Genomic DNA, 72,089 nt, shown 5'->3' on the forward strand with positions numbered 1-72,089 from the left:
TTCTTCAATGGGTTAAGCATCTCTGTTGATGCAGTCCACCATGTCCAAAAGTCGTTAGGACTCTGAGGGAGAAGACAGTCACGAAGATAACTTTGAGACCATACATCTTTAATTCTAGAGCAATCGATCAAACAATGAGTGATTATTTTTGTTGCTTCATGACAGCAGGGGCATATTGGTGATATAGATGGGATGCGGTGATGAATCTGAACAAGCACCGGAAGCCGGCCATGGAGAGCTTTCCAGATAAATAGCTTAATTTTGTGAGGCAAGTTCAACTTCCATAGATCAATCCACGGCTTTTTCTGCTGCATATAATTAGGGCAAAGCTCCAGAGGCGGATGGTAAAATAAATAGCCAATTCTATAACCTGAAATTGTATCATATTGCTTGGATTTGTTCAAATTCCATTGCAATTTGTCCCTACTCTACTAAATTTTAACTGACAAAATCATGTTTGCAACGTCTTAGGGAAATAATTCTTGAATGAGATTTTGATTCCAATTTCTATCTTCAGTAATTAGATCTTTAACTTTTGGAACCAACTCAAAAATAGCCTGTCTATTTGGCATGTTAGAAATCATTAAAGGATACGGAGGAGGTAGCCAAGGATCATCAAAGGTTCGGATATTCTCTCCAATACCCACAACCCAATTAAGACATTTTTCAACAATCTTTCGACCTTCCAGTATGTTCCTCCATCCCCAAGAAGGTAAGACTCCAATTTCTGCCATTATAACATTACCATTACTAAAGTATTTACCTCTTAGGATTTTGGATAATAGGGAAGTAGGCTGTGTTACGAGTTGCCAAAAATGTTTGCCTAAAAGCGCCAAATTTTGGATTCTGAGATCTTTAAATCCAATGCCTCCTTCTCTTCGTGGGCGAGTCATAGTGTCCCAACTAATGCAAGTCATCCGCCTTTCAGAACCTTTTTGTCCCCACCAAAATTGAGAAAATAAAGAGTGAATTTCCGAAATTAAACCATCAGGCAACTTGAAACAAGACAATGTATAGATAGGAATAGCTTCTCCCACTGCCTTAAGCAATACGTGTCTACCACCTGACGATAGAAGATTGCGCTTCCATCCTTGGATTCTTTTCCGAACCTTCTCTTTAATCATACTAAAAGAAGCATTTTTCGATTTAGAGACTGTAGAAGGCAAACCAAGGTATTTATCCTGAGTCCCAATATGATTAATATTCATAAAGTTAGCCAGTAGTGTACGAGTAGTGGAGGGAGTGTTGTGGCTAAACAATACAGTAGATTCATTAAGATTTACCCTCTGGTCACTGATATTTCCATAAGAATTCAATAAATACAGGATGCTTGAACATGCTTTAGGATTAAACTTACAGAATAAGATGGAATCATCAGCAACGAGAAGGTGGCCTGGTTGACCTTGGGACATCGCCTATATATCTGAAGACCATGAATTAGTCTGTTTTGTTCTGCCTTGTGTAGCAAGAAGAAGAGACCTTCTGCACAGAAAAGAAAAAGATAGAGAGATAGAGGATCTCCTTGTCGAACACCTCTATTTGGTTTGAAGAAACTATAGGGTTTTCCTTCCACAATAACAGAATAAGAAACAGTTGTCACTAATTCTCGAATCCACATTATCTACCGGGAGTCAAAACTAAACTTCTCCAATATAAACTAAAGAAAGTGCCATTCCACCCTATCATATGCCTTACTCATATCTAATTTTAGTGCCATTTTAATTTCGAGTCCCTTTTTTCTGTTCTTCAAGTAATGTATACACTCGTAAACAATTAGGATATTATCAGAGATTAATCTGCCTTTAATAAAAGCACTCTACGTAAGATTAATTAGTCTATTCATCATACCTTAAAATCTATGTACAAATACTTTAATTAATTTATTCATCATACTCTAAATTTTCCTTCTGTTAACCAACAGATGTTAATAAATATTTCATTTTAAACACAACAACAAACTAAATAAGAGACATGTTTTTCACAAGCTAATTGTTGTCTTTTATAAATAACTTCCATAAACCTTTTTCTTAAAAAAAGAGATAATTAATTATTCCATTTTGTGTGCCATGTTAATTGCTCTAGTTGCAATGCCAATCAAGGAAGGGTGCTATCTTATATTCATGGAATGTTTCTTAATTAAAACAAATTATGATCTTTGCATGTTAGCTTCGTCAACATCTGATAGATGCATATCTTATTTAGGGTTTTCTTTGAGAGAGTGATATAAATTAGCACAATTGGTCAAAGCTAATGCCTAATAATTGTTAAACATTATTAATAATTAAAATCCCCTGTTTTGTATATATCCCTTTTTTTGTTTTGTTTATAATGCTCCAATTCATTGCATGGTACTATATCTACATCGAATCAAATTCACAATAGGTTGATCTGTCACGTCTTAAAATTAAACTAACTAATTGGACATGATTAGATTCAAACCATGCTAATTTGATATGAAATCACTATATATATAAACCTAGCATTGTGTTATATTTTATATATTAGACACTTTATCAAGTAGTATCATTATTATTTCAATTTCAATATATCCTTTTATATATTAATTTCCAATAAGGCTGCAAGTTGTATGAAAAGGCTGTGAGAATTTGTACAAAGCCATGCTACCTAAAGGAAAATAATGTACCTTTGCACCTTTCTCTATAGTTCATTTTTTAAATGTGATTTTATTGGATTATTGCATCAAACCTTATGATTAGCACTAACAAGTGGTGGGTATCTGATTTTCTAGGAGGGGCTCTAACACATTATTATTTTTTAGTTAATTTATATATTAGATATAGTTGTGTTAAAAGTTGAAAAAAAAAAAGAAAAAAAAGAAGATATGGTTTGACTGATCTGTTTGAGAATATCTACTCTTTCTTAGTGTCAACTAAGTAAAAAATGAATAATAACAAAAAATGTGTTTTGTACATTAGTGGTTTTTTTAGCGACACTTTATTTTGTCTTTAACGATAATAAAAATAGTCGTTAATAAATAATCATTTTATACTTTGTTTCTAAAAAATTTTAGTGACACTTATAACAATCACCAAAAAATACTTTTTTAATGGTTATACAAATTTTATAATTTATTATTATAACATATATTAATAATAACAAAAATACATAATTGTCACAAAATATAAATTAAGTAAAAGAAAAAATAACTACAATCTATCACTAAAAATTTATTACTAAAGTTAATTAGTTTTTCTTGTAATGTACTGAAATATAAATCAATAAATTACCAAAATTACTCATTATTAACTTGTATCCGGTCATTAATAATTTCAACAAAATATCTTATACTTTCAAAAATATTGTTCAAATGAACCTGCCCATCTTTCTTTGCTATACCTAGCTACCTAAAGCTTAATTATCAGTGTTCCTCATCATTGATTAATATACTAGAGAGATTTCATATTATTATATTGCAAGAATTAAAACCTCAAAATTGGGTCAATCTCCGATCCCTCTCATTAGTTACTAGCTAGTTAGAACTTTCTTGTGGGGTTCAATTCCATTAATTAATTCCAATTCTTAATTAAAATATATCAAGGTTAAGTTGTACATCTTCTTCCATGTAACAAACAATAACTTATTACATAGAAACTAGAATCCTCTAGGGTTTTCAACCAAGGAAGGCAAGAGGAAAGAACAAAGAAGAAGAGTACAAAGAAAGTGCACGTGGATCTTAGGTTATGAAGGAAGGGCATTGCACGTGTGTGTTAGTATGATATCATCATGAACACTCTTGTTATAGAGTTAAGAGCTGTACCAGTACCACTACTTCAGTACTCACACTCCCATTGGGACTTGTGATTTGCACAAATCTCCAAAGCAAGAGTCAACACTCAAATACTTACAGAAAAATTTGAAATGTAAATCGGTATTTCAGTTATTTTAACCTTTAATCTAAATTATAAAAAATATATATAAATAATTAAAATATCGATATTTTTTATATACTTAAAATTTTTTCAATATTTATATCATGCATTGTGTAATTCTATTATATTACCAAAGCTGATCTTATTAAATGGTTAATTTACAAATTTTTTTTATTTTATTAATATGTTGATAAATGTATCTTTTCTTTTGTTTTCAAATTATTAAGTATTGGTGATGCTACGTAACTAAATTATTTTTATAATTAAATTTAATTAAAAATTAGTCTAATAATTTATTAACATAATAAAGATTATTTAAAGAAAACGGAGGAAATACATAAAAAAAGAAAAAAAATTAATTAAATTTGATAACAAAAATAATATGTTCACCTAATATTTTTCGTCTACTAATAAATATATTTTTCAGTATTAATATTAAGTCAATTCTGTAACAAATGCACGCATGTTATGCACATGTAACATGTCACAAAATAGACATATCATATAAAAATATAGTAATTGCTATGATACCTAAAAAATTATACCTAATTTATTAAAAAAAATAAAAAATGAACATTTCAAATTTTCTATAAAAAAATTAAACAAAAATTAAACACTAAATAATAAACACCATAGAATTTATCTAAAAATATATGTGCAAAGTTATCATAAAATTGATAGAAGATCACAAGAAGACCAAATATGTCTAATATTAGTAGTTATTAAAATATCTATTTAATAGTTAATTTTTTTTAGGAAAACCTATAAGATTTCGTAATGAAAATCTTCAAGAGTTTATCGGCATATATATTCTTCAAATTGCCAATGAACCGTATCACAACAGGCAAACACAGGTAATTTTATTTGAGTCGAGAACAGATGTATTATAGTTATCTTAGCAATTTTTTTTTCATCCATAAGAAACAAAATTAAATATGAGATCTTATTTAATAAAATTCATGATTAAATAATTTGTTTTGTTTTTATAAAATACATATTTATTTATTTTTTAGTTTTTTAGCTAGAGACATTATTGAAGCTTTAATATTTTTTTTAGTAAATACATATTTTTATTTTGTTATAAATCATCAATTTTCAATGTCTAATAAATTTCAATTAATTTGACTTGAATAAAGTGAGTCTGTTTAATAGTTATGTAAAATCTCCGAAGTAGCTTTAGGTCATTTGTTGAGATATTTATGCAATAATTTGCAAAAGAAAATTAAATATTGTGATACGATTTGAAAGTTCTTTAATTTTGTAGGCCCAAACACCCACCCAATAACCTACCAACTATGTATGTGCATTTATCTCTAATCTCTTCTATTTCCCACTTTTCCATTAATACCCTTCACCATACTGTCGGCGGGGAAAGCAATTTCATCGAAACACAGAAAGATTGCCACATTGCTAAATTTATATGAAAATAAAAAATAAAAAATAAAATAAAATAAAAAACAAAATGCCTCATTATTATTTTATGCATTTTTTAGAGAAAGCTTAGCTGGAGATGTTTGTACTTTGCCATCACAAACTGGAGGCACTCATATCTTATTATAAAGTTTTCATCTCTCATTCTTTATATATATTTTTTTTTTTTTTTTACTTATCAAGCTTCCACCCACCATCCAAAAAATTCCAAAAGTCACATAAACCAAATTGCTATTAATTTTTAATTTTTTCCATTTCTTTATTCACTCTCTCCAAATCCCAATCCCCAAAGTTCTTTCTTCATCACTCTCTTTAGTATATAAAACCCCAATTCTTAAACCTTCTCATTCACATTATTACTTATTATTAGTCCTTATTTCTTAACAACACAAACAACAAACACCACTTCAAGCTTTACACCAATCCCTTTCAAATTCTTCTTCTTCTTCTACAAGAAAGAAAAAAAAGGAACATCTCTTTTATTTAATTTCTTCCTTCTTTCTCTCAATGGCTTATTCTTCTTCTTCTTCTTTGATAATTTCACCAAGGAAATTGCGCTATGACTTGTACTCTTATTCATACCAAGAAGATTCCAACACCCCATTAGTGATCAATGTTCTTGCTTCACTCATTGAGAGAAGCATGGCAAGGACACAAAGAATTGTGAAGAACTATAGCAGTTCTTCTTCTTCTTATGCGTCTCCTCCTTCTGCTTCGACTTTTATTTTGTCGTCGAAATCGAAGAACACAAATATATTTGATTGCAGAGAGATCCCTGACATGACAATCCAATCCTATTTGGAGAGGATCTTTAGGTACACAAGGGCAGGACCCTCTGTTTATGTTGTTGCATATGTTTACATTGATAGATTTTGTCAGAACAACCCTAGCTTTAGGATCAATGCAAGGAATGTTCATAGGCTCCTCATAACAACTATCATGATGGCTTCCAAGTATGTGGAGGACATGTAAGTACTTTCATCTCCTTCTTCCAAAGAAAAATTTTCGAATATACTTGGAACATCAGTGTTTCGATGATTTTAATGATTGATTTTAATTAATATATATTATATATATTTTTTATAACTAAAATCAATGATTAAAATTATTGAAATACCAATATTTTAGATACATTTAAAAGTTTTATTATGTTTTATTTATCTATATAATTTTTAAAAATATTAATAATATTGTATTGATTTAAAGTATATTTATTAATTTTTTTTAATTCGGTGAAATTTAATCCAATTCTTTTCTATTCAGAGTAGAAAAAAGTCGAATTAAATTTCAGGCAATACGAGAATTTTTTGCTGAAAAGTAGTGTTGGATGATGTTTTTTAAATTTAATTTTTTTATTAATGATAATAATTAATTATTTGGTAAAGGATTTGTTGATTTGAGACAAGAAGTTTGTTTTATTTCCAGTCTCAATCATTGACAATACTTGTTTAACTACTAAGGAAATGGACAGTTTAATTAGGTGGCCAAGTTTTTTTGGGGAATGTTGTTGTTAATGAATATGATGTATGACAAATACATAATGTGTAAAATTTTTCCTTTTCCTGCTTCCCAATCAGTATGATTATTATTATTAATTAATTAATTAATTAATTAATTAACTAAATTTATTGTTGATTTTGAACAGGAACTATAGGAATTCATATTTCGCAAGAGTGGGTGGATTGACAACAAATGAATTGAATAAATTGGAGGTAGAGTTCTTGTTCTTGATGGGGTTCAAATTGCATGTGAATGTGAGTGTGTTTGAGAGCTATTGTTGCCATTTAGAGAGAGAAGTTAGCATTGGAGGAGGGTACCACATCGAAAGAACACTAAGATGTGCTGAACAAATCAAAGCAAGTCAGCATACAGATGATGAAAGGGGCTACACTCAAATTGCACGTGTTATGTTGTAGAAATTAATTAAATATGGTTTATTTTGTTATTTTTAGTTAGGGAAGGGGAGGAGGGGGATTAATGATATTTTTGTTAAGGTTTCTTTTTCACCTTCAAATAAAGAAAAGGTGGTTAATGTGTACAGAGAGAGAGAGAGATTATGAGTGTAAATCTATAATGTTTGTTAGGGGGATTGAGATTTAAGGGCAATAGATGATAGGTGCGGCAAGTGAGAGTGATGTATAAATTTGTGTTGTTTCATCACAAGGAAACAATGGATTTTTAATTCCATGGAAAAACTTTGTGATTTTTTAATAATCTATTTTGTTTTGATTGAAATACTATGGAATTTAAATTTTATTAATAAAATTTAATTTATTTAATTTAGCCTAATTTAAAATTTCATAAATATGTTAGTATATTTTCTTCCCATAGGGAATGAATATTCCAACCCATATTGCAAAAATTGTTTCACTAATCAGTATCCCCTGTTTCTAAATATCTTCCAGAGAGACTCTTAGAATAGTGAGTGATCAAGGAAACTTTTTCATAGCTTAAAATTTTGGGCAACATGCTTTGATGTTTTTCCAATCACAGTAGTACCTAGTAACTAGTAATCATATTTGGAGAAAATTGATTCAGAAATGAAGGCATTATAGTGTAATCTAACAAATTCAACTTCCTTAAACTTTAAGCAAAACAACTCAGTTGTAATATAACCAACTTTAATGAGTTGAGTGCTTATTTTACTTATTTGTTGAAATAAATATCAGAGAATTTAATTTTTATTTTTTATATATAATAATTTATTGATTAATGATAAATATTTTTTTTAAAAATTTAATCTACAATAAATTAATCTTTAATTTATGAAATTGAAAAATATTGTGAAAAAAAAAAACCACTTAAGTTATAGTGCGTTTTATGGCCCTTAGAGCACTTTATCAACACAATGGATTCCTTAGATGGCGCAATAATAAGTGGGTAATTAACACTGTTATCATGAGATTATTGGTCTACATAAATTGCGTTTGTTTCAGAGAATAGATAAAACAAGACATTAAAAATAGGATAGGATAAGATACACATAGATAAAGATATAAAATTTTGTGTTCTTGTATTTTATTTAGTGATAAATTAAAATAAATTATAAAAATTTAATTTATTCTTATTTTTTTATTCAAAAAAATTGAGATAAAAATATAATAATAAAAAATGTAATTATAAAAAATTAACAAAAATAATGAAAAAAAAAAGAAAAATAAGTTTTGTCCCTTATTAATGTCTTCATGTCCTTCCTATCAGGATGGACATAAACTATACTAATTCAATATCTCTGAACACAATATCTCTATCCATATTTTCTCTGTCAAACACGATTTTGCATCCCTGTTCCAGTCTCCTATCTCTATAAACAAACGCAGCCGATAATACAGGGACGGATTTATGTAGCAGCTTGTGGGGGCAAGTGCCTCTACTAGCATTTTAAAAAAATGTAAACATATATATATATATGTCTTTATTAAAAATTATATTTATTTTCATGTTAAAAAATATTTATTAAATTTTGTGTTAAAATATTTATTTTATATTTTTTTAATTTTTAAAATTAAATTTTGATATAATATTAATATAAAGTAGTTTTATATGTATATTTAATTACGTAACACCATATTATAAAAAATAAATATTTTTTATATTAATTGCTTTCTATAAATAAATAATCATCTAAAAGAATAAACATAATTAGACAATTATATAAAATATTTTATACTGTCAGTACATTAAAATTAAATTCTAGTTTATAGCTAAAAGTCTAATAAAAAATAAAATATGATTGTAGAATTATCTAATTAATGAATTTATTTAGCTAAAATTTATATCCTTTAATTTTTTCTACTCAACTTTAATATTTATTAATAAATTTAAAAATTTCGTATTCAACATGTATTTTGATAATTAATTCTCAAATATAAATTAAATTAAAAAATTATTTGAAAATTAATTAAAATAATAACATATTTTATACTTTTATCCATCTAGTTAATAAAATTTATTATTATTATTTAAATTAATTTTTAATTTTTTATTAAATGATTGAATAATTATTAAATAATTTATAAAATATATAACGAGAATATGAGAGATTTAGTACATAATTTTTTTCTTAAAATATCATTTATCATCATCCATAATTCATAAAAAATATATTTCACTTTTATTATTAATTAAAAAATAATCTATTTAACATCTTAATTAATTTTATTTATTATTATTATATATTTAAATTTATAAAAAGGTGAATTAATAATCACTATTATTTATCAGTATATCAATATTTATAATGAATAAATAAGACATGATTTAATATTTAATATTTTTATGTTATTTATTCTTATATGCTTTAATAATATATTTATAAAATTTTTTGTTATTTTTATATTCTACATACATATTTATTCTCACTGCTTAAAATTTTTGGATTCCTCACTTATATAATCACATGACCTAAATCAAGCATAGAGGGTGTCAACCTGTTGTCAAAATTAGATTATAAAGATGTAAAATAATTAATTTTTTATTAAACTAATTAATTATGTCATTATGTTGTATGATGGGAAATGTTAGAGAATCATTAGCATCAATTAGGATCAATTAGTATCGTCTATATTTATGTAGTATATCTGTATATTAATTATAGGATTCTATGCCTTTATTACTCTGATTCATTTAGCAGCTATAAATACCTCTTGTATATTGTACTTTCGATAACAACTCAATAATACACCTTTCAGATTACTCTCTCAGTCTCTTGTTTCTAACATGGTATCAAGAGCTTAGGTCTTTTTTTTTCCGATGAATATTAGTTCATAGCCCCTTTGTTTTTCCTTGTCGGCAGTGTTCTTTGGCCTCCTTTTTTGTTCTCTTTTTGACGCTTTGGTTCGTCACCCCCATAACCATCTTGTTCGTCTTGTCGCCGTGATTCCAACGCAACCAGAACCGTCGCTATCCACCTCCGGACGCGCCTCTACGCGCCACCGAAAGTCGCTGCCACGACCAGTTTGATCTTCCCTCCCGCTGCCACTCGTGCCTCTTTGATCGCAATTTTCGAGCTGTTTCCGACGCTTTGGTTTGTCACCTCCAGCATCATCGTGTTCTTCTCTCCGTCAGCTTTCCAACGCCACCGAGATTGCCGCCAAAGAGCACCGCACGCGCCCCCACGCGCCGTCAGAACATCGCTGTCCACCACCATTTTTTCTCATCCAGAAGCTTCAGCAGCCGTTGGATCTTCGTTCAGATCGGACGTCCCTGGAGCGTCCACGTGTCACCCGGTAAGCTGGTTGGCAACCCTGACCCGCGACGACCCGACCCGACCCTCCCTTGACCCGCGTGCCACCTGTGCGCCAGCGTGCCCCCCTTCCGCCTATCCGGTGCTGCCACGTGTCGTCGCTCGCTGACGTGGCGCTGACGCATCGCTGACGTGGCGCTGACACATCGCTGATGTGGCGTTGACGTGGCAGACAAGTGGGACCCTCCCTAAGGTTTTTTGGTGAGCTCTTTCCGATTTTGCCATCCGTTTCCTCATTTTCTGCTCCGAAATTGTAGTTTTTCTCTCCTCTCCTTGTTCTCTATGACTACTTTTATGGAAAAATCAGATGTTTTTGCTACCACAGACAGAAAGGGGGCCTTCTGTCGCAACTGTAACCGTTTCGGGCACCCGTTCTCTAGCTGTCCCTCTGTTGAATGTCGCACATGCCACCAGAAAGGGCATATTAGCTACCATTGTTCACAGTTGTTCTGCCGTTATTGCAAGCTCTCGGGACATTTGCTTACTACCTGTCCTACTCGTCCACCACGTCCTGCGCCTGCTTCTGCTGTTGCTGCTACTACTGAACCTACCACTGTCTCTCTATCTGATATTGCATCTCTTCTACAGCGTCTTCTCTCTGTTTCTGGTAATACCCCTGCTGCTTTATCGAGCCCTCCAGGTACTTCTAAATGGTACTTTGACTCGGGTTGCTTTAATCACATGTCTCCGTTGCGTAATATTTTCTTGTCCATGTCTGCAACTACACATGGACCTTCTGTCAATACTGCAAATGGCTCCCTCTTGCATGCAACACACAAGGGTTCTATATCTCAGTCATCTCTTAATCTTCCTGATACTTACTACATTCCCAAATTAAACTTCAATCTTATTTCTGTTGGTCAACTTGTTGATCTGGGTTTTGACGTCACCTTTTCTGTTTCTGGTTGTCGTGTACAGGATCCTCGGACGGGACAGATCATCGGGACTGGACGTAAGGTCGGAAGGTTGTTTGAACTCGAAAGTCTTCATATTCCTCCTGTACCAAATCTCTGTGCTGCTTCTTCTCCCTCTACCCTTCACTTATGGCATCAACGTCTTGCCCACACCTCCTTAGGAAAACTGCGTCCTCTTGTATCTCAGGGTGTTTTAGGTCAGGTTCCGAATGAATCTTTTGACTGCATTTCTTGCCAAACTGCCAAACAACCTGCTTTATCTTTTCACAATAATTCATCTCTTGCTTGCTCTCCTTTTGATCTCATTCACTCTGATGTTTGGGCCCCGCTCCCACTGTCTCTATGGGCGGAGCTCGATACTTTGTTATTTTCATTGATGATTATTCCCGTTTTACTTGGGTTTATTTGATGACTAATCGCCATGAGTTACCTCAGATCTATATCAACTTTGCTACTATGATTAAAACTCAGTTTTCCAAGGCCATTAGGGTTTTCCGACGTGATAATGCTATGGAATACCGTGATTCCAAACTCTTAGCCTTTCTTGCAGAACAGGGTACTCTGTCTGAATTTTCTTGTCCTGGTACGTCTCAACAAAATGGTAGAGCTGAACGCAAACACCGTCACATTCTTGACTCCGTCCGTGCAATGCTCCTTTCCTCTTCGTGTCCTGAGCGTACTTGGGGTGAAGCTGTTCTTACTGCTGTTCATGTTATCAATAGACTCCCTTCTTCTGTTCTTGGTAATGTTACTCCCTTTGAGCGTCTTTTTCATACCCCCAGATTACAGTTCTCTTCGAGTTTTCGGTTGTGTATGTTTTGTTCTTCTTCAGCCTCATGAACATAGTAAACTTGAACCTCGGGCTCGTATGTGTTGTTTTCTTGGTTATGGCACTGAACACAAGGGTTATCGTTGTTGGGATCCTCTTTCTAAACGTATTCGTATATCTCGTCATGTTGTCTTTTGGGAGCACCACATGTTTTCTCGGTTCTCATCCTTTGAGTCGATTCCTACTACTCAGTCACCTTTGTTTACTAACCCCAATGTTGATCTTTTTCCTAGTGATGATTCTACAGGTTCTATCTCGAGTGACCCTCCACAGCCTCCTGTTCCTCCGCCTTCTCCATCTCCCGATGATTCCAGACTGGACGATGATCCTGCTCCTACCGTCATGCCTCCTCCTCCCGCTCGTTCTTCTAGAGTAAGGAATCCACCTCCTTATCTTCTTGATTACCATTGCTTTTCTACTATTCTTCATCAACATGAACCTAAGACATTCAGAGAAGCCTCCTCAAACCCAAATTGGCAACAAGCAATGCAAGAAGAATTACAGGCACTTAAAAAAGCACACACTTGGGATTTGGTTGATCCTCCTTCTGATCAGGAAGTTGTGGGCAGTAGATGGGTATACAAGATCAAGACTCGCTCTGATGGCTCTATTGACCGTTATAAGGCCCGCTTGGTTGCTCAAGGTTGTACGCAAGAGTATGGTATTGATTATGAAGAGACTTTTGCCCCTGTCGCTCGCCTTACGTCTGTTCGAGCTCTTCTTGCCATTGCCGCGGTTAAAATATGGTCTCTCAGTCAGATGGATGTGAAGAATGCATTTCTTAATGGGGATTTGAAAAAGACAGTCTATATGAAACCACCTCCGGGATATCCTTGTCCTTCTGATAAGGTTTGTCTCCTTCGCAAGGCACTTTATGGACTTAAGCAAGCTCCTCGTGAATGGTTTGACAAGTTCAGCACTACCATATGCAGTCTTGGTTTTACTTCTAGCCCTCATGAGAATGCGCTCTTCATTCGTAAAAGCGAACGTGGAGTTGTTCTTCTACTTTTGTATGTTGATGACATGATAATCACTGGGGATGATGTTGATGGTATCTCTGCTCTCAAGGCCTCACTTCACCGTACCTTTGAGATGAAAGATCTTGGTTCTCTCAGGTATTTTCTTGGTCTTGAGGTCATCTCCACCGATGATGGCATCTATCTCTCTCAGGCTAAGTATGCTTCAGATCTTCTTGCTCGCGCTGGGATTACAGATAGTCGCACTGAGTCTACTCCTCTTGAGCCTAATGTTCGATTTACCCCTATGGATGGCACTGTTTTGGATAATCCGACACTTTATCGCCAGTTAGTTGGAGGTCTCGTCTACTTGACTGTCACCCGACCAGACATTGCCTATCCGGTTCATGTCCTCAGCCAGTTCTTGTCAGCTCCTCGTACTACTCACTATGCGGCAGTTCTTCGCATTCTTCGGTATGTCAAAGGCACTCTATTTCATGGCCTTCATTTTTCTGCCCATTCCTCTTTGACCCTTCAGGCATACTCTGATGCTGATTGGGCTGGTGATCCCACTGATCGTCGTTCTACTACTGGTTACTGTTTGTTTCTTGGCGACGCTATCATCTCTTGGCGTGCTAAGAAGCAAACATTCACTGCTCGCTCAAGCACAGAAGCTGAGTACCGTGCCCTCGCTGACACCACTGCTGAGGTTATCTCGGTTCGTTGGCTTCTCGAAGATTTGGGTGCTCCTCAGTCGTCTCCTACTGATGTTTTTTGTGATAACTGCAGTGCTATTCAGATTGCCCATAATGATGTGTTTCATGAACGCACCAAACACATTGAGATTGATTGTCACTTTGTTCGACAACGTATCCTTATTGATGCTGTTCGTCTCATTGCCGTTGGGACACTGGATCAGACTGCTGATATCTTCACGAAAGCTCATCACTCGACTCGCTTTCGGACTTTGTTATCCAAACTCAAGTTGGTATCCTTAGCTCCCACTTGAGTTTGAGGGGGGATGTTAGAGAATCATTAGCATCAATTAGGATCAATTAGTATCGTCTATATTTATGTAGTATATCTGTATATTAATTATAGGATTCTATGCCTTTATTACTCTGATTCATTTAGCAGCTATAAATACCTCTTGTATATTGTACTTTCGATAACAACTCAATAATACACCTTTCAGATTACTCTCTCAGTCTCTTGTTTCTAACAGGAAATATTAATACGAATTTTGAATGTTTGTTTATATTATTATAAATGAAAAGTTATTAATCGTAAAATAAAATTTTTGAATGTCAACAAGTTTGGGCATGCTTTTCATTGATAGTGTTTAGGAAGGGGCCCTTAGTTAAATAACTTAGTCATGTTATGTTGTGACTTACGTCATTATCAATATGATTTAAATTAATGCTGCATCTAAATCAAATTGAGCCTTCATTTGAGTTGTTTCAAATTCTGAAAACTTAAAATAGAATTTTCCTCGAATTTTAAACAATGTAGAAAATGATCTGGGTCAAATCGAAAAATTAGATGAAAAATAAATTTATAATGAAACTCAAACAAATAATAATGCATTTCGTAAAGAATAGCTAGGGAATATAATATTTTTTTTTTTTTGTAAATGACTTCTTGTTAGAAGTAATAAACAAAGAGAAATATTAAATTATTAATATTTTTTATTTACACCTTATATTTGAATTATTAGCATTAATCAACTTTTACACTAAAAGTATTAGTCCTTAACATTCATTAATAGATTTTGAGTTTTTATTTTTTTTAATAATCTTACTAAAAAAGTGGTCAACCTAATTAGTAGATTATCCTTTTAAATTTGAACCACTAATATAAATTACAACACATAAAAAGTTAAGATTTATTTAATTAATAAAGAATGCAGCATTCGTTTCTTAGTAAAAAATGGTTTAATGATGAGCCTCAAACATAGTCGTTTACTGAATAAAAAATGTTAGAAGACTAATTTTACTGTTAGAAAAAGAAAAATTATTGGTTAACATTGATAGAAATGTAAGATAAAAATAAAATATTAATCACTTAGAATTTTTCTTTAACAGATTATAAGCACAACCTTGAAGGTTTATTGTATAAATAGAGGAAAAGATTTTTCGTTCAATTAGTAAAATTTTGAAACTCAAACTCTCAAACTTTTTGCTAAAGTTTTGAATACTTTAATTTAAAACACTAACATAAATATTTAAAACAGTTTCTTTTCATATGGAGGGCTAATTGTTTGAAAGGAGCGTAGCCAATAATGGCCAAGGCGCCACCATTACCTAAAGATGGTGTCGTTAACTTGTTATTGTTGCTTTTTTCCAATTATCCTTTTAATTAACTTTATATTTCTAATTAACAGTAATTGACAAACAAAAGTTCAGAAATCAAAATTAAAAAAATAGAAAAAGAAAAGTTTTAAAAAGAATTATATATTTTAAAAGAAACGAAAAATTATATATGGACTAACATTGAGTTAGTCTAGGGAGATAAGATTTTGTTAAAATTTTTTTTAGGTCTAGATTTTGTTTTTTGTCCATCGTCCAATATTCAGAACTTTGTTCCGACTAATTCGAATCCAATCCAGATTGCACATTTAGTTATGGTAGGTGAGTCTCCTAACAAAGATAGTTACATACACTCGACATCACACGCTTAATTGTATTAGGTGAGTTTGTTAAGTTTTAACAGAAATACTTACATACATTAAGATAGCGTTTGTTTTGAGGTATTGGGACAAAGACCGTGAAATTGAGACTCAATATTATATTTGTTGGTTCAGAGACTGGTACTAAAATTTTTGTTTCTGTCCCTAAAATTTCAGTATTTCAGTATCTCCAAAAAATGGGGACATTGGAAACTAAAATTTTTAGAGACGAAAACTAAAACTTTAATAACATTTTATACCTAAAATACCCTCATTTTAATTAATTAATTCCAATTTTACTTTTTGTACAAATTAAATTAGAGTTTTATTCTTATTTCAATTTCTGTCTTTTACTTTGCACCAAACAGAATACTGAGATTTATTTCAGTCTCTGTCTCTGAGTCTCTGTGTCTCAATCTCAGTCTTTTAGTCTCTATCTCTCAACCAAACGCTACCTAAATTTCGAATTTGAAACTTACTTAAGCTAATTTGAATTGTTTATCACTCAGATTAATATTGACTTTTTAGTTTGAATTTTAAATTTTGAAAAAGGTAATAAAATATAGTCTAAGAAAATTAAAAAAAAAATATCAGCCAATAAAAAAAGAAAAAAAAATAAAAAAGATATTGTTGACTTGATTATTAAAACTTAATTAAAAAATCAGTTCCATTAGAAAAAAAAATAATGAGAGGAATGATGATCACAAATTTCATATTGAATTAGCTGATTATTGACCATAAGATTTAGATACAATCAAAATTAAAAAGAATTAAAGTATAAAGAGTAGGGAAGAAAAAAAAAAGAAAAAGATCGAAAAGCTTTAGCTTTTGTTGTTGAAGTTGACCATCTATCCCTGTATAAGGGTGGTTATCTATATTCTTTATATATGTAGGAATTGAATTAGCATAGTAGGATGACTTTATAATTATATTGGATTATGATGCATTACCAACCGAAGACAGCTTCCATCGATGCATGGAAGAAGGACAGAGCATCTTCATTATTTTTAAAAGTGATTAAAGATTTAAAGATTTAAAGGACATTCACCCACGATTCCTCCTTTCTTTTTTTTTTTCTTTCTTTCTTTATTTAGTTTGTCTTTTTGCACGTACTTGCAGAAGGAAATTTATGGACTAATTAATAAGGAAAGCTAAGTCAATTGCGACGTAGTGGCACCAACATGACCGGATCAATTATGTTACTCGTAAATTAATATCAGTGACTAAAATTAGTTATTAATAGAAAATATATATTAAAATATAAATAAATATTAAAAATAAATTAAATTATATATATATATATTATATAAATATATTAATTATTGATTTTAATAATTAATTTTAATATACGAATAATGTTTTTGTGATAAAATTGATTGCGATATAAGTATTTTGATTCTTAATTAGTAATTTGATATTTAGAGAAATTTTGGTCAAATTAATTCCATTTAAACTAATTCTTAATAATATATTCAAAATTAGCTTTAGTATTTAGATTAATTGAATAATTCTTCAGCCAGGATTATTTAGGTGAGCTTTTTATAAGAAAAACAAAAATATTTACATAATTATTATAGTAAAATTGGTTTGAAATATTTATAAAAGACTCGAGTAAATGTCAATTTTGATCCCTAACCATTTGGGTTATGGACAAAGTGCATTTTCAGAATTTGAAATTAACAAATCGACCTTCAACTTCTATTAGAAGTACCCATCGCGATTCCTGGAACCGAAAGACAAAGAGTGGATTATTAACGTGCCAGTGACTAGTTCATGTGTATATTGTGCATCCAATTTCGGGACTTATCAACCCTTGCAGAGTAGCCAAAACGACATCGTGTTGTTCAGGTTTAGAAATGTCAACATTTAAGTTATTGGGGTTTTTGTTCTTTGTTGTTATGTGGGCATATTGAGTTCTCCATTTTATTCCTGGTGAATACATAGGGTCTTCATCACGAAGCAGAGTTTAAATGGAACACCAAGAGCATAACGAGAATCTAAGTGCGATGATGGGTTCTACCGGGAGCTTTAGAAGAGCGACCACTAAGAAGAAGAAGAAATTTATAGCACCTACTTGTAATTGTGGAATGTATGCCATCTTGTTTGAATCTACCACCAAGAACAACCCCAAGCAGGCTTTTTGTAAGTGTTCATATTTTAAGGTAATTAGTTGTCAATGTTGCTGAAATAAGTGAGTTGTTTTCTTTTCACATTCTCAAGGATTTTTTTTTTCAGACAAAAGTTCCTCACTGCAATTTCTTGACGTGGCTGGATAAATATGTGACATCTTTTGATGGCAAAAATGTTATAGATAGATGTTTCAAGTTCCAATGAATTGATACAACAGATGAAAATGATGAAATAAAGACTAATATTACTGGAGATGTTGATGGAACAAAGAAGGACATTAAACACAGCTTCAAACAATAGTAAATGCAAAGTCATTTCAACATTGTTGCTTAGAATTGCAGTGACATTTTCATGATCTTTCCTCTTTAGTGATTTGTATGGTTGAGATATTATATTATAATTTAAAATTGAAATTACTAAAGCATTAATAAACATATGAATAATGGTTTTTGTATTGCAATGTCTAAGTTTAGTTTTGATGAATGAAAGACTTGTGTTTAGCTTAAAAGTTGTGATGATGTAATTATTTATTGTTGACTAACTACATTGTAATACATATATGAGAAAGCAATAATTACAAGAAATTGCATTTGACATTGAAGATTGCAAATTATATAGAAATATCAAAATAACACAAGTGAATTTCAGTTTCATAAAAAGAAATGCAATCTGATCTGTAGCCAAACATAGAGTACTTGCCAATGGTAAACCAAACCATTGTAATTGTATCCTAATAATAACCATTGAGCATAAACCAAAATATTACATACGATGTAAAAGACAAATAACTTTCAAAATGTAACATATTAACTCAAAGACAAATTAAGATCTTGAGCCCAACAACATCCTTAATTCTTCTTTCCCTTAAAAGTGTCTAGAATTGGAATAAACTTAAACATCCTTGAGGAAGTTATAATACTTTCTACTACCATAATCTTACTTAAAATTGTTTTAGGATTGTTTGTTGGTGGCCCATGTGGATTAAGTGCTCTTTCACCAGGTTGTGAGGTTGTTTCGGGAGGGTTGTTAGCAACATTCCTTGGGATTTGAGCAAGGGGCTTAAAAATCTTTTGTTTGGGCCAAAACTTGGATTGTGCAGGCCTTATTTGAGCAAAAATTGGCACTGATAGTATTGTAATATTAGATCTTTCAACTGGGTTTAGGGTGTTTGGAGCTACTGCTGAAAAGAAAGTGTTCGAAGCTTTCTCACTAACTTGTGCATTCATGGGCTTTTGGCCAAACAAAACAAGAAAACAACAATCAGAATAAAATGCATGCACTATAAGAATTACAGACATATGAATTTGGTATAAAATAAGCCTTATTTTTCGTGACACACAGATATATGGTGTCACTTGTGTCTGTAGAGCTTATTGTGAGATATTAACCTCTTAGGCTTAACATTGGATCTCTTTGGCATCTTTTTCTTGTTCTTTCTTATCTTGTTCTGTGATTAATGACTAAGGTTAACTAATTACTCAATCCTAACAAATTTCATGCATATAATGCAAGGAGCCTTACCACTATGTCTTTTACAGAAGCCTGAATCCCTTCCACACTTTGGTTATTGGGCCCAATGCTGATTGCAGTCTGCTACAAAATTACAATGGTCAACAAATATTTGATTGTGTTTTACACTATAATGCCTAACTATTTCTAGTTTAGACCAAATCAATTCCTAACAATTAATATTTAGCACACATAAATCCTAAATAAGTTATAATCAGTCCAAATCGACATCAAACAATTTTTATAATAGGACTCATAAATCCAAATAGTTGTTAACAGATACACACATGTACCTGTTCTTGAGCATTCAGGTCTGCAACAGCTAATGGGAGAGCCTCAGCACCATTGTGCATTACCAACTCATTGGTGACAGATTTAGCCCTTTTCTTCTTAGGCTGCCAATTTGGTCTATTTGGTGCTCCCTTACACGTTTTATAGTAGTGTCCCTTCTCTCTGCATTTGTTATAAGTGACCTGAAAAATTCTTCTCACCTTATCACCACTAACTAGCGGGGGTGGTTGAGGTGCTTCAGTTCTGCGTTTCTTAGGACATCCAGTTGGTCTCACAATTCTAAGAGGGTCAGACTTTAGAGCATCAGTGAGTTTCCAATATTCTTTACTATTGACTGGCTTAACACACTCATCGTAAGTCTTCCTTATTGCATCCATTGTTAGAAAGGGATTTACAAAATTTTCAGTATCTCTCACTCTTAATCTTGATATGACAGCTATAGCATGCATACAATGGATCCCTGCATTGAATAATTACCAGCAACAACCAACAAAAATCAAAATCAAGGTGAGTGAGATATAGCTACTGCACATAATATCAACAAAATTTAAACTTAGTAACTTGCATAAACCAACAAAAATCAAAATAAAAATCAAATTAAGTGACGTACAGTTACTACAAATAATATTAACACAATTCAAACTTAGTAATCAGCAACAACTAACAAAAATCAAAATCAAAATTAAATTAAGTGAGGTACAGTTACTGAAAATAATATTAACACAATTCAAACTTAGTAATCAGCAACAACCAACAAAAATCAAAATCAAAATTAAATTAAGTGAGGTATAACTACTGCAAATAATATTAACACAATTTAAACTTAGTAATCAGCAACAACCAATAAAAATCAAAATCAAAATCAAATTAAGTGAGGTATAGTTACTACAAATAATATTAACACAATTTAAACTTAGTAATCAGTAACAACCAACAAAAATCAAAATCAAAATCAAGTTAAGTGGGGTATAGCTACTACAAATAATATTAACACAATTTAATTTTGTAAGCACCTATGAGCTGTCACATGTTGCATGTGCATGTTGTTGCAGGTTTACTCTTAGCTTGTGTTTTCCCCTTTTGATCTCAAACAAGACCTTGGCATCATCCCCACACTACTGCGCATTCCACTTGCAGCTTCTAAGCTTTATGAAATAGTCCAATCTCTTTTGTTATGCAGGTGCTAGTCTCCCAGTATGCCTCCCCAAGATTCTTTTATGGTTTGCCATCTTCTTCATAATTGTACATCTAATCTTCTCGCACATGGTTAGGATTGGCTTTTCTCTAATAGCAACTATTATCGAGTTCCATAACTCACACATATTATTGGTGGTGATGTCATTTTTTAAAAAGTGGCTGAAATAAGGCCTACACCATACAGCAGGTTTAATCGCATTAAGATATACCCAAGCTACATTATTGATACTCTTAAAATTCTCCATATTCTTTTTGAATTGCATGTGTGTTATGCTTCTTGAACATTGGAACACAAGACCCTTCAATTATTTGTCCTTCCATTTCTGCTGAAAATTTTTATAGATGTGCAGTACACAATTTCTGTGATGAGAAAATGGCATTACATCCTTTAGCACGAGCAAGTTCCTGCAATAATAAAATTGAGAAAAACAAGGACATTACACTATAACTAAATTTGAATGAACAAACAAGGACATTATACTACAACTAAATTTGAATGAAAACAACAAAGACAAATGACACATTTTGTTGATCAGACATGAAGTTCCAGCCATGGGACTTGTGATTGCCCAAGCCCTTCTCAAGTCGAGATATGAACCATCTCTAGTTAGCAGTATTCTCAGCTTTTGCTACAACATAGGCAATGGCAAATGAATGGTTGTTGGCATCTTGTGAAACAGCACAAAGAAGCTGGCCCCCATAGTATTCCTTAAGATGACATCCATCCAAGCCTATCAAGGGCCTACAACCAGATTTAAAACCCTTTCTGCATGCATCTAAATAAACATAGAGTCTCTCAAATAAAGGTGGCCCTTGTGGTTGTGGATTCACATCCATGACAGCAGTGCTCCCTAAATTGCTCCAGTGCAATTCCATTAAATAGTCCCGAAGCTTTTCAAACTAAGCCTTCTCATTACCCACCACAGTCTCCCTTGAAACCTTCATGGCTCTACTGATCATCTTTGGATGTACTTGCACATTGTAATCAACTTTCAGATACTCTAATTCTTTTCTCAGAGTCAATTTTGGTTGAGTTGCCAATCACTTCACCAACTTATCTATAACCTAACTCCTATCAGCCAAGTTACACCCGTAGTCCCTACCACATGTGCGTTCATTGTGAAATGTCTTCACCTTATATGCCATGGTTGCATAGTTTCTGGCAACATAAATCAACCAAGAAAAAAGTTGGCTTTGCACATCTAGCCCTTACTCTCTTTTTCATTCTCTAGATACATACAATCCTTGCCTTCTCATACAAAGACATTATTTAGAGCCATCTTAAACCTTTTCATGGTAGCAAACCGCATTCCAAGTTCAAACCTTACCTCTCTATAGTCATTCCCTTAATTGAAATCAGGACCCACTACACCCTTCTCATCCTCTGATGAAATAGGAGTGTGCATATCTTCAGATGCATAGTCATACATGATGTCCTCTTCAGACTCACTACTACTATTTGGGCCTATTGGATCAGCTCCTACAAACCCACTTCCATCTTGACCCAGTTCGGTAGTATTTTGTGCATTATGAGGCCCAACTCCTATACCTAACCCTCTAGCAACTCCACTGGGTCCAAAATTTGGCACAGACCCAACTCCAGCTTTACTACTCAAGACATGTTTAGTTCTCCTCTTCCCAACATACCTCTTAGATTATTTTTTATGAAGGAGGCTTATATGCCTCGTCCTCAGCACTTTCGTAGCTATCATAAGAAGAAGAAGAAGAAGAAGAAGAAGAAGAAGAAGAAGAAGAAGAAGAAGAAGAAGAAGAAGAAGAAGAAGAAGAAGAAGAAGAAGAAGAAGAAGAAGAAGAAGAAGAAGAAGAAGAAGAAGATTTTGTCGCAGGCACAAGTTCAGGTTCTTCTATTGGTTGTGAAACCAGATGCTCAAAATAGAGAAAGAATTCAGAACAACCTTCATTATTCAAGGTGCACTCACACATCTCATTAATCTCCTTATCACCTTTCAGTATATGCAATCCAAACCCCATCACTCTAACAGTTGGATCCAACCAATACATGGTTTTGTACTCTAGATATCCTAACCCTTTAAACAGTTCTTCTAAGTCCTTCTTGTTCACAAAATCTACATCCATGAACGAAAACTTATGCACCTTCCAACGTATGTAGCTCAGTACTCCACTCACATCTCTCACAAATCGGCCACCATGATGAAACACAGGTACAACGAAAATAGACATCTACATCACATTAACAATGCTTATTAACAATTTTGTAAAATCTTTTCAATAAAAAAAACTCACATGATGTTTTCAAACACATTTTACAATCAAAGACGCATGCATTTCACTAACTATTAAACAGAAACTAAGATCATATTTTAATCCACTACCAACTCTACATTTGCCCTAGTCTCCAATGCTCCATGTGAAAAATTTGTTCACCAACGAACCACAATACATTACTTGCAAATACTAACATCATGCTACTATAAACTGCTATTATTTGAAACCCAAGTGAACTACGTCCTTGAATCACTGTAAAATTAAAAAAAAAAAGAAAAGAAAAAGTAGAGGAGGAACCATCACTCATCACCATTGCAGCAGAATCACCTCGCTGTGTAATCATCATCAACAGACACTCTGATCACAAGCCTACTGTCGCATGTTGTCAACATTGCAGAGAGTTTTTGGAGGGAATGCATACAAAGAGTTTTAGTGTGTTAGCCTGTTAGGGCAACTTGTAATTTGAAGGAGAAGAACAAGGATTTTTATGAAAACACATCCTAAATCACATGACACTGTTTTGGCTACTCTACAGGGATCGATAAATTCCGAAATTGGACGTACAATATACACGTGGACTAGCCACTGACACGTCAACAACCTATCCTTTGTCTTTAGGTTGCAGGGGTTGCAATGGGTACTTTCAATAGAGGTTGAGGGTCAATTTGTTTAATTTCAAATTTAGGAAATGTGCTTTGTCCATAATCCAAATGATCAGGAATTGGAATGGGCATTTACTGAAAAGACTTTGATGTTTAAGTTAGTCTTAGTTTAAAAGATATAGGAATTAAAATTAAATAATATACCTTGCTCCTGTGTCTAAATCCCATATCTATAGTATATCATAGATGATAAATTTGGTGAAGATTTAGATGGATGTACCTAAAATACATGCCGAATTTTTGGAAGACGTACACTATCCAAATGAAAGAAACAGAGAATTTCAAAATTGTAAAGAAACAGAAAGCAGTCATTAACACATTATATAAGACATGTACACCGAAAAATGGGATGAAAATTAAAGTTTTATACGTTAAACTATAAAATCCCAATTTATATTATTATATTATATTCACATCAGTGTTTTTTTTTTTTTTTTGGTGGGTCTTGATTCACATCAATGTTGATTTGAATTGGACTACTTTATGTACGGATTATCTCACATTAAAAATGGTGCTGTTATTTAATTATGCTAAAATCAGTAAAATGTAAATTGCTGAAATTGAACTCTCTATGGTGTTGTTGGGTTTGGCAGCTGAACATTTCAATATATAGTTCAATACTTCAATGTGTGGCCAGAGAGAAGCCATGTTCATAATTCACCTAATCTATATAATAGTCAAACTTTAATGCTTAATTATTTAATGTTTATGAAGTGATAATGGAACCACAAACAAATTAAACCATAATGTGTGGCAGTTCGTACCCTCTAGCTTGTAGTTTCCCATACCATAATCTTTGAGCTATATACATTAATATAATGTATGTGCACATAACCACCGAAATTTAATGTCTCTTATCTATCCTCCTAAATTATCTAAGCGTGTAAAAGACTATGAGGGGCAAACATATATACAACAAACTAGACAAAAGTTGGTAAATAAGACAAATTGTGAGAAGATAGAATAAAACACAATCGAATTGAAGAAGGTTAGTTTTAGTTCTGTCGTACCACCTTCCTTCTCATGTCAATCATTGAATATATGAAAAATGGAAGCAATTTGGTTTAATGATGTTATTTTCTTTTAATTACAACATAAAGTAAGTATTGAAAATTACGGGTGAATTAAAAAAAGGTTTAGAGTGAATTTTACTGATATAAAATATAATAATAAAAGATATTTCAAAAGAAAAGGTTTAAATTACTTTGTCTTTTTTTGTTGTTTTTGGTACATAACACATACATACTTCTCACATATTTATCACACGTTGCAGCAACAACTATCGATCGATTGTAACGGGTGGGACTCGAATCCAAAACTTTTAAGTAGAGAGACTATGTCATTTGAGTTATAATTCGTTGGCGAATCACTTAATCTAAAGGTGAGAATAAAATTGTTCTGAACTAAGTTCAAGACTCTCAAGTAACGACGAGATAGTAAAACTAAAATTATGGTCTTATGGAAGTCCAAAAAACAAATATTGGATTTTCAAAGTTCCTAAGGCAATCATAAATCATAATAAGCATGTGGAAAATGACTCTAAGTCCAAATACGAAATAAAAGGTCATAAAATCTCGTTAATAGAATAACTTTTTAAATGAAACTCAAATGTATAACGAATTAGTTTTTGGTATATAGAAGATATGGTAAAAAAAATAATGGAGCCAACTATTTCTTCAACAAAAAAAGAAGAACTGCTATAAAGGTGACATGCAAACTTAAGAGAAGGGGAAAAAATTGTTATGGTCACAATACCTAAATTAACTTATGTATCAGAATGTCCTATTTTTATTTGAATGAATTGACGAATTTTTGTATATCATTAAGGTCAATAGGATAAAAATATTCTAAATAAAAAATAATAATTAATCTCTTTTCTTAGTTTGAGTATTGATTTGCGAATAATAGTTTTGAGATTTATCAAAGTTTATTGAAAATGTACTAGATGTCTCTAGTACAGATAGTGAGATAGATTGAAAATTTGCGAGTCAGAGCAGTATGTTGGATCATCTTATTGGAGCAGCGGAGGATGGTACCTGCAAAAACACCCCGACACTCAAGTCAAAATGGATGAAAAGTATAAAGTGTGTAGAATAAGTAACGTATTTGAAATTTTTAGCTCCCTTTTATATAATTAATGGTAGTTATCTTATCTTATCTAACTAAGATAAATGAGGTATTTAAATTCGAATATTAAATTGAAATATTGGAAGTTATTTATTCGTTTTGGACGTGAATAGTCCAACCCTAAATATCCGAATTTATTGACTGTTTCGAAAAGGAATTCGGAAGCCGGATCCAAAACATATATAAAATAAGATTTCATTTAGGAAGAGAAAGTATTAAGATAAGGAAAAAAATTAATCTTTTTAGCCATTTAATTAATTTATTATTATTATTTTAATCAAGGGGCTTGTATGTATATTAATCATATGCAATGATTATGTTATATCCTTGTGTGTCTTGTCATTAGGGTATTAATTAGTTTCTTTAATATTTTTGGCGAAGATACTGAAGATGCGAGGAGTGTACATATATAATATAATATGATATAATATAATAGGATTATTGACGCTCTAATTTATGTATACATGTCACTAATTAATGGAGTTTGCTGTATATAACTAAGACATGATTGTTTAACTTGCTGCCATGTTCATCAGCAATCACCTAATTAACGATATGCCTGTTTCTTCTCAAGCTATATTGTTAAATAATCCATATAAATTTTGTTAACATCCTCGTAGGGATATCATGTTCATGAATCTTAAGTTTACAAATGATTAATTATATGGTAATCATATAGTGCTGCAGTCTGCTTTGGCGTAAGCATGATCAGTTTTCTTGATTAGCTTATGCATATAATTAATGAGAAAGTCTAGGGCCTGCATTTTTGTTGAAATTTGGTCAGTATTTAACCATCAAAAGAAAAATGATTAATCTTACATCATTAGATCTCATCTCACACCATTAAAAATATTAATGATAACTAATTGATGGTTAAACATCACAAATTCTGCTGGCTCGCTAGCACTCCTCTATAATTAATAATGTAATGACGAATGTATATGATTTAATTTATTTCGTCTTTATCAACTTTAATTTTCACAAATTTTTAGATGAGCTTCTTAGAAAATTATTTGATTTCCTAACTTATTTGTGGGCAATACATATATTAATTATAATCACAAATTATGCTATTTCAAATTAAATGACTTATATAATGATGATCTCATTTATTGTTTTAAATGATAAATTGGATAAGTCATTATTACTTTTGATTTGGAATTAAATGAGAATAAAACCGGATATTATCTTTTGTTCCTTAGATAATTATCTTTTTGGATTTTAGATATATTATCTTTTGGACTTTAAATACTATTTTATTTGGACTTAAGGGTTTAATGGGTGTCAGGCTCAAATATAAATAGACCTACAGGATTTCGGTCCTCAATATACCAAAGCCGCCTTTGTTATTCTTTCCCCATCAAAAGAGTTACAGTTCAGCCACCTAGGAATACAGAAGGTTTTGGTTGAGGAAGATCGAAAGAACCACAAGATCTAAATTCTTCCATTAGTTTTTGACTCTTATGAGAAAAGGTACGCTTCCGCATTATGTTATATATTTTGGTGATTTAATATGGATGAGATAGGAGACTCAAACACGCAACCTCTTAATTAAGTATAGAGAGTCTATGCCATTTGAATTATTACTCATTGGCGTAACAAATTAATAATGCATATGCATTATTAATTTGTTCGATTACATACATGTATATATTGTGTGCTTGTTACGGTGAAATATAAGCATGCTATGGTTGCTTTATTTGTATATATATAAATTGATACTCATAAAGTTAATGATTTATTTTTTAAAACATTAATAGAGTATTGTTGAATTATAATGTTTGATTTTAATTTTGACGGATCAAAAAATTTTTTGGCACATAATTTTGTTTCAATGTTATAACTATGGTTTATTTTTTTTTAAGGTCGGAAAAAGACACTATTAAGGTTTAATTCTTTTTGAAATTTAAATATTTTTTTGTTACATAAGGAAATCAGTAACAATTTGAATTATTATATTCATTTATTATAAAGATTTGGTTTTGGAATAAATTGATTGAACATTATGCTGTCAAAGTAGTCTCTTTTGTGAAAATTGATTTATTCAAAACATTATGAATATAATGATATATAATTCATGCGAATATTGGTCAGCTCAAAGGAAGGTCTATATTTGGCCGAATTATATACACATATTGATGGTAAATAAATATTTGGGTAACTGATTAAGAATAAAGTAATACTTATTATTTATGCGAACAATAATCGGCCCAAAGAAAGTTTATTGTTTGGCCAAATAATAAGCATTGCACACTTCTGTTTATTTTCTATTAATTATGCAGTCAATAATCGGCCCAAAGGAAGGTTATTGTTTGGCAAATTAATAGAAAATATATGCGGTAATAAATAGGTTGCGAAGTTTAAGTTTCCATGTGCGCATTAAGTCGGTCCAAAGAAAGGCTTAATGTGTGACAGGAATTTTGACGATATTTGATTACTGCAATGAAAGTATCACTTACCGTTAATTTTTCTATCCAAAGATTGAAAATTAATGTTGTGCTAGATATCTCAATATGAATTTTTTACCCATTAATTAACTAATATTTACTGCATGTTCTTTTTTTGTTCTAATCCAGAAACTATGGCTTTAGCTACCAATGTTTCTACGCAAATTAGCAGTATTCCTATGCTGAATGGTTCAAACTTTAAAGTTTGGAAGGATACCGTGGAGATTGTCCTCGGTTGTATGGATCTAGATATAGCTCTTCGAGAGGAGAAAACCACTTCCACTCCGGAAAACCTCAATGAGGTTAAAATAGAGAAGTGGGAGAGATCCAATCGAATGAGCATTATGATCATGAAACGCTCAATTCCTGAGGCGTTTTGGGGCTCAATTACTGAGGATAAAGATGCCAAACAGTTCTTGAAAGATGTTGAAAAATTCTTTACTAAGAATGAAAAGGCGGAGGCAAGTAGCCTTTTGAGCAAACTTGTCTCGATGAGGTATAAAGGTAAAGGGAACATAAGGGAGTACATTATGGAAATGTCTCATCTTGCTTCAAAATTGAAAGCACTAAAATTAGAGTTATCTGAAGATTTACTCGTGCATCTCATTTTGATTTCCCTTCCTGCACACTTTGGGCAATTCAAAGTGAGTTATAACACTGTGAAGGATACCTGGTCCTTAAATGAGCTTATATCTCACTGTGTGCAAGAAGAAGAGAGGCTACAACAAGATAAGACTGAAAGTGTTCACATGGCTTCATCTTCTCAGTATAAAAGAAAGCGTGATACTACTTCAGATGTGCCTTCTCAGCAGAAAAAGGCTAAGAAACAAGATCAAGTTTCAACTTGTTTCTTCTGTAAGAAGGTGGGACACATGAAGAATGATTGTACCAAATATGCCACATGGCGTGTAAAGAAGGGGTTGCCTGTGGAGCCGACTGCCAAGTGATGCTGAAAGATACATCTATGTGGCAGACGGTAATATAGTTGCAGTCAAAACTATAGGAACCTTTAGATTATGTTCCACGAGTGGATTTTACTTGGATTTATTAGAGACATTTTATGTACCGTCATTTAGACGAAATTTGGTTTCTGTTTCTCGTTTGGACAAATCGGGTTATTTTTGTTCGTTCGGAGACAATAAAGTCAGTCTCTTTTATAATTCAAATAATATTTGCTCTGGTCATTTGGTGGATAATCTATATAGGCTTGACTTAAATTCCTATAATAATGAAATACTGCAAACGGGTACAAAACGAAAACTAAATGAGAATTCGGCATCATTATGGCACAAACGCCTAGGTCACATCTCTAAACAGAGAATTCAGAGGCTCGTGTCGGATGGAATTCTTGGACCCCTAAATTTGGCGGACTTTGAAGTCTGTATTGAGTGCATAAAGGAAAAAAGGACAAACAAAAGGAAATTAGGTGCCGAGAGAGATAAAGATGTCCTAGAACTGATACATACCGATATATGTGGCACATTCCCTACTGTCTCTTGGAATGGACAACGGTACTTTATTACGTTCACAGATGATTACTCTCGTTACGGGTATCTATATTTAATTTATGAAAAGTCCCAAGCCTTGGATGTTTTCAAGACTTTCAAAACTGAAGTTGAACTTCAACTTGGAAAGAAAATTAAAGCTGTCAAATCTGATCGTGGTGGTGAATACTACGGAAGATATGATGGTTCAGGTGAGCAACGTCCCGGGCCTTTTGCTCTTTTCCTAGAGGAGTGTAGTATTGTTCCGCAATACACCATGCCAGGCAAACCTAGCATGAATGGTGTTGCAGAGCGAAGGAACCGAACTCTTAAAGACATGGTAAGAAGTATGATTAGTCATTCTTCCTTACCTGAATCACTCTGGGGAGAAGCCTTAAAGACCGCAGTGTACATCCTTAATAGGGTGCCAAGCAAAGCAGTTAACAAAATCCCATATGAAATTTGGATTGGGAAAAGGCCCAGTATAAAGCATTTGCATATTTGGGGATGTCCAGCTGAGGCGCGACCTTATAGGCCGCATGAAAGAAAATTGGACTCAAGGACAATTAGTTGCTACTTTGTTGGTTATGCTGAGTGTTCACGGGGGTACAAGTTTTACAATCCTGCATCAAGGTCTATTTTTGAGACGGAAAATGCGAGATTTCTTGAGGATGTTGAGTTTGGGGGGGAAGGAAATATTAGGAATGTTGCTTTTGATGAGGATTCTATAACTGACAATGATCAGGACCTTGTGCCTATTATTGTTCAAGATACAGTTATAGTACAAGAGCACAATGAGAATCCTGCTGTAAATCCAGCTACAGTACAAGAGAACAATGAGAATATTATTGTTGCTCAAAATACTGCTATAGTACAGGAAAATAATGAGAATCCTCCTCAACCCCAACCCATACAGCAAGCTCAACAACCTCAAGAAGTGTCATTAAGGAGATACAATAGAAAAGAAAAAAAAATTCATCTATGATCTCAAACAAGCTTCCCGTTAATGGTATCACAAGTTTCATCAAGTTATTACCTCATATGGTTTTGAGGTAAATATTATAGATGAATGTGTATACCACAAGTTCAGTGGGAGTAAATACATATTTTGGTCTTATGTGTTGATGACATTCTACTTACCAGTAACGATATAGGCTTGTTGCATGAAACTAAGAAATTTCTATCGAACAAATTCGAAATGAAAGATCTTGGTGATGCCTCTTTTGTATTAGGAATCAAGATACTAAGAGATCGCTCTCAAGGTATTCTTGGATTATCACAAAAGAACTATATCGAAAAGATTTTAAGTAGATATGTCATAGAAGGTTTTAGACCAATGGACATACCCGTAGCTAAAAGAGACAAGTTCAGTCTCAAGTAATGCCCTAAAAATGATCTTGAGAGGACAGCAATGCATGATAAGCCTTATGCATCAGCACTAGGGAGTTTAATGTATGCTCAAGTCTGCACACGTCCCGATATATCATTTATAGTGGGAGTGTTGGGTAGATACTTGAGAAATCCGGATATGGATCATTGGATAGCTGTTAAACGTGTAATGCGTTGTTTAAAAAGAACAAAGGATTACATGCTTATTTATCGGAGATCAGAAAAATTTGGAGATCATTAGGTACTCTGATTCCGATTTCATGGCATATGGTTGCGAAACTTTGTCACTAAGCTTCATATAGTAGATGACATTGAAAGGCCATTAAAGATATTTTGTGACAATAAGTCAGCAGTACTATACTCCAATAACAATAAGAGCTTGACAAAATCGAAGCATACAGACATCAAGTTCTTAGTTGTCAAGGAGAAAGTTTAAGAAAAACAGATTTCTATAGGACATATAGAAACAGAGTATATGCTAGCAGACCCATTACCAAGGGATTGACCCCTAAAGTTTTTCATGAGCACACTGCTCGGATGGGTGTCAATATTTGTGATGCATTGGTTTAGTGGGAGTTTATGCTATATGTCCTATGACAGATATTGAGTTATTTTTCTGCAGAATTAAGTTGATGGTTTATTTCATGTTATGTGAAATGTTCATTTTACAATATTTGTATTGTATTTGATCTCAATAAAGTTGGACCAGCTGGAAATAGACATGCATGAGATCACTTGACATGTAATTTCCATATTACTCATCCAAATTTGATCTATGTCGTTGAGTACATTAGGATGGTGATTGGCGTGGTTTAGTCACGGCATTTAATGTGATAAAAGCTGCGGTAGTTCCATATCTAATGTATGAGACGAACCAGATTGTTAAAGTAATGAGAGAAATAGCATTCAGATGCGCGCATAAAGTTTATAAAGATGTGATTATGTCAAGAAATAATATATGTATAGCCCAAGTGGGAGATTGTTAGGAAATTATTTGATTTCCTAACTTATTTGTGGGCAATACATATATTAATTATAATCACAAATTATGCTATTTCAAATTAAATGACTTATATAATGATGATCTCATTTATTATTTTAAATGCTAAATTGGATAAGTCATTATTACTTTTGATTTAGAATTAAATGAGAATAAAACCAGATATTATCTTTTGTTCCTTAGATAATTATCTTTTTGGATTTTAGATATATTATCTTTTGGGTTTTAGATACTATTTTATTTGGGTTTAAGGGTTTAATGGGTGCCAGGCTCAAATATAAATAGACCTACAGGGTTTCGGTCCCCAATATACCAAAGCCGCCTTTGTTACTCTTTCCCCATCAAAAGAGTTATAGTTCAGCCACCTAGGAATACAGAAGGCTTTAGTTGAGGAAGATCGAAAGAACCACAAGATCCAAATTCTTTCATTAGTTTCTGACTCTTATGAGAAAAGGTACGCTTCCGCATTATGTTATATATTTTGGTGATTTAATATGGATGATCTAGGTTATTAAAATTAATTTATTCCAACAGAACCTAGAAATGGTTTCAAATAACGACATAAATTAAGAAAATTATTAGAATTTATTGAAGTTACAAATGTTAAAAAATATTTTATGAATCTAACAGGTAAATGTATATAATTAATTTTTAATTTATTTTTCTCTTTTATTATCTTACTAATAACACTTTCAATTATTCTTTTTGGTGATGACGGTTTCATTTACTTACTACATCCATAGAATTAAATATAAGGATAATTATGAAGTTACACATTGGTCAGAGAAAAAAATAAACTGATGTTTTCAGTAGCTAAGAGAAGGGGCTTGAATTTTAGCTTCTTTTTCGCTTATTAAAATTTGCTGGTCTTTGAAATAACTTCTGGAGACTTTTTTATTTTTGTCTCGTACCCAACCATGAGACTTTTTCTTTTTATCTCGTAACCCGGTCTGAGATATTTTTTTGTTTTATCTCCTATGCAGCAGAAACAGAAATGGAGTAGAAGAAAGAGAGAGAATTACACCACGATATATCCTGGTTTAGCTGCCAAGTGCGATGCAGCCTACATCTAGTCTCCATCACAATAATGATGGAATTTTACTATAATCTTCATGATTACATACACCAATTTTCCCTAGGAACTACCCTTCCTATCCGGGACAAATCCAGAATCTAAACCCCAATCCTGAACTTGACTTGGTCACAGCCAAGCTTTCAACTGCTAAGTGCTAACCCAATTTGTAAGGGGATTCCCACAGAATCATGAAACACAACACAGATGTACAAAAGACCTCTAAGGACATCTATGGTTTTTTTATTTTAATTTTGCACTCTCTGCCTTTTTCCGCTCTATGACTTTTTCTTACAAACCTCAGTGTTTGCCTTTTTCCATGAGACTCAAGACAGACAAAATTAAACAGAAAATTACAAAATAAAAAACATTGAAGGAAAAAAACTTCTGTTAGCTTAGGAAGCTATAAATTGTACTCAGAGCTATCTGCATCATCATCATCGGCACTCCCAAATTCTTCTTCAAAATTCTGAAGCATCAGTCCCACTCTTTCTTGGCATTTTGTCCAAGCATTTTCATTTTCGAATGCAAGCTTACGAGCGGCCTTATATGATTGCACCATTAGATTGGACATGTTAGAAAACTTAGTGAGGACTTCCTTGATCGATTCTGCCACCTTGGACGGCTCGGCTCGGCGACTCTCAAGATCACTGTTAGAAGGCATTGATCGTTTCCCTTTGGTTCCTTTCATTGCACCTGAAACTCCTCCTCCCTTAATTGATGAAACTTTGTTCTCAACCTCTTCATTAGTTAGATCAACATTGAAGTGCTCAAAAATATAGGTGAGAAATATGCCATATGGAAGGTTAGCCTTTTTGGTGCTTCTAACACAATCCCACATATGTCTAACCATGAGGTATGCAAATGAAATGGGAGAGGAAGTAATAATAGCAAAAAGTACAAAGATATCAGAAATAGTTACTCTATTGTGTGAGCCACTCTGTGGAGTCAGGATGTGAGTGATGATTCGGTGAAGAAGTGCTCTCTCAGGTCCAAGAGCTCTATGAGTGAGAACCGTACCATCCAAAGCAGAAAAATTTTTGCATGTTTGATTAAAGGCAATCTGAAGAGTGACTCCCACTTGTGAGTCCCATTTCTCTGACATGTAGGCTGCTGGTCCTTCATCAACGTACCCAAGGGCAGCCCTTATTGTCTCTCTGCTTAGGGTCAAATAAACCTTCTTCACATAGGAGTGGATAGCACCGTCGATCAGCCTCATGTTAGCATAAAATTCTCGAACCAGGGCAGGGTATACTGGTTTCTGAATTTTGAACAAAGGAGACCACTTCATATTCTCAAAAAGGGTGGTAAAGTTGATCCCTTTGGTAGCCAGAGAATCCTGGTTCACCAAGTATGAAGCACATAAATGACGTTTCTTCAACACTTCTTTGTGGAACTCATAGGAAGCACATGAATTAAATCTCCCTGGATCAAAATGAGAATGGCTTTTGTTATACTTGTTCTTGAAATCCAGGGACTGGTGCACGGAATTGTGATCACACTTTTCACAACTCCGGTACAACTAACTAGCAAGTGCACTGGGTCGTCCAAGTAATAAAACCTTACGCGAGTAAGGGTCGATCCCACGGAAATTGTCGGCTTGAAGCAATCTATGGTTATCCTGTAAATCTTAGTCAGGCGGATTTAAATGGTTATGAGGTTTTGATAATTAAAGGATAAATAAAACATAAAATAAAATAAGATACTTATGTAATTCATTGGTGGGAATTTCAGATAAGCGTTTGGAGATGCTTTGTTGCTTCTGAACCTCTGCTTTCCTATTGTCTTCATCCAATCATGCGTGCTCCCTTCCATGACAAGCTGTATGATCCTCTCAGTGAAAATGGTCCAAGTACGGTTTCTGCACGGCTAATCAACTGTCGGATTTTCCGTCTCGGATGAAAAATACCAGGTACAGCTACCGCACGGCTAATCATCTGTCGGTTCTCACTTGTGTCAGAATAGGATCTCTCTATCCTTTTGCACACTGTCACTGCGCCCAACATTCGCGAGTTTGAAGCTCGTCACAGTCATCCCTTTCCAGATCCTACTCGGAATACCACAGACAAGGTTTAGACTTTCCGGATCTCAGGAATGCTGCCAATTGGTTCTAGCCTCTACCACGAAGGTTCTAATCTCATAGACTCGGTCCGTGCATTAGAGACCCAAGAGAATATACTCCGGCTGTCGTCCAATGACTACGTTGAACATCATGTAGACCGCTTGTGGTTGTCAGGCACGCAGATCTTGGCTAAGCGAGTAACGAAGATAGTGGGTGATTGTCACGGGTCACCCCTTTATTTTGACTTAACTGAATTAAGTACGAGAGTATATCTTGGAGAAGAAGTAAGCGTGAATTGAAAGAGAAATAATAGTACTTGCATTAATTCATGAAGAACAGCAGAGCTCCACACCTTAATCTATGAGGTGTAGAAACTCCACCGTAGAAAATACATAAGAGAAAAAGGTTTAGGCATGGCCAAATGGCCAGCCTCCCAATTGTAACATAAAAGTGAAAAGTTTTGATAGAGATATATCAAAGATGCGAATACAATAGTAAAAAGTGCTATTTATACTAAACTAGTTACTAAGGATTACAGAAAATAAGTAACTAAGTGCAGATAGTGCAGAAATCCACTTTCGGGGCCCACTTGGTGTGTGCTTGGGCTGAGCATTGAGCTTTACACGTGCATAGGCCTTTTCTAGAGTTAAACGCCAGCTTGGATGCCAGTTTGGGCGTTTAACTCCAGTTCTGGTGCCAGTTCTGACGTTTTACACCAAAAAAGGTCTCTGGTGGGCGTTTAAACGCCAATTTAGGCCATCAAATTTCGGGCAAAGTATAGACTATTATACATTATTGAAAAGTCCAAGATGTCTACTTTCCAACACAGTTGAGAGGGCGCCAATTGGGCTTCTGTAGCTCAAGAAAATCCACTTCGAGTGCAGGAGGGTCAGAATCCAACAGCATCTGCAGTCCTTTCTCAGCCTCTGAATCAGACTTTTGCTAAGGTCCCTCAATTTCAGTCAGAAAATAACTGAAATTATAGAAAAATACACAAACTCATAGTAAAGTCCAGAAATATGATTTTTACATAAAAACTAATAAAAATATAATAAAAAGTAACTAAAACATGCTAAAAACTACCTAAAAACAATGCTAAAAAGCGTATAAATTATTCGCTCATTAGGGACTCTAGATTCGGGGGCTCCCTAGTATCACGTAATGCGTAACCTTTTGCCTTGTGAAAACTGCGTCCAGGGATAGCTTTCTTTGGTAGAGACTGAGGTAAGGACGTATGAGACTCATCTTCTTCCTCAACCACGGGTTCCTTCCTTTTTCTTGATGAAGTCTTCTGAGCAGTGACCTTTCTGCGCATGGTTTCAGTAGATTGAGAGGTAGGAGATGAAGAGGATGTAGAATGAATGTTTATATGAGTATGGGTTTGAAGGGTGGAAGATTTTTTGGAAAGGAGAATTCGTTCACTTTTTCTTGGAGCAGTTTTCTTTTTCATGATATAAAAAAATGGAGAAGTGGAGAGGGGAAGGTGAAAAGAGTCCGAATGGTGTGGTGAGAGGAGGGAGGTTAGGGAAGCATTTAATGTTGAGTGGAGAGAGAATTGAGGGAGTTAATACCCACTAATGAGCGCGGTTATTAACCAAGGAAGGGTTTTTTAAAAAAAAAACTAAAATATTTGCTCCTAGAATCAAGGGATGAAGAAATGATAAAGATTTGATTTGACAAGCACTTCTTCCTACAAGATTTGAAATGATAACTTCCCAAAAGTATTATTAAAAAAAATGAAAAACTCAAAAATGGATCAACTTAAGGTAAAAAAGATTTGGTGGGGCCCAAGATAATTAATGTTAGCGTACTCTCTCCCTGTATCATGGCCTGTTCAACTTATCCTGAAATTTGTCTCCTGCTTTCCTACGAGACAAAATCAAACAGAATAAAAAAGTTCACAAATTTTCAACAGAACTTAATTCTATCATTCCCAAACTATTTCTCAAAGTGCAGAATCTGTCTTCACACAAGGGTTTAGTAAAAATGTCTGCAAGTTGATCCTCGATTTTTACAAATTGAATATCAATAGTTCCCTTTTGCACATGTTCTCTAATAAAATGATATTTAATTTCAATGTGCTTTGTTCTTGAGTGCAGAACAAAACTTTTAGAAATGTTTATAGCACTCATATTGTCACAGAACAAGGGTATACTATTGATTTTTAATTTGTAATCTTCCAATTGAGTTTTCAACCAAATTAATTGTGAACAACATGCAGATGCAGAAATATATTTAGCTTCGGCTGTGGATAGAGCTACGGTGGCTTGTTTTTTGCTTGACCACATGTTGAGTGAGCTTCCAAGGAAGCAACACATGCCTAATGTGATCCTTCTATCCACCCTATCTCCCGCATAATCTGCATCACAAAACCCTACTGCACAAAAATCATTAGATTTTGGATACCATAAGCCATAATCACTCGTTCCCTTAATGTATCTAATGATGCGTTTAACGGCCAAAAGATGGGATTCTTTTGGGTGAGATTGAAATCTTGAACATACACCCACACTTTGTACAATATCCAGTCTAGAGGAGGTTAAATACATGAGTAAACCTATCATTCCTCTAAAACAATAAACTTTCCAACTAAGTAGGTGTAATCGTACCCAAAAGTATTGAGAGTCTCAAAACTCACAAAATTAAATTCATATCGGGGATACTTGACAATTCTGGAAGTTTGTGCACATCGATACGTTGGTTTAAATTAACAACATACTCATGATGTGTAGTCTTGAAGTTACCCTCATTAAGTCCAACACCAACATATCTTATTTGGTAAGATATTTTTTTCTTTAGCAAATTTACGAATCAAGACACAAAAGCCCTCTTAATCGAGGTGTATATTTTTCCTCCCTAGAAGTGATAAACAAAAATCAAAGAACAATTAGATGGAGATAATCAAACAAATGTAAAATATAAATAATATAAATTTAAAATAAAATAAAAAATATTAGTAGAAAACTCACGTCTTCATCGAGCCAAACCATCTCAATTGAGTATGGCAAAGAAGAATTTTCGTAATTTGGTAGTGTCCATAACCGTATCGTTCGTATACGTACACACAAATTGTCAACTGTAGGATTGATTTCTACGATTTTATGAATACCAGACATTGGAATAAGTAGATAAATTTTAAATTTTGGATGTATATAAAGAAAGGGTTTAATGTACTTTTATAGTTGACTCATAGCTAAATTTTTGTAAATTTGATTGACTTTAATTTAAATTTGAATTAAATTTGTAGATAAAGAAATAAATATATTAACAATTATTTAAATTATAAATTAACATAAATATATTTAAATTTACATATGTAGCTTCAATTTTTGAAAAAAATCAACAAAAATTTAAAAAATAATGCTAAAAAGAATCAACAATTTTTTAAAAAATAGTGTTAAAATTTAAAAAATAATAATATAAGTAAAATAATTTAAAATTTTAAAAATAACAACCTAAATAAAATAATTTAAAATTTAAAAAATAACAACTTAAGTATAACAACTCAAACAAATAATTTAAAATTTGAAAATAACAACCTAAGAAAATAATAATTTATAATTTATAAATATAAATCTAAAAATTTCTAGTGACGACACCTAAACAAATAAACTCTCAGACTCAACGTATGAGCGCCACGTCAGCATATGAGCTCCCCATTTGTATTACTATAAAGATGTAAATTAAACATCATTATCCCTAATTTCTAGTTGTCTGTTCAATTTTTTAATATCTACCCCTAATTTATCCCAAATTCTTTCACATTAACCCTTCATCACCTACCGTTATCCTACCCCCCAAAAAATTTCATTGTTTGTTCCGCAACCCTCCCCCCTTTCTCCACCGCCCCGCCGTGCGCAGCAACCTGCATCCAACCGCTATGTTTCTGTGCAACGTGTAGCCTCCCTTCCTGCCGACCGGAACTGTCGCGCTCTGCCTCCTCGCACCAACGCCCTCGCCGGAAGAACCTCCGTCACTCCTCATGCGGCCGAACATCCGTGACCTATAATTGTCAGCGTCGCCGACGTAAATTGCAGCCCCGAACACCCGGCGCTCGAGTCATCTCAGCGCTAGCCTGCTGCCTGGGTCTTGTTGAATTACTCGAAGAATAAACATCCACGAAAACTGAGAAAGTGAACATCCAAAATCATACAAAAATGAACATTCAATGTGAACGTGTATAAATAACAATATTTATAGAGAAAATGAACATCCGGCGACGGGAAGAGAAGGCACAAACCGGCTGCGACAGAGGCACTGGACGTCCGGGTTGCTGCGGTGCCGCGAGCTCGACTCACACAATATACGCGTCCTCCCTACGTACGGTGGCCTGTGCGGACAACGACGACAGTCGGAAGAGTGTCGGCGCGATGTCCGACGGCGGCTGGTAACCATGACGGCACTGTACCGGCTTTTGCTTCGAGGAGAGAGTGAGAGAAGAAGTTCACACCCTATTGAGAGAGGGAGGTAATCCTAATTTGATTCTATAAATGGCGGGATTCATGATTTGATTCAAAATTTAAATTGGAAACTACTCAAAATTAATTAATTGTCATAACTGACGGGAATCATGATTTGAGTCAACTTTTAAATTGGAAACTATTTAAAATTAATTAATTGCCTCTAATTTAATTCTAATTTCAATTTAACTCCATTGTACACATTGTATAAAACATACATTGGCTCCTCATACTTTTCCTTAAGTTTAAAGTTAAATTAGAACCGAATTAATTAAATTGTAATTGGTTTGGTTTGGTTCAGTTCGAATTTACATTTTTTTTTGTGTATCCAAAACAAACTAAACTGATGAAAAATGAATTGGTTCGATTTGAGTAATTGGATACCCGATAAAACAGAAATTCATAAAAAAATTAAAAAATGAAATTTTTATCTTAAAAATTCTGTAAGTACAATAAACATGTAGCATTAATAGAAAGGGAAGTGTTAGGTAAATAATTTTAAACACTAAATACATTAAAAACTAAACACATTAAAATTCAAATATATTAAACACTAAAGATTAGGGCTGGCAATTCATACCCTACTCGCGGGTACCCAACCCGGTCCAACCCGTTCGGGTAGGGTAGGATACGGTCCGGGTATGCCTGCGGGTAGGGTAGGGTACGGGTTTAGGGTGTACCCTACCCTACCCTATCCGCACTTCAAATATAACACATATTTTATAAAAATTAGGTATATAGTGAAGGAAGTGAGAGTTAAACCCACAACCTCTCTTATGTAATGACTTACAATAAGTGAACAACCACTAAACTAGTTAGTTAATTTAGTAATTTAGAGCATTAGTTTGTTATTTTTTATGTTATTAATATGTATAAAATTTGAAATGATTGAATTTTATATTTACTTTAAAAAAATTTGATATTTCTGCGAGTAGGGTAGGGTAGGGTAGGGTTTAGAACTTTAGGGTGCGAATAGGGTTAAGGTAGAGTTTTAATAGAATTTTCAACTCGCGGGTAGGGTTAGGGTAGGGTCCAAACCCTACCCTACCCTACCCATTGCCAGCCCTACTAAAGATATTAAAATTCAAATATATTAAAAGACATATATATTTTTTAAATTTTTATTTTTTTATTTAATTAATATATGATCGAATTTACAAATTGACTCAAATTCTATACCTGCAAAATCATTATCCAAATCAATTGTTAGAGAAAGTCATTAATTTAGTTCGGATTAAATCTGATTATCCATTAATTCTAGAACTAATTTAATTAGTTCAATTTAAATTCGAACGGATAATGGAGTGTTCAACACGTACTCATTGCTCACCCCTAACGGAAATACGCTTAGGAACAAGAAGCATGGCTGACAGGTATTTAAATGGAGAGAGGGATTGAGAACCCATTGCATTTTCCGCTTGTAGCTTGAGACCAAACTCGGAGCGAGAGAGTGAGAGATGATTGAAGAGAGTTTAAATTTTTCTAAAAATTTTAAAGACATTTTTAATTTTATAAAATTATTAGTCTAATTAAATTAGTGTGTGACCATACATTGTTGGTAAAATATATTTTGGAGTATTTAGATCATCCTTAATAAGTTAATATGTAAATTTTAACTTTTTAAATATTTTATAATCCTCGTTATTTGGTTAATATTATTATTTAAAATATAAGATGAAATTAATTTTAATCACTTTAGTGTTGTATATTAAATTATAATCTTGTGTTTTTTTATAATTTTATTATAATTTTTAGTTTTGTTTAATTATCACATAGTAATTTATAATATTTTTTAATGTAATTAAAGTTTGTTGTAATTAAAATTTAATGTAAAGTATTTAATTATTACTTTAATAATTTAATTTTAGTCATTTTTGCAATTATTTTTAATTTCGAATTCTTTATAATTATAATACAGTGTACTATAATTTTTAATTGTTATGACAAGTTTAATAATTCATGATAGTAATATTTTATAATTTAATTACTTTAATATTTTTAAGTAGTCATAATTTAATTTTTGTGTAATTAATTAATAATTATTTAAAAAATATTCTGTAATTTATAAATAATTATTTATTTTCAAATAATTAATCTGTAAAAAATCTTTTCTTTAAATTCACTAGAGATTATTTATTCTCACACCACTAATATACTAACACACTTTAACTCAAAATAATGAGAAAATAGTAACAAATTTGATATTTATAGACAAAATTATCAAGCAGGGTTATAGAAAGAATCAACACGCAGGTCACATATTGCAGCATTGACCAATCAACAAGCAGCATACAACCTGCAAAAATCAGCTCGCAATCTGAATGTTACTATTTTAGCCTTTTAGGACCTGTTCATCTGTATTTTGTGACATTTATAATTTTATATACTTGCAATTACGCTTCATTTCGCCGATGAATAATAGTTCAAATGGCATAATTTTTTCATATTTAATTAAGAAATTGCGAATTCGAGTCTCATATCTTTGATACAAAAAAAAATTACACTTCATTTCTTCATTTGAATGAAAAACATATTTTTTCATATTAAAAAAATAGCCGCAAATTTTGTAATTATATTTAATATTTTTCTTAAATAATATTGATAATGAAAATATCGAAAAACTACTTAACCGAATTTTTTTATTTAAATTGAATAAATATATAAATTACGAAAATACGATATTTTCGTAATTTATATATTTATTCAATTTAAATTAAAAAATCGAACTGAACCAAAATATGTTACGTGAATAGATTTGGTGTATGTCAGAATATTATGCCATTAATAATAATAATAACAATAATAATAATAATAATGATAATAATAATAATAATAATATATAATGATTTTTTCCTTTTCAAGCTCTTTTATATAATTATATGGATCAGAATTTTCTTCTTGAATAAGATACGCATTTTTATTTATAGAAAAAAAAATAATTTTAGATAATTTTGTAATTTACTCCTTTAGAATTTTAATCATCCAAACTTTTTTTTGGTGACTAATCATCCAATTAATACTCTCTTATCTTTATCATTTCCAAGAAGGATTTATAAGATAACAAAATAAAATCAACGTTGCACACGCTTAACATTTTAAGTGAATATTTTGAAGTTTTTTTCTTTGAATTATACCAGAAAATTAGAGTTAACATTATTAATATTAATTATTGACTAATTTGAATGTTGACATGGCCTATTTTTAAACAAAAAATTATATGAAATTTAATTATTAAAAACATGTACTATAAATACTACTGGCTAGCAAGTTTGAAACATGATACGTTACTACAGTTGCAAAAACTATCATCAATTCATCATGAAGGTTCACACATTTAATCTTGTAGTCCTTTGTTCTATGCTTTTAAGCACTACTTGCTATTGCATCAACCCCAAATTTTTCAATCCTTCAAAAGTTCCAAATGATGAAAAACCATGGGACCAAACACAAGCTACATGGTATGGAACGCCGGACGGAGCTGGATCAGAGAGTGAGTGTGCAAGTTAAATTATTTTTATTACATATACTTATGCTAATCTTCTTCTTCTTTGTATGTACCAAGTAAAAAGCTTTTATTTATTTATCATGGTCATATAACTGTACTCTGCCAAATCAACTCCCATAGTTGATTTTAATCATTTTAATTTATTACCAATTGCTTTGTTATGGAATTATTTTTGAAAAATTTAAATTATTTATAAAGACATTTAAATAATTTATATATATAATACATCTTTTTTTGTAATAGAATTATTATTATGTTTGAAAAATGGATAGTGTATAGATCTAATCATATTTTGTGATAAACTTTTATTTATTTATTTATTTGCTTTTAATTTTAAAAAATACGACTGTAATTAAGAATTGAATTTTGGATATTTTTACTTATAAATACTCTAAAATTATATCATATAATTATTAACTTTTAGAACACTTAAGAATTTACATAGACAGATGATATATGATATATGATTTTATATCTGATATAATATATTTTAATAATATATACATTCATATTAAAGATGCATGTCATAATTAAAAATAATATTGCAATTGACTCAATCAAAGTAATTTATGTATTCATAAGACCATTCTTCTAAAATTTTAAATTGATAAGAGAAAATATATGAATAATTATATTTTTAATATGTCCCTTTATCTTAAATCTAATTTTGGTTTTGTGTTAACTTTTGCAAGTTTATCTTTTATTTTTTTTATTTATCTTGTAATGAAATTCTTTTTTTTTTAAATCAATAAGGAGTATATTCTAAAATTTCAGATCATATAGAAGTTTTGATATTATACCATAAAATACTTTTTTTTATAAAAATTTAAATTAATACAAAATATATATAAATGATTAATTATATCTCTAAACTCTAATAATCTGTTTTTGTTAGCGATTAATTTGATAATATTAATGTAATTATGTGTAGGTGGTGCATGTAAATATGGTAAAACTGTGGAGAATCCTCCAATCTCTAAATTGACGGCGGCTGCTGGCCATTATATTTTCCGCCAGGGCTATGGATGTGGTGCTTGTTATGAGGTACATTTATTTGGTTTAATTTTTCATATAAACTGTGAATTTAATTTTGATATACTGTCAGTATAAAATCGTTTTATACGTGTATTTAGTTATATAATGTCACATTAGTTAAAATAACTATTTTTTATATTGATTGTATGAATGGTCATTTAAGAATGGTTATAATTGCATAACTGCGTAAAATATTTTATACTGTCAGTACATTAAAATTAAACTAAAAAATTATTCATTTTTTTTTTCTTTTATTCTTTTCTGATATGTTTGAGAAATTTATTTTAATAAAATAGAAATACTAGAAAAATCCAAAAGTATCTTTTCAAAATAAGCTACAATTTTAATTTTCAAAAGATCAATGAACATAAAAATGCATTAAAGGATGAATTAATATTTTTAATAATATTAAAAATAAACAAATTTGATATTATTTCACATCTAACCAATAAACTTTTATTTATTCAAATCATTATTTAAAAATGAGGAGGGGGAGAAAACTTTTTTTTTATTGTATCTCTCAATCCAACAAACTAAAGATTAATTTGTCGTAGATCTGACTCTATTTAAGAGTTTGTTACTAATCAATAGATTATTGCAAACACAAGACAAGATTCAAATTCCTGATACTTATTTAAACAGACGAGTGAAATGACTACTTAATACTCACTAGGTTAGTTTAGTAATGTATTTTCTTTTAAAGTAGCTTGTCAAAACTTAGTTTTAAAAGGCAAGATTTTAAAAGCTATATTACCTATATTTAATAAATCAAATAAAAAATATTTCAATAAGCACAATTTAAATTGAAAGTGAGCCAATTAAGCCAACTCATGCTCAATTCGTTTGATAGGCTAAGTTCATAAACTTTTGAGCCAAATTTGAGCTCATATATTGTTAAATGAGTTGAGCTTAAATTTAAATAAATTTAGTGTTTGGCTCGTGAGTTAGTTTGATTATATATTATAATAATTAGGTTTAATTACTCTGTTGGTCTCTATAGTTTTGCAAAATTTTTAATTAGGTCTCTATAATTTTTTTCCTTTTAATTGGGTCCTTACACTAATTTTTTTTTCAGTTAGGTCCCTCTAAGCAGTAATCGGCTTAATTTTATAGAGACCCAACTAAAAAAAATAGTACAGGGACCCAAATAAAAAAAAAGTGTAGAGACCCAATTTAAAAAAAATTTGGTGCAAGGACTCAATTAAAAGAAAAAAAAGTATAGGGACCTAATTGAAAATTTTGCGAAACTATAGGGACTAATAGAGTAATTAAACCTAATAATTATTGATATTAATATATTATGTATTTTGTACTTTTAATTTAACAATAATACATAACTTAACATACATATGTCGTATATACTTTTTATATATAATTATGATAGAGAACATAAAAGATAATTGATATTTTTATATATAAATTATAATTTATTTATATAAAATAATAAAATATGTTCATGTTATTTGTGCCACAAACTCATAAATTTTTTATGAGTTGAGCTTGAATTTTATAAATAAGTTTGATTATTAATGAGTTGAGTTTAAGTTTAGCCTAATTTAATTCAATTCGGTTCAAAATAATAATAATTATGTTTGCTAAAATAATTTTTAAATTTAAAAGACTGTAATTAATGTGAATGTAAGAATAAATTTAAATATTTATTGATATATAAAGTTATATTAAATTTTTTTAATTCAGAATAAATAAAACCTAACATTGAAAATTACTTCTTTAACTTATGCACAAACACAAATACATTATTCTTTTGATTTATTAAACACAAAATATGAAACAGAAATATTTCCATAAAAAGATTTACTAAACTAATCTTAATTATTTAGAACTTTTTCTATAATGTTTATGGTTACATTGAGTAGTCAGTGACTATAATAACTATATAATTTTAGCAACACTTATACAGTGTTGTTAAAATTAAAATAATAACTTTTTACTCTTTAATAATATCTTTTAAGTATTACTAAAATTTTTTAACTATTATAATTACCGTAACTGTAGACATACTCCGCTTTTTGCTAATCATGAAAAATATAATAAGAAATATTGATGACTATGATATATAGGTGAAATGCACAGATAATCCAGCATGTTCAGGGAAGTCAGTGACAGTGGTGGTAAGTGATGAATGCCCATGGTGTTCGGGATACCATTTCAATCTCAGTGGCGCCGCTTTTGCTTCCCTCGCAAATCCAAGTCAACAAGATACTCTTCGCAAACTTGGACAAGTCAACCTTCAATACAGAAGGTATAATACTTTGAAAATAATTTTTTCAAACTAAATCTTTTATATATAGTAATGGGTTAACCAAAATAAATGTTCCTGAATTATTCTGACACCGATAAAAATATTCCTAATTTTTGTTATTGATAAAAATATTCTTAAATAATTTAAAAACACAAAAATTACACATTTATTGAAACAGAAGTGATTCATTAATGTTTTGATATGATATAGCAAACAGAGTAGTATATGTGGCAAACAAACCATCTTCTTTTTTTTTCTCATACTTTTTTCTCACTCATCTATTTTCTAAGTCGGTCAATCACCAACACCTTTGTCCGTAGTAATAGAGTCACCTACAAACTACTACCATTGCAGCTCCACTCCCTCCCTATCTTCTCCCTTTTTTCCTCTCTAACTTTCTTTCACTCTCTCATACTCGTTTTTCTTTTCTCACCTCCTCATTATCAACACTCATTGTCCTCTTCAAAATCACAAAACAGAAAAAAAGAGACCCAAATTAAACTGATATTTAGATATCCCAAAAAAGTAAAAGAGGTAATAATAGATCCAAATTAAACTTTATCAATTGAAATAGACCCAAATTTAAAAATAAAAAATATAATTTAAACCCTAATTTTCATTAAAACCATAATCCATTAACAATAGTAGTATTAATCAGTAATCACCAATTAGTAATCACCAATAAACTAAATAGAAAATAAAAGCGTGGAAGAGATGACTACTGACAAGAGAGGAGCAGTGCGAGTAAAGACAACTAGCCAGGAGGAGCAACCTAATCCAGGACCTCCTGCAAAGGAAGAGAAGCATGAACGAGGACCATCCCGTCCGAGCATGTCTTCCGATGCTGCTGGAGGAGCCAACTCCATCCCGTCATGCTTGCCTTCTAGATTTGGCTGTGCTAGCCTTCCAGATCCAGTCGTGCTCACGTTCCTGTTCTGGTTGTGACGCTCGTCTTCCAGTTTTGATTTTTGCACTTTTCTTCTGGTTCTGATCGTGCTTGCATTCCAGTTCTAGCTGTAGTTTCTCAATTTCATCGTTTTAGGCATTGTTGAGAGAGGAAGACCGAGTGAAAGGAAATCAGAAAGAAGAGGGGAAAGATGAGTAAGAGAAAGTGAGAAAAGAAGAGAGGTAGCTAGATAATGCAGAGTTAGATGGAGCTACAGCTGTGGTGGTTCGCGTGGTGGCGGGTGTTGCGGATGGTGAGTGGGTTAGAGAGTAGGTCACTGTGAGAGAAAATGTGAGAGAACGGAAAAGGACGAAAAGAAATTGGGGTATAAGATTTTTAAATTTGGGACAAATATAAAACGACGCCCGTTAGTTTTTTGTTTATCATATATACTGTTCTGTTTGTCACATCAGACCACAACGTTACCAAACCACTTCTATTTTAATGGATGTGTAGTTTTGACACATTTTTAAATTATTTAAAGATATTTTTGTCAATAACAAAAGTTAGGAACATTTTTGTTAGCATCAGAATAATTTGGGAGCGTTTTTTATCATTAACTCTATAATAATACAATAAGTTGGTCTTCTTAATTAATTATGTTTAGAAAAAATTATTAGTTCCAAAAAAAATTAAAACAAAAGTTAATTTTAAAAAATGACAAATTAGTCCTTGTTTTTTAAAAAGTAAAATGTCTTTTTATTTTATTTAGGATTAATTTGTTTATCTTTTTGAAATATTAGAGACTGTTTCTATTAGGGAACAAAATTTGAAGCATGAATTATTAAAGATCAATTTGGGATATTTATTTCCCTGTGTTTTAAAATAAAATTTAATTGCTTTTCAATTAACTGGCTTTTTTTTCAAAATCTATTAAAATTTGAAGAATATGATAGGAATTCATTTAATTTAAATTTTAAGCACTAATAAAATTAGATTGATCCATTTTAGCCATTGCGATTTACAAACACAATCTAATATATTTTAAATATATAATTATATTTTAAAAAAAATTATAGCTATATATATATATATATATAGAGAGAGAGAGAGAGAGAGAGAGAGAGAGAGAGAGAGAGAGAGAGAGAGAGAGAGAGAGAGAGAGAGAGAGAGAGAGAGATTTTACTACCTCATATTAAGGCACACGCATAATAAAATTAGTACGACAATTGAGGCCTATAAAAAAAGCCATCCTCATTTGATAATTTTTTAAGATAAAAATATTGAGACATTAAATAATATAAATTTATTTTAGAAAATCAGATAACGACTGATGAGAAAAATGTTTCTATTGGAGACAATTTATCTGACGTTCACTTCATACAAAAACTAAGAACAGTATAAATAAAATAAAAAATATAATATTTCTATCTTAATTATATTATTTTGAATAAAATACTGTTTTTTACTTTTTGTCCTTAATATTTAAATTAAATTTTAAAATTATTCTTAGTATTTTAAACGTTTATTTAGGTTTTTAACATTTAAAATTTATTACAACATTATCTTATTATCATTTCTGTTAATAATTCTATAACAGATATGCACATATTAACATTATAATCTACTTAGACAAACTAATCTTATATTATCGTTGGTAAAAAAATAAAAAATTAAATAAATAAAAAATGACACTAACAATACAAAACTTTAATTGTATTTCGTTTTCTCATATGCTAGTGTTATTTTTTTATTTATTTAATTTTTTATTTTTTATTATCGGTAATATGAGTTTAGATTTTTACAATGGATTATAATATCTACATATGCATTTTTATTACAGAATTTTTAAAGAGTTAACGATAAGATAATATTGTAATAATTTTAAAATATTTAAAATTTAAATAAAATGTTTAAAATATTAAAGATAACTTTAAGATTTAGTCCAAATATTAAGGACAAAAATAATATACTTGAATTTATTTTTTTTTATATATCTCTCTCAATTTTAATTTGTGTGATGATCTTTAGGGTTTCATGCTCATTTGGAGATTCTATAGCATTTATGGTCGGTGAAAAATCTAGATCAGAGTATTTGGAAGTATCAATGGAATACGTAAATGGAGATGCAGATGTTCATATAGAAAATACTATAAGTTTCGATAACATTTCTCATGTGTGGGGTCCAACTTGGAGTGTTTTTGCTGGTGGTTATGATCTACAACCTCCATTCAATTTTACACTCGCTCAACATTATCCCAATGGCATCAAAGGAAAGACCATTATAATTCGTGATATGATCCCAAAGGATTGGAAGATCGGTCAAGTTTATCGATCAAAGATAAATTTTTAGAAGACTCTTATTAGAAAAATATACTATATTTCTCTTTATATATAAATAATTGCCCTTTTTATAAAATTCAAAAAAATATATGTATTTGACATAAGTATAAAAGATAATCAATTACTAAATATATAAGAATCTATGCCATCTTTTTTTACTAGATATAATGAAATATGTGAAAGAGTTAATATCCAATTTTTTTTCTTTTAAAAATATCTTTCATCGTATATAATTTATAGAAAAAATATAATCTTATTAATTTCAAGAACTGAGCTTATAACTTTCTAATATTAGTATAAATTGTTTATCATTTTGACTAATAAATTATTATTATCCGCATTTAATTTATAGAAAGGTGAATTCAGCCTATTAATACACTAATATATGTTTTAGAAACTTGCAACAATATATAATTACTATTGAAGATAGGAGTGGCAGAGTGATATCCAATTACAGAGAACAAAGAGAGAGAAATAGAGATTACAACTTCATAGCTTAGCTTATATAGTATATACTATTCAATAAACAACATTGAAATCAATGTACTATATAATTAGTAAAAATGATGTTAAATATACTAAAATTAACCATTAAAATTATCTATCAATATATTTTATATATAAGAATATAACTAAAAATATATAAAAGCATAGTCAGTCCATCCCTCAGGCTCTACAGGAACGAACTGCTCTAATACCATAATGTAACACCCTACCACATAGAGCTTTACACCTAGGATATAAAATAGAGGTGGCGAGGTGCTACGACCTCTAAGATAGGATATAAATATATATATAATAGTCGAAAGAATGTAGTATACTAGGAGTCTTGAAGAATGGGTAAAAACAAAATCGCAAAATCAAAAGCACGACGCTCAGAAAAGAGATTACTTGCATATGAAGAAAAAATTAGAGTTCACAAACATATATATATATATATAATAGAGGGTCAAGAATACAAAATAACAAGCTCCTGACTCAGCCTGCGAAGCTAAAGTTGGCCGGAGAATATTTACATACATATATATACTTAACCCAGAACCCAAAATACATATATAATCAATCCTAGTTCTCCATAAACCTCTAAGAGGTGCAAAATAATACAAGTATATATATGAAGAGAGTCTATACACATATAGCAAAAGACCCAAAAGTAAAACCCCAAAATGAATCCACTTTACTGCAGAAGCTCCAGATGCCAACCGAGGTGCCTCTCGACCTGCATCTGAAAAACACAAATATCGTATGGGATGAGAATCGGGGGTTCTCAATATGGTAAAGGTGCCTACATATATAAGATATAAGGTCCTGGGAATGCTAGAGGCAATCCTAGAGCGCCGACACTCAAATTATAAAATTTAAAGACTAAAGTAGAAGCCATAAGTCAAGGTAGTTTTCTAAGGATTCCTAACTTAACCAAGTCTTAAGCCTAACAAAATTCGTAACTTCTCTGCCTTTCCTCTGTTCCTCCATCTCCGGTGAAATTAAAAAAGACAAACAAGCAGACAAAGGCAAACACAGGTAGAATACAAGTAATACAGATAGCAAATATAACAAATAGCATATTATACTCACTTAGGCAATCCCAAATAATGCACACACAAACAATTCAAACAATATGCATATGATGCATGCCTGTCCTATGGCTAATGATATCATCTGTCGGTTATATAGCCAACCCGACATGTCCTGGTAGCTAACCATAGACTGAAACACCCATTGCGGAGCAAGTGGGTTTGAGCTATAATCCCCCTTGCTACTACCCGCTCAACCCAGAGCCAGTGGAATAACCACTATTGCGGCCACTACCCAGACGGGTGTTTAAAAGCTCAACCTGGAGCGAATGGAATAACCAATACTGCCGCTACTACCCAGGCGTCACAATTTCTGACCTGGAGCAAGCAGGACGAACCACAATCCTTTCTACTACCCAGGTATCTCAAACATATATTCATTCAATCTCAATTCATATTATCAATTATAACTCATCAACAACAATCTCATTTCGACTTCATTTATCATATTCATTCGTTCATTCATTCATTCATTATTAGTCATTGATTATCAATTTTGCCATCATTCATAACATCATCATCCTTTTCACACACTTTATTTTATCTAAAAGTCCGTCCACAGAAGACTACAAGCCTAATTCTCTATCTCTAGACTCAAAATAGAAGTATCCTAGAAATCCGAACCCATTTGAAATAGTTAAGTTGAATAAAATAAAAAAGAAAGCCATTTTCTCTTGCAAAAATTGGTTTCAAGTTTGAAAGTTCTGCACTAAGACAGCAAGCTACCTTGTTCTTAGAAAATTCACCAAAAATCATATTTTCACTTGATATATCTGAAAATTTTCAGAAATAAAATAGACTTATAAAGCTTTAAATCAGCCAAAGTCTCATAGAAAAATCATTTTTCTGAAGAGAGTTATATTGATTACAAATTTGCTTTCAAAAACTATTTTCGCTGTCAAAACAGCTAAAAGCTCTATTTTTAAAACAAGCACAACTTCTTCAAAATAATTTATGAAAGTATAAAATTTCTACACAAACAAGAAAATAGTCCTAGTATCAATGTCATTTTAGTCCCACTCAAAATTATGGTCAGGATTAGGAGATATAAGCTTGGAAAGTTGCTGGTTTGATTATGCAGTAGCAGAAAATTAGCTTTAAAGTAACAAACTTCAAAACTTTATATCTCCTAATCCAACCGTTAAAATTTAACCAAATTTTGTAGGATTGATCTACACATCACAGAGATTAAAGAAAAATGATTTTCACCCAATTTTGATGGTTAGATCGTTCCCAAAAAGCATCCGAAACTGCTGCCAGAAAATAGATTATGCAGAATTTTGCCAAACCTCAACTTCCAAAATATTTCAACCCCAACCCCTTTAAAACTTACCAAATCTTACCATAGTGGCTTAAAACCAAACTCAACTACACCACATCATTCCTCAATACACTAATTTACCATCTCCATCAAGTTTTCAATCCAACAATCCATGTTTAACACAACAACTTTAATATACATCATCATGATCATATCCAACAATTCAAGTTCAATATAACAAGCAATATACATACTCATCAATACCTACATCATCATACACTTCAAATATCATCTTTACACCATCATCAACTATATTCATGTCATAAAACCAATAAATTTATCATGCCTCAACAAATCAAACATACGCTATCAACTAAACTACCAATCAAATCCAACATTCTCAATCCAACTTATCATAGGTCGTCTAGCCTAAGTTTTCACAAGACATTACATATTAAATACAAGAAACCAAAATCATACCTTGGCTGATTTCTCCCTAAGCCACAAAACCCTTCAAAATTCCTTCTCACCACAAGCTCCAAGCTCCGAATTCTCAATCAAGCAAGTTCAACTCAGCATCACTTGCTCCACATCATCAATCGACTCCAACCAACATCCAAATTCAATCTAATATCACATATTATTGCTATAATCAACATAGAGTTCACAAAATTAGAAATTCACCAAAAATTAGGGGTTTCTTATTACCTCACCCACGGCTCAAATGAACAAAACCCAATAATTTCTGCAAGCTAATTCGGTCCTAAGACATCAAAATCACATAATCCTCAATACAAAAATCCCAAAAATTCGAAATTGAAGAGGAGATATTTGGGCAAGAAAAATTGGGTTTCTTACCAAATTGGTTAGTGGAATTTGTAGAGAATTCCGAGATGAACGCGTGATCGCTGACGGCTCGTCAATCGGAGCTCTGGATTGAAAGTTATTGAAGATTGAAATCAATAGTGGGTTAGGGTTCTTGTTTCCCCCCTTCCCCAAAGTTTTCAGCGTGCTTCCCTTATGTTTAAGGGAGAAGTGGCTGTGTTCTTCCCTTAAATGGGTATTGGGTTGGGCCTTGGGCCCAATACAGGTCTGGTTCGTTCGGTTTGGTCCGTTCGGCCCAATTTTGGACCAAATTCTTTAAAATTAGTGTCAAAATTCATGTTTTAATTAAGAGAAAAGGATAAATAGGTCCCTGACCTTTTGTCCCGCGGACATTTTTGTCCCTGACCATTGAAAAATACTTTTAAGTCCCTGACCTTCACAAAACTTGGACGAATCAGTCCCTCCGTCCAAATGCCTCCGTCAGGGACTGATCCGTCCAAATGTCTCCGTCAGGGACTGATCCGTCCAAGTTTTGTGAAGGTCAGGGACTTAAAAGTATTTTTCAATGGTCAGGGACGAAATTGTCTGCGAGGCAAAAGGTCAGGGACCTATTTGTCCTTTTCTCTTTAATTAATTATACCTCATTAAACTATAAAATTCTATTTTCTAATTTTTTTATTAACAATTAATTTATTAGCTAATTATTTACTAATTTTGAGGGTTTTACAGCCATCGTCTTCGCCGACTGTGGAGGGAGAGAGTGACAAAAGCAAGGAGAGAAAGAAGGAGCTCGCGTAGCCATGCTCCTTGTTGTCGCCGCCGTCGTGCCAGTTGCCTCTGCTGTGATTGTTTCTGTCACCGTCGTTACTGCTTGGGCCGTCTCTGCTACATGCATGAGAGGGCTGTGGGAGGGGTTGGTATGTCGCTGTTGTTGCTGCTTCGTTGCTGTCGGGGATCTTTGCGGCCGTTCTGGTCGCCAAAAAACACAGTCGAAGCTACTGTCACTCTGTTGTCTTATTTCTCTTTAGCTATAGTAAATCGTTCTTGTCTTAAAATCTCTCACCGCTAGTGTATATGTGTTCTGTTATGAGTTTGGTGAAGATTCTGAGATTTTGGTAATGTAGGGTCGAGTTTCGGTTATTACATGTCGCGATTGAAGCTACCGCTATTGCTGCAGAAGTAAACTGGAGCTGTGGTTGTGGCTGCCGCTGCTGCAGACCAGGATGAGCCCATTACCGTCGTGCTCGTCGTTGCTGTCCACAGAGAGCCGTCGTCTTTGCCAACTGGGGAGGGAGAGAGAGAAGGAGCCTGCGTAGTCCTGCTTTTCGCTATTGCCGCCATCGCGCTAATTGCCCCCACTGTGATTGTTTCTGTCACCGTCGTTACTGCTTGGGCCGTCAGTGCTGCATGCGTGAAAAAGGTTGTGGGAGGAGTTGGTATGCCGCTGTTATTGCTGCTTCGTCGCTGTCGGGGATCTTCGCTGCCGTTTTGGTCGCCAAAAAACATAGCCGGAGTTACTGTCGCTTTGTTGTCTTATTCCTCTTTAGCCATAGTAAGTCATTCTTATCTTGAAAACACTCACCACTAGTGTATATGTGTTCTGTTATGAGTTTGGTGAAGATTCTGAGGTTTTCGTAACATAGAGTCGAGTTCCGGTTATTACATATCGCGATTGAAGCTGCCGCTATTGCTACAGAAGTAAAATGAAATTGTGGTTGTGGCTGTCACTGTTGTGGGCCAGGAGAAGAAAAATTTTGTCGCGTAGTTAAGTCACGATCAAGGTAGGGAATTTTTCTTAAACTTATTTTACTTTCAAGAATTACTACAAGTCAATATTAATGCGAAAAATATATTTTTATGATTACGTAAGTCTTATAGATTGAAATGAGTTGTTTTGGATGAATGTAATTATTTGTTTGATTGATTTATTGATCAATTGAGAAGGCTGAATATCTTGATTAGTTGATTGATGTTGTTAAATTGGTTTTCTTGATTTATTGAAAGTGATGGTTGTTGCAATTTTTGGTTACGTCAAATTCCTGGATTTGGGCGTTGGATTGAAATTATTTGGATAAAATGCATTGTTGTAAGTTGATTGGAATTTATTAAATGCTAGAAATTCTTATTGATTTGGTTAATTCGGGGTTGAATGCTGTTTTGGATCAAAATAAATTGAGAATTTATGAAAATGAGAGAATCCGTAAGGGTGGTAAAGTCTGAGTTTTAGGGGAGGTGCTGTCGAAATTTTTATAAGTTCAAAATAAATTGAATTATAAGAAAATACGAGATTGGTTGTTGCCCCCTAAAGTTTAGAGACTTTGTCGTAGAATTTGATTTAATAAATCTTGATTCAAGGTAGTTTAAGCGAAATTTTAAATAATAAGAATTTAATTTATTTGGTTTTGATTTTGATTAAAGAATCACGTTTGAGAAGTTTTAATGAATTAATTTAGTGAAAATGAAATAAATTCCGATCCTTTACGGGAATGTCTTAAATTTAAAAGTGAAGGTGAAAGTGGTTTTGGGTACTTGGTAAATTTTATTAAATTAATTTTAATTTAAGGGTTATGTTTTGAAAAGTATCTAGTGAATTTAAAATATTTGAATTTGATTTGGCGTAACGAAATGATCTCCGAGTCTCTTGAGAATGTTTTAAACTTAGAAATAAAATTGAAATCGGTTTTGAGAACTTTGATTAAGTCGAGTGACAGGTCGGTGACTATGATTAATGATAATTGATTGTTATTGATGATGAGATTTGATTCAATATTTATGATTGATTGTGGTCTGAATGACTGAATTGGCAAGGACGGTGGTTTTATCCCGCTTACAAGATTGACATCCCAAGAGAAGGTGACAGGGCACTCTCCCTCTAAGACCAGCTTGTGATAAGCTTGAAATATTTCTCTTGGAGATGTGGTGGGTCATTCCGCCCACGTTTTCTCTGATTGCAAGGTGACAGGGCATTCTCCCTTTGAGACGGTGATCGGGAACTCTCTCTCTGAGACGATGACAGGGCACTCTCCCTTTGAGATGGTGACTGGGTACTCTCCTTCTGTGACCGGAATATTTTTTCTCCTGGAAATGTGCAAGAGAGAGACCATGTTCAGGTTAGCTATCGGATGTGTCGGGTTCTAGTAACACGTGAGCTCATGGTCAGTAGGGCATGCATGTATCATACTGTATTTGGTTGCTAGTGTTTGGGTGTACTTAAGTATTTTGGTTTGATTCTGTCTAACTATTAATTGTGGTGCTTGCTGTAACTGCTTTCTAATTGTGTTTACCTTGTATTGTTTGTTACCTGGGATTGATTCTATTTTGAGACTGAGTTTTGGTAATGAATTGATGATTTTAAGACCAAGTGTTGATTGGTTATATGTTGGACCAGAGGCTGTAATTTGATTTTATATTGAACCGGAGGCCGTACTTAATTATGTTATGAGATATTATTTGAGCTTTAAAATTCTTGCAATCGAAGAGTGAATTTGAATTATGGATAATTAATTATTGCTGTTTAAAAAGATTCACAGGATGAGTGATTATCATCTACATTTGAAATTCCTTCATTTCTTTATACGTATCCTCTTATAATAATTCTAAAACTTTCCTAGTGAGACCGTGTGGTAAGATTCTCACCCCTACAAATTTCTCTTTTCAGGACAGATGAGAAGTTTAAGAAGTTTCTTCTGCGTATCTGATTGTATTGTATATATCTTAGTTATAGTTTTTCTTTCGTCTTGTTTTATATTTTTGAAAGAGGGATAAGAGTCGTAATTTGTAATGATATGTATGTTTGGTATATTTGTAAGTTACTTGTATAAGAAGTCTCGTATATATATATATGAAGATTGTCATTGAATTTGTTTATATATGCATTTTGTAAAAAGAAAAAGAATTTTTTATTTTTCAAAGAAACAGCAATACGGTTTCGAGTTAAAGGCTCATATTTTATTGTTAAGTATACAGAAGTCGTCGTAATATCCTAGCTATCAAAGTGGTGCAACCGAAAGTGTGACATTCTGATAGTAAGGGTATTAACCCCAGGCCACTTCCTAAGGGGAGACCCTTTTGAAGAGAAAAGGAGAGGCTGACGGAGCGGATTTCAAGCATCTTCATGACTTCGAGCGCGGCAATCCCAACCCAATTCCAGAGAGGGTTTTTGCTCAGCCTAGTAGTGTTGTTACCTGTATCGGATATGTTGGAGATAGAGATCTTTCCTGGGTGGACGTGTAGGTCAACGGTGAGGGAGATGGTGTCACCGAGGCCATCGACAGCGCAGTCGAAAATGTCAAAGTCGGGACCAAAATTAGCGACGGTTGCCAGAGTAAAGGCTTTGACGGAGGTGCAGACGGGAATGGTGTTGATTTTTGAGGGGACGGAGAAGTTGCATCTGATCCTAGTCCTCCTCCTCTGTGTTGGAATGACGATTGTGATAGAGATGGCTCCTCCTTCGTCTTTCAGATCCAAAGAAAATGCAGATGCAGAAGCAAAAGAAGGATGTTGACATTGACAGAGGATGAAAGTGGTGGTAGGGCGGTGTAGAGTAAAATTAGAGGTTTGAAATAGATTATATTAAAGGGTAGTTTGAAAATTTTATTTAATTTTGTAAGATTTGGATAATTTTATTTGTAAAAATCTATTTTTCATGAATATAACTTTAATTTTCGACTTTCATGAATAAAAATGTTAGCATCCGAATTTTTCATTATAAAAAATTACTATTTACTTTAATTATTTTTAATGATTTTTTGTTAAAATAGAAAACTCAAAAAAAAAAAAAAAAAAAAAGACTCCCTCCCCTCCCCACCCGCTAAATGTCGCCTAACTTCACTCCTGTATACATTGTTGGTACTCGGTAGAATATATTTTTGAGCATTTAGATCATTCTCAACATGTTAGTTTTAATCACTTTTATTATTTTTTAGATATTTTATAATCATCGTTATTTGGTTAATTTTATTATTTAAAATGTAAGATGATATTAATTTTAATCACTTTAATGTTGTATATTAAATTTATAATCTTGTGTGTTTTTTTTTTTATAATTTTTAGTGTTTTTAATTATCACGTAGTAATTTATAATATTTTTTAATGTAATTAAAGGTTTTTGTTGTCTAATGCAATTAAGATTTAATGTAATGTATTTAATTACTGTAATAATTATTTAATTTAGTAATTTTTGCAATTATTTTACAATTTCAAATTTTTTATAATTATAATATAGTGTATTATAATTTTTAATTGTTATGACAAGTTTAATAATTTATGATAGTAATATTTTATAATTTAATTACTTTAATATTTTTAAGTAGTCATAATTTATATTTTTTGTGTAATTAATTATAATTATTTAAAAAAAATATTCTGTAGTTTGTAAATAATTATTCTGTAAAAATATTTTTCCAACTTACTCTAAAAATTAATCTGAAAATTTTATAATTATATTTAATATTTTTCTTAAATAATTATATATGATAATAGAGACACATAAGAACTGAACCAAAATATGTCACTAAATACATTTAGCGTCAGAATATTATACAATTTATAATAATAATAATGTATAATGATTCTTTCCTTTTCTTATAAACCTTTTTTATATGGATCATAATTTTCTTCTTGAGCAAGATACGCATTTTTATTTGTAGAAAAAAAATTAATTTTACATAATTTTGTAATTTACTCCTTTGGAATTTTAATCATCCAATTAATACTCTCTTATCTTTATCATTTTCAAAAAAAGAGTTAAAAGATAAAAAAAAAATATATCAACGTTAGTTGCACATGCTTAATAACATTTTAAGTGAATATTTTGAAGTTTTTTTCTTTGAATTATACCAAAAAATTAGAGTTAACATTATTAATATTAATTTTTGACTAATTTGAATGTTGACATGGCCTATTTTTAAACAAAAAATTATATGAAATTTAATTATTAAAATCATGTACTATAAATACTACTAGCTAGCAAGTTTCAAACATGATACATTACTACAGTTGCAAAAACTATCATCAATTCATCATGAAGGTTCACACATTTAATCTTGTAGTCCTTTGTTCTATGCTTTTAAGCACTACTTGCTATTGCATCAACCCCAAATTTTTCAATCCTTCAAAAGTTCCAAATGATGAAAAACCATGGGACCAAACACAAGCTACATGGTATGGAACCCCCGATGGTGCTGGTTCAGATAGTGAGTGAGCAAGTTAAATTATTTTTATTATATATACTTTGTATATTTAATTAATTCACATGCTAATATTATGATTTTTTTTCTTCTTCTTCTTTTTTTGTATGTACCAAGTAAAATGCTTTTATTTATTTTTTTCACGGTTATAAACTAGACTCTGCCAAATCAACTCCCATAGTTGATTTTAACCATTTTAATTTATTACCAATTGCTTTGTCACGGAATTTTTTTTAAAAATTTAAATTAATTTATAAAGACATTTAAACAATATATATATATATAATACATATTTTTTTGGCAATAAAATTATTCTTTGGTTTGAAAAATGAATAATAATGTGTAGATCTAGTCATATTTTGTGCTGAAATTTTATTTATTTATTTATTTGCTTTAGGACTATAAGAATCGAATTTTAAATATTTTAGTTATAATTATTAATTTTTAGAACACTTAAGAATTTAGATAGAGACAGAAGATATATGATATATGATTTTATATCTAATATAGTATATTTTAATAATATATACATTCATATTAAGGATGCAAGTCATAATTAAAAATGATATTCCAATTGACTCAATCAAAGTAATTTGTGTAATAAAATAATTTTTTTAAAAAATTTAAGTTGATAAAAAAAGACATATGAATAACTATATTTTTTTTTAACAATTTGCTGACCCTTACTACTCCTATATTCTTAATACGTTTTCTCATATAAGAATTCTTTTTAGCTTTGTGTCAACTTTTGCTAGCCCTCCATTCATTATTTTTTTTATTTGTGTTGTGACGATTTTTTTTTAGACTGAACAAAAATTGTACTCTAAATTTTTAGATTATATAAAAATTTTAATATTATGTTATAAAATAATTTTTTATAAAAATTTAAATTAATAAAAGGAGATATATAAATAATTATATTTCTAATAATTTATTAATGTTAGAGATTAATATGATTATATTAATGTAATTATGTGTAGGTGGTGCATGTAGTTATGGTAAAACTGTGGAGAGTCCTCCAATTTCTAAATTGACAGCGGCTGTAGGCCATTATATTTTTCGTCAAGGTTATGGATGTGGTGCTTGTTACGAGGTACATTTATTTGCTTTAATTTTTCATAAAAACTATCCTTTTTTTTATTTTTTTTATACGTTTGAGAAATTTATTTTGATAAAATAAAAATAGTGAAAAATCCAAAAGTATTATTTTTAAATATGCTACAATTTTTAATTTTCAAAAAATTAATAAACATAAAAATGTATTAAAGAATGAATTAATGATGAAAAATATGATAACAAATGAAGATGATTATGATATATAGGTGAAATGCACAGATAATGCAGCATGTTCAGGGAAGCCAGTGACAGTGGTGGTAAGTGATGAATGCCCATCGTGTTCAGGATACCATTTCAATCTCAGTGGCGCCGCTTTTGCTTCCATTGCAAATCCAGGTCAACAAGATATTCTTCGTAAACTTGGACAAGTCAACCTTCAATACAGAAGGTATAATGTTTTGCAAATAATTTATTATTTTCAAACTAAATCTTTTATATATAGTAATGAGGAGTGTTAGGGACAGTAAATTTTGTGATTTATAGTCATCAATTAATTATTATTAGTATTTTAATAGTGTAAAATTATATCTAATAGTGTGTGATTACTTTTTTTTGTTAATTAAATACTGACTAAATTTTAATAAAAGTGTTGGACCCTAGACTTTTTCTATAATAATACAATAAATTGGTCCTTTTAATTATTTATGTTTCGGAAAAATTATTAGCTCCAAAAAAAATTAATTTTTAAATAGTTTTAACAAAATAACAAATTAGTCCTTGTTTTTTTCAAAAACTGAAATGTCTTTTATTTTATTTAGGATTAATTTGTTTATTTTTAACAAATATTAGAGACTTTTTTCTGTTAGGGAACAACATTTGAAGCATGAATTGTTTAAAGATCAATTTGGAATATTTATTTACCTGTGCTTTAAAATAAAATTTAAATGATTTTTAATTAACTGGCTTGCTTTTCAAAATCTATTAAAATTTGAAGAATTTGATTGGAATTCATTTAATTTAAATTTTAACTTGTTAAGAACTAAAAACATTAGATTGATCCATTTTAGCCATTACGATTTACAAACACAATCTAATATATATATATATATATATAGACACACACAAAAAAAGTTTTACTACCTCATATTAAGGCACACTCAATAAAATTAGTATGACGATTGAGACCAATAAAAGAAAAGCTCTCCTCATTTGATAATTTTTTAAGATAAAAATATTGAGACATTAAATAATATAAATTTATTTTAAAAAATGAGATAACGACTAATGAGAAAAATGGTTCTATTGGAGACAATTTATCTGACATTAACTTCATACAAAAACTAAGAACAATATAAAAATAAAAAATAAAAAATACAGTATTTTTATCTTATATTATTTTAAATAAAGAATCTTTTTGTCTTTAATATTTGGATCAAATCTCAAATTAAAATTATTTCTAACATTTTAAATATTTTATTTAAATTTTTTACATTTTAAAATTATTACAATATTATCTTATTATCATCTCTATTAATAATTTTATAACAGAAATGCACACATAAATATTATGATTTAGTGTGGCAAACCGATCTCATATTATTGGTAAAAAGATAAAAAGTAAATAAACAAAAAAAAATAACACTAACCATACAAAATCTTAATTATATTTCGTTTTCTCATATGCTAGTGTTACTTATCTTCTTTTTATTTAATTTTTTATTTTTCACTAATGATAATATGAGATCAGTTTTTCATAGTAAATTATAATGTCTTTGTGTGTATTTTTATCACAGAATTAATGGTAAGATAATATTAAAATAATTTGAAAGGTTAACAATTTAAATAGTACATTTAAAATGTTACAGATAATTTTAAAATTATATTTAGTCTAAACGTTAAAGATAAAAATAATACTTTAATCAAATTTTTTTTTTGTATCTCTCTCTCAATTTTTATTTGTATGGTGTTCTTTAGGGTTTCATGCTCATTTGGACGTTCTATAGCATTTAGAATGGGTGAAAATTCTGAACCAAATAAATTAGAAGTATCAATGGAATACGTAAATGGAGATGCAGATATTCATATAGAAAATGGTCCTGAACAAGGTTTAGAGATTTCTCATGTGTGGGGTGCAACTTGGAGTGTTTTTGCTGGTGGTTATGCTATACAACCTCCATTCAATTTTACACTCGTTCAACGTTATCCCGATGGCACCAAAGGAAAGACCATTCTGGTTCCTAATATATTCACACAGGATTGGAAGATCGGTCAAGTTTATCAATCAACGATAAATTTCTAGAAGACTCTTACTAGAAAAATATATTATATTTCTGTTTATAAATAATTGTCCTTTTTTTTAAATAAAAAAATTATGTATTTGATATAAGTATAAAGGGTGATCAATTACTAAATAAGAATCTATGCCATCTTCTTTTACTAGATATAATAAAATATGTGAACTAAAAAAATGAGAGAAGGAGAGTGTGGAGCGAGAGTTTGAGAGTGAAACACAATAAAAAAAGACGATTATGCCGTCGGAAAGGATAAAGGAAAGAGCGTAGGGTGTGTATCGAATGTCAAAGAGAATTCTTTTTGAGAGGCCAGGGTTTAGAAAAGCCATCTAAGATCTCTTTTAGAGATAAGATCATTGGTGTAGAGAAATCCAAAGCCTTTGCATTAGTAGGGTCTTTATTTAGGGATGGTATCTCAAAGTGATAGGTAATCAGAGTGATTTTCGTCCACCGAACATCAGTTTTACGAAAGAGGCGAAGAGCTATCTAACTGAACCATATCAGGAAGCCATCGTGATCAAGGTGTTGGATAAGTATTATGGTTACATGGCTCCTATGCATAAGTTTCGGATAGTATGGCACATCAAAAGAGGGTTTGATTTGTTGTACGTGGGTTTGGATATTTTATGGTTAAATTCGATGTAGCTGCGGATTGTGAGAAGGTCATGTTTGGTGGCCCGTGGTTGATCAATGGCCACTATGTCGCAGTAAAACCATAAGATGTGGACTTTAGGCCATAGAAACAATCTTTTGGATCAACGCTAGTATGGATTTGGGTCTCGGAACTTCCAATTTGGTACTACCTGGAACAAGCAATATTGTGAGTTGCATCTGCAATAGGAATTCTGGTGAAAGTGAACTTGGCCACAAAGGTTACAAAGAGAGGGAGATATGCTCGAGTTTGTGTTCAGATTAATCTTAGAATTGTTGGTAATCAAACATATTATCGTGGAGGGCGTCACTCATGAAGTGGAGTATGAGAGCTTACAGTTAATTCGTTCTATTTATGCACAGTACGGGCATGATAAATCAGTGTGCATAGAAAAGGAGTCTTAAAAAAAAAAGGGTGATGCTTTCAGTAATAGAAAGAATCATGAGGCCCCGACACCAGTGCACTATCAAAAAATTTAAAAAGAGGTTGAATCAGAAGCTCGTGATTTGGGCAAGGATTCTCGTGATTTAGGTGATGAATCAAGAGTTGTTAAAAGGAAGCATATGTGTACGAAATCATTGACTCCTCATGTAAATAATGTTCATGTTAATGAGGCATGCATAGATAATGGAGAGGGCTCAGAACAAGTTCTACGTAAGAAAAAATTTACAATGGGCTATAAATCAAGTTTGAAGGCTCAAGATTGAATGCAGCACAAGTTTGGTTCGGAAAGGGTCCACAAGCCCAATTTGCATGATGATTGATGCAAATCAATTGAAATTAGAATGGTGCAGCGAGAAAAACATGAAAATGTACCATCTTTATCGTACAACACTCTAGCACGTCGTAAAATTTCTCTCTGGAATTTCCTGCGACCTTCCTCCTTGCAAAACTCTCTGATTGATAGAAATGGCAGCGCAACAGAGAGAGCCTCAATAGATGGAAGCGTGGCAGCGGGTGCAGCATTGGGAGTCTAAGGGTGGCAATTATTGAGGATCAGGGAGTGCCAACATCGTAGAACAAATAATCTATTGAAGTTGGTGATTCTATTTAGAGTATTATGTTCTTATTTATTCTGTCTCTATTTTTTGTTAATAGTTTAAATATAATTATTTGAAATATTAGAGGTACTTCTAATAAGTTAGCTCGGGTGCATTGTAAGAAACATGTTAGAAAATTTAGACCTATTTTTTTTTTATTGTGGTTGAAACTCACTCCCCTTTTTAACATTTGAAATTATTCTGAAAAAAGTTTGAGTATCGCTCTATTGGTACAGTGGAAGTGGAGAGACATAAGGGGTATTTGGTTTCTATCATCTACGCAGAGTGCTAGTCTTAAGTTCATTTATGCTTTTGATCAAAGTGTTATGGTTGAAGTTTAGTTTGATCATTTGATTTAGAGGTATAATAGTATTTATGGTAGCTCCCAATTTAATAAAAGAGTTCTCCTTTAGGATTATCGTGTTGCATAATTCATGATTTTTCAAGGACGTTGGATTGTTCTTAGTGATTTTAATGAAATAACCTTTTCTCATTAATCTAAAGGTTGCCAATTTTCTCATCAAAGAGCAGATAGGTTTGCTGCTTCATTAGGGGGATAGTGGTTTGTTTAATCTTAAGACTATTGAAAGACAATTTTTTTTGGTACAGGAGGGTAAAAAATTATGTTGACGTGGCAACAAAACTTGATTTGGTTTATATAAATAGTTGTTGGTTATCTATCTTTTCATAGACCTATGTAGAAGTTTTAAATAGGCTTCAGTCTGATCTTTATCCTATTCTAGTGTGTTGTAAACGCTGTCCTCGTCCTAAAGGGAATCAACCTTTTCGATTTGTTGCTACTTGGACTACTCATCCCAGGTACAGGGATATTATTGTGAACCAGTTATGGTAGCCTGGTAATAGAAGGATTCATGTCAAGCTTTCGAAAATGCAAAAGAATTCCTTATAGTTTAATTCAAAAGTGTTTTGGTAACACTTTTGTTTGAAAATGTGAATTAGAGCTCCAGATTAATTATTTGCAAAAGTGTTTGGAAATGGTGGATGGCATTTATTTGCGTTAGAAAGAGTAATAGTTGATTGATGATTATAATAACACTCTAATGTAAGAAGAGCTCCTATGATTCCAAAAGTCAAGAGAGTAGTGGGTAAGGTTTGGAGATAGGAATATAAGATTCTTTCATGTTCAAACTCTTGTGCAAAAGAAGCATAATAAGATTTATGGTCTTTCCCCTCAAGGAGTTGGGAAGCAAATTTTTTCTACAAAAGCTTATTCTGTCATTCGGATGATATATATTGATATGGGTTGTCTTGGTGATGTGCCTCTTCCTTCTCTGCATGAAGAAACTTGCAGTGATCTTACAACGCTAGTTACTATGAAGGAAGTGAGGACAGTTGTTTTTCACAGAAATTCTTTTAAAGCTCCAGATCCAGATGGGTTCCAAGCTTTCTTTTTCAAGAAATATTGAGAGATTATTAGTCTTGATGTTTGGAATATGGCTAAGCAGGCGTTTTTCATTATTGCTCTTGATCCGAAGATGATGGAAACTTTATTGATTTTTATTTCAAAGGTTAAAATGCCAGTATATCTATGAAAGACTTCAGGCCAATTAGTGTCTGTAACATGGTTTACAAGATCAACACAAAGGTCGTTGTTAATAGGTTTTGTCCTCATCTTGTGGAGATTGTTAGCCCAGTTTCAAGAGGGTTTATTCCGGGACGAGGAACTCCTGACAACATCATTATTGCATAAGGATTTCTCCACTTTATGAAGAAGACTAAATTCAAAAAAGGCACTATGGCTTTTAATTGGTTTGGAGAAAGCTTATGACAGAGTTGACTAGAGATTTTTGACCCATACGCTTGAGAACTTTATTTTTTTTAGTCTTACAATTAATTTGATTATCAATTGTGTCACTGCTTCCTCCTTGTCTATTCTATGGAATGGGAATCATCAAAATGAATTTATTTCTAGTTGGGGTCTTAGGCAAGGAGGCCCTATGTCACCTTATCTTTTGTGTTGTGTATGGAGAGATTGGCATGCTTTATTAGTCATCAGGTTTATCTAGACTTGTGGGAGTCAGTTGCTGTTTCTAAAAGGGGCCAAGAATATCCCACTTAATATTTACAGATGATTTATTTTTATTCTGTAAAGATATAATGAGACAAGTACAAAATGTGATGGTGGTTTTGGAGAATTTTGGTAAAGCATCTAGGATGAAGATTAATGTGGAGAAGTAAAAAGTGCTTTGCTTCAAGAATGTCTCTGCGATAAGGAATGAGATCTTCACTGCGGTGTCTTCCATCATATTTGTACAGAACTTGGAAAAATATCTTGAAGTTACTTTTATCCATTCTAGAGTTACCCGTTCAACTTTTAATGGTGTCCTGAATAAGATTTAAGATAGACTAGTAAGTTGGAAAGGAAGTTTGCTCAACCGAACAGGTAGATTCTGCTTAGTCAATTTTGTTGTAGCTATTATTCCCACATACCAGATGTAAGTCTCTATTTTTTTTAAAGGGACCATCAGTAAACTGGAGTCTATAATGAGATTTTTTTTTAAAAGACAGACTGATGGAAGAGGATTAAATCTTGTTCGCTGGAAGGTGCTGGTTACTCCAAAAAAAATATGAAGGTTTGAGGATTAGAGATCTTTATTGTGCGAATATTGCTCTTCTTGAAAAGATAGTTTGAACTTTTTTTCATCAGCCAAACAACTTATGGGTCTAATTATTGGATGTCAAATACTAATTATCTCAAGATGATTATTTTGGTTATCCCAAGATCAAGAGTTGTCACATTTGAAAGAGTCTTTGCAAGGTTTAGAAAGTGTTGAAGGATGAGTTTGCTTAGTGTATTGGAAATTTGAGCCAGAATTTTTTATTTTCTAGCTGGAAGAGAGAAGGACAGTTATCTAATGAGATGAATTATGTTTCTGATTCAAACCTCCAAATACAGGATATCCGGTGAATTGGTAGGTGACATTTGGAGACTCTTTATTCTCCTCTATCTTAGAATCTAAAAGGTAACATTCTTTCTTACAATCTAAATATGCAAATGGATTCGGAAGTAGGTTGGTACCTGGTATTGGTCTAAGGTTGAATCCAAAGTCTATGACTCATGCAACGTTACTTGTGACTATATAAGCAGTTTTTGTTTGGGAGGAACGGGGGAATTGGCTTTGACTTTGGCGCCAACTTGTTTTGAAAAAGCACAAGTTTTTAGCTTGGCTATGTCTTAGGGGGCTCTTCTTACTGCAAATTTTCACTTCAGAAGAGGGATATTGTCATCGGATAAGTGTCCAAGATGTCTTTCTAGCCAGGAATCGATTTTATATTGTATTTGAAATTGTCCGAAAGCTCAGCTTGTATGGCACATGTTGGATATTTCTTGTCATTCTCTGAATTGAAGAATCGGTTCTTGTATTATAACAGAGAGAATTCGTTCAGGTTCTTTTTGAAACTTTGGTAAATATGGTGAATAAAGAATAATGTCTTCTTTAATCTTCATGAGACTTGGCCTCCAAAAAAAGTAATTTGTCTGACTTTAGCTTTAAAAAAAGGAGCACAGGAGTATTTTTGAATTTCAATGTATGTCCCTCCCCTCTATTCTAAATAGGTATTAGTATAAATCTCGGGTAATTAATAAATAGTTAAGCAATAAATTAATTTTTATTCAAAAAATTAGGAAATCAAATTTGATAAGTTAGAAGGGTAGAAATAATTAAAATATAATTTTTGACACTAATTTTAAAGATTTTAGCCTAAAATTAGACTGTCGGGCCGAAATAATTAGACCGCACCCAAATCAGGCCAAAGGCCCGATCTATAAAACCATCAAACGAGCCTTCTTCATTTTCATTGCTACAAATACGTTGAAGAAGAGAGAGATTAACGTAAAAACCTAACCCTAACATCTCCAAGAATTCTGATGGTTTCAGTGGCTAAGAGAAGGGGGGTTGAATCTTAGCCTCCTTTTTGCTTGCTAACACTTGCTGGACTTAGAAGAGACTTTTCTGTTTTTAGCTCATCACTTCACACGAGACTTTTTCTTTTGTCTCGTCCCTAGCCACGAGACTTTTCTTTTTGTCTCGTCACTTGGCATGAGATATTTTTAGTTTTTGCTCCTGTGCAGTAGAAACAAAAATGGAGTAGAGAAGGGAAGAAAATTACACCCAGATATATCCTGGTTCAGTTGCTAAGTGCAGTGCAGCCTACATCCAGTCTCCATCACAAACATGATGGAATTTCACTATAATCTTCCAGATTACAAACTGTAAAGTGCTAACCCAACTTACAAGGAGATTCCCACAGAATCATGAAACACAACATAGATGAACAAAGGAACTCTAAGACATCTATGGCTTTTTCTTTTAATTTTGCACTCTCTGCCTTTTTCCGCTCTATGGCTTTTTCATACAAACCTCACTGTTTGCCTTTTTCCATGAGACTCAAGACATGACAAAATTAAACAAAAAAAAATACAAAACAGAATACATTGAAGGTGAAGAAAATCTGTAAGCTTAGGTAGCTCTGAGAATCCTATGCCTTGCACTCTCACTGCTTACTTCTAACTCCTTGCTCCAAACAGTGGCTATTCTCCCTTTTTATAGAAGAGAGAAGCCTCCACACTTGAAGCCAAAAACCCAAGCTTAACTTCTTTTTCTTCACACATAATCGGTTCGGCCACACAGAGAGAGAAGAGATAATCATGCAATAACCAACATGCAATTACCTCTAGTCCTTCCTTGGTCATCACTCTTCATCAATCCGAGCTCTCCATCCTTCGCTTGCTCTCCAAGATGAATTTCTGGCCCTTGATGCTTCATGATGATGATGACTTCATCTGCTTCAATCTCTGCCTCTACCATCACTTCACCACTCTAGCTACTTCCTGTGGTGGTTGAGCAGAATCAAAGACAAGCCATCCTCCAAAGATCTTCCTTGCTGGCCGAATCTTCATCAACCATTTTTGGTATGAAGAAGCCAAGATCTCATCACAGAATCTTACCAAGAGTAATGCAGATCTTAGCTACAGCATACTTTTCTTTTGTTATGTTTTCTTGCCATCATTAGTTCGATGGTCTTTAGCTTGCTCATAGCTTCATCTTGATATGTTGCAAGAGCTTCCATAGTTTGCTGTGTAAAGACCGAAACAGGAAGCAAAGATGAGAGAGAGGAGAGAGAAATTTAAACACTAGCTAATGGGTAATGATAAAGTAAAATTAAAGTTCAACTTCCTTGCATAAGGTAGCGTGTAAAGCTACTGAACCCATCAAATCAGTTTCTCTCTCTCACATTTATCTTTCCAATGCTAGCATATTAGAATTTGAGATCCATCCCATAATGATAAATGGAATCCGTTGGAAACATGAAGTAACTTTGCTTTCTTTCTTATTTTGGTTTCGGACCAAACAAGCATGAGAGGCATTCATCAAAGTTAAAATTGGGCTTGGTAGCAACAACATTTAATTTCTGGCCCAATAATAACATTTGCTTTCCTGATAAAATTTGGATCAAGCAATGATCAAATGGAAAAGCATGTGACACACTTAGGCTTAGAGCAACCAAACTCATTCGGGCCCAATTTAAAACACAACATTGTCTCAGCCACAATGATCATAATAAATTAATATCAAAGTTGAGCATTTATAAACATATTGGGCTTGCACCAGAGTTTCATTTTCGGCCCAAAAATAGCACCTGCAACAAAATTATTTAATCAATATATGTTAAGTGAAAATTAGATTAATAATTTTATAATTAATTGTTTTTAATAATGTTTAGTCATCACAAATATTAGTTTAGAGTTTTCCAAACTCATCAATCTCCCCCTTGATGACAAACATTATTAAAATTGAAATGGAAAGAAATTTAAAGATTGAGTAAAGAGTACTCCCTTTAAATTTGAATTTCTCCCCTTTTCAAGTTATCACATGGCTCCCCCTTAATATATACCATTGTTACCAAGGGAAGCACCAACCTGTAACATTTAATCAAGCTTCAAGTAACAATGTTATTTAGCATATTTATTACGTGATGCTAAATGCTTGATTTATGAGCAGTTTTAAATTGATAATCAAAACTCATTTGATATCATAAACTGACTTACTGCTCAAACTACATAATTAATTTATTTTGAAAAAAGATTTTGCTGTTCAAATATTTTTCACTAAATCAGAGCAATCATGGTTATGGTAGGAAAAATATTTTTCATCAACATGATATAATCTTTCCAGACACAGCAACTTTCATTAATTCAAAGTAAAGGAACTGCCAAAAATAAATCCAATCATCAATCATTCTATCAAGGTAATTCAAATTTCTTACAAACACATATTTTACCAAGATAATTAAATGGCAGTAGTTAAAGTAAAACCGAATGCTATATTAACAAAACATCTTCAAACATAATCCTAATTCATTTTCACAATGCATTATTTATCATCAACAAGGGTGATCATGAACTCTCAAAGAGAATTTCATCCCCTGTTTTCCAGTTTCAATTTTGGACCAATTTCCTCCCCCTTTTGGCATCAAGGGGCATTATGTACCTGCAGCAAGAAGGCATTGGCAATACAACAAAATATTCATAAAATGCTAAAGATGTCAAAGTGTCAAGGAGCAGTGAGTATCAAGTCATGCTACTACAAAAGAAAGATTGAGCCTAATCATGCCAATATCAAATAACATAAAACAACAGTCATCAATCATCTGATAGATGGAAAGCAGAGTCCTCAGCGCCTTCTTCACTATCATCTCCCAGATCCTCCTTAAGACCTTCTAACATCAGATCGACCCTATCTTGGCATCTTTTCCAAGCTTTCTCGCTCTCATAAGCTAGCTTACGGGCCTCTTTGTGATATTGAACCATCATTTCTGCTATGTTTGAGAATTCACCCAAAATCTGTTTGATGGATTTGGCTGTTTTGGAAGATTCTGGCCTACCTTCATAGTCACTATCAGAGGCAACAGATTTGCGCCCTTTGGTTCCCTTAGTCGCTCCTCCTCCTTTGATTGAGGACACCTTGTTCTCTACAGCCTCATTCAACAGATCAACTTTAAAGTATTCAAAAATTCTAGTTAAAAATATACCATAAGGCAGGTTAGCCTTTTTGGTGCTTCTAACAGAATCCCACATATGCCTAATCATAATATAACCAAAGGATATCGGTGTAGAGGTAACCAAAGTAAATAATATG

The 72,089-nt window shown here is 32.1% G+C and overlaps 4 protein-coding genes across 4 annotated transcripts; all 4 read left to right on the forward strand.

Moving 5' to 3' along the window:
- The first annotated feature begins 5,471 nt into the window (after nucleotides 1–5,471).
- On the forward strand, nucleotides 5,472–7,535 carry LOC107625886 (cyclin-U2-1). The gene is made up of 2 exons (XM_016328616.3): nucleotides 5,472–6,289; nucleotides 6,967–7,535. The coding sequence occupies exons 1-2, from the start codon at nucleotides 5,829–5,831 to the stop codon at nucleotides 7,235–7,237; spliced, it is 732 nt and encodes a 243-aa protein (XP_016184102.1). The 5' UTR covers nucleotides 5,472–5,828; the 3' UTR covers nucleotides 7,238–7,535.
- A 21,003-nt stretch (nucleotides 7,536–28,538) lies between these two features.
- On the forward strand, nucleotides 28,539–29,490 carry LOC148575285 (uncharacterized). The gene is made up of 2 exons (XM_088506155.1): nucleotides 28,539–28,544; nucleotides 28,957–29,490. Exons 1-2 carry the CDS (start codon nucleotides 28,539–28,541, stop codon nucleotides 29,488–29,490), a joined length of 540 nt encoding a protein of 179 aa, XP_088362281.1.
- A 13,838-nt stretch (nucleotides 29,491–43,328) lies between these two features.
- On the forward strand, nucleotides 43,329–50,052 carry LOC148575286 (putative expansin-B2). The gene is made up of 4 exons (XM_088506156.1): nucleotides 43,329–43,500; nucleotides 44,447–44,559; nucleotides 46,632–46,813; nucleotides 49,731–50,052. Exons 1-4 carry the CDS (start codon nucleotides 43,329–43,331, stop codon nucleotides 50,050–50,052), a joined length of 789 nt encoding a protein of 262 aa, XP_088362282.1.
- Nucleotides 50,053–59,724: 9,672 nt separating this feature from the next.
- On the forward strand, nucleotides 59,725–63,245 carry LOC107627770 (putative expansin-B2). The gene is made up of 4 exons (XM_088506157.1): nucleotides 59,725–59,896; nucleotides 60,871–60,983; nucleotides 61,213–61,394; nucleotides 62,921–63,245. Exons 1-4 carry the CDS (start codon nucleotides 59,725–59,727, stop codon nucleotides 63,243–63,245), a joined length of 792 nt encoding a protein of 263 aa, XP_088362283.1.
- The last annotated feature ends 8,844 nt before the right edge of the window (nucleotides 63,246–72,089 follow it).

This window comes from Arachis ipaensis, chromosome B2 (assembly GCF_059453495.1).
Source record: "Arachis ipaensis isolate K30076 ecotype BB chromosome B2, ASM5945349v1, whole genome shotgun sequence".
Taxonomy (NCBI): Eukaryota; Viridiplantae; Streptophyta; class Magnoliopsida; order Fabales; family Fabaceae; genus Arachis; species Arachis ipaensis.

What these genes read in the sequence shown, in the direction of transcription:
- LOC148575286 (XM_088506156.1), top strand. Translation starts at nt 43,329, where the DNA reads ATGAAGGTTCACACATTTAATCTTGTAGTCCTTTGTTCTATGCTTTTA. An exon ending in GGACGGAGCTGGATCAGAGA is followed by an intron (nt 43,501 to 44,446) that starts GTGAGTGTGCAA and finishes AATTATGTGTAG; the next exon opens with GTGGTGCATGTAAATATGGT. An exon ending in GATGTGGTGCTTGTTATGAG is followed by an intron (nt 44,560 to 46,631) that starts GTACATTTATTT and finishes TATGATATATAG; the next exon opens with GTGAAATGCACAGATAATCC.
- LOC107625886 (XM_016328616.3), top strand. Translation starts at nt 5,829, where the DNA reads ATGGCTTATTCTTCTTCTTCTTCTTTGATAATTTCACCAAGGAAATTG. An exon ending in TCCAAGTATGTGGAGGACAT is followed by an intron (nt 6,290 to 6,966) that starts GTAAGTACTTTC and finishes GATTTTGAACAG; the next exon opens with GAACTATAGGAATTCATATT.
- LOC107627770 (XM_088506157.1), top strand. Translation starts at nt 59,725, where the DNA reads ATGAAGGTTCACACATTTAATCTTGTAGTCCTTTGTTCTATGCTTTTA. An exon ending in CGATGGTGCTGGTTCAGATA is followed by an intron (nt 59,897 to 60,870) that starts GTGAGTGAGCAA and finishes AATTATGTGTAG; the next exon opens with GTGGTGCATGTAGTTATGGT. An exon ending in GTCAACCTTCAATACAGAAG is followed by an intron (nt 61,395 to 62,920) that starts GTATAATGTTTT and finishes GGTGTTCTTTAG; the next exon opens with GGTTTCATGCTCATTTGGAC.